Source organism: Lytechinus pictus, chromosome 4 (genome assembly GCF_037042905.1).
Source record: "Lytechinus pictus isolate F3 Inbred chromosome 4, Lp3.0, whole genome shotgun sequence".
NCBI lineage: Eukaryota > Metazoa > Echinodermata > Echinoidea > Temnopleuroida > Toxopneustidae > Lytechinus > Lytechinus pictus.
In genome coordinates this window covers 25,246,981-25,319,069 of record NC_087248.1, presented here as the reverse complement: position 1 = coordinate 25,319,069, position 72,089 = coordinate 25,246,981, and the positions used below count along the sequence as shown (strand labels likewise).

The window sequence follows — 72,089 nt, the reverse complement described above, 5'->3', positions numbered from 1 at the left end:
CAACATATTTTCATTTTCAAATATTGCACTTTTTTTCCAGTGGTTGTTGAGGGTAAGACTAACGTAACACGAGAGTCTTTCTTGAAACGGTGTAGGCCTGTCAACAGGCGCAAATCCTTGCTTCTGATTGATTGAGAGCACACAGTCTGTGATCTCATTGGCGTGAATTCACAAAGGTGGTTTTGAAAACACACGGTTGAATCCATGGATAATACAGATTTCCTGTATAAATCAAACTTAATTTAGCGCGTATCGGACGCGTGTATATAAAAAAAAATGTCCAATGCTGATGCGCGCTTTTGTCACAGTGCGCAAAATTTACGCCTAGCCTGTTACCATGCTGTTTTATTCATGAAACAAATTTTTGAAAACAGTGGACTCACCTCGTGAAAGAAAATCGTGGATAAAAGTTACTACGGCAACAGGCATCAATTTGGCGCACTGTGACAGATGCGCGCATCAGCATTGGACATGTGTTTTAATATACGCAGTAAAATAAGCGTAATTTATAGAGGAAATCATTTATTTCGTTTCATTTGTCTTTTAACAATTTATCTTGATTACTATATAGATATAGATATTACATATGTATTATTTGATAAACTGTTTAATATTTGTATTTAGTTTGCTGCTGGTGCCTTTGTACGCATCATGTTTTACTTTTTCTTCTGTTTGTTCTAAAATTTAGTAATTCAATAAATAATTTATTTACATCTTATTATGTTATCATAATATTTCAGTGAAATATGTGGGTTTCTTGTTTGTATTTTTTGTTCATATATATTTTTTGTAAATATGTTCAAAATTCAAATGTAAATATGTTTCAAATGTTGTTATATTCTCCAATACCCATTGGGGGTGATCTGAGAATAAATATTACTGTCATTACTGTCATTACTATTACTGTCATTACTGTCATTACTGCATAAAACATGGACTCAACCGGGGGTTTCAAAATCACCTTTGTGAATTCGGGACATTGAGGCTTTTATTTGCCTACTATATACGCCCCCATAATTTTAAAAACTATTAAAAAAAAACATAACATTCAATAGATATATATATATGTGTATCATTAACAATCTTTGGAAATCACTATTTTTTTTGTGATCAAAATTCAGTTTAACATACATAATTGTCATTGTTTGTTTTATAGTAAGACAAGGAAATCAAACAATTCTTATTATATAGTGGTACTTAAGAAAAAAAAAGCTTTCATTTTCAAAATATTCCGCTAGATTTTTCCAGTGGATGTTCTGGGGTTAGACTCATACAATAGCCTTTCTTGAAACGGTGTATCAACAGGCGCAAATCTTTGCTTCTGATGGCTGTGAGCACACAGTCAGTGATCTATCTTGAGGCCTTTCCGGCTCTCGATGTGGTGCCACCCTTTTTACTCTTCATCTTGGACGCACTCGTCGTTGCTCGGGGTGTCGAGCTCGACGATGTCGAAGCACGATTACGTCCACTAGCGTTCTTCTCTTTCTTTCCCTGATTTGGCAGCTCTTTCTTTCGATACTGAGCCAGAAGGGTATCTAAAGAAAGACAAACGACACATTTAAAAAATAGTAGAATCACGTTTTTTTTTCGTTATGTGCTTGTTCTTTGTTTTTGTTGCTTCGTAACAATATGTCGAGGGATTTTTAAAATGTCCTCTTTTTTCAAAAGAAAGTCGATGCCGGATTTGATCAATAATAAAAGCGTTCAATATAAATAAAGATGGGTTTCAACTTTCAATTAAGTTCCCTTTATTCATTGGTCGATTAATCTTTGTGTATATTCTTTCACTTGTTTAATTTTTGGGACCTATTTTTTCATATTCTTTTTTATAAAGAGTGGTTTTGAAAATAAATGATGTATGTTATTGGACCAATCAAGAGAGTGGTAGAGCCATTCACTGGCGGATCCAGGATTTTCCAAGAGGGGCACAAATTAATATTTGTCAAGCAAAAAAAAAAGAGGTCTTCACTTTCAAGGGGGGGGGGGGCACCACTTCTGTCTTAATGGCATTTTACATTACAAATTTTAATTGTGTCCCTCAAAGGGAGGGGCGGGGCCAGCTTTGCCCCCCCCCCCCTGGATCCGGCAGTGGAGCCATTTATTTAGCATAATAGGCCTATACTTTTCTGGATTCAAGCTGATTTATAATTGGACGAAACATGATGTCATCAATCAAACTTTTCAAACTTAGGGCTTTGGGGGACTTGTTATCACACAGCCAAGCATTAAATGAAATAAGTTTTATTCCTGTTTAAATTGTGTATTTTAAAAGGATGAGATGAATTATATTTTTTTCCAGCGCGTAAAGGCTTGTGTATTCATGAGACATGTCGCCAAATACATATCGATGCCTCAGCAGTTGCGATAAAATTATTACTATTGCGATATATTTGACCATGAAAAGCATATACAGACGTGAACGCAAAATGAGACAAAATTCAATTTGAAATTATAAAAAATTGAAAATGTGATTTATATACTGAAAATTTTACAAGGTACACGTATATAAGCCAAGAATGTAGTCATCTTACTCATAAATTCAGCATTCTCCTTTAGCTGCTGTACATAAGGCTCATATGGTTTGACTGTATCGTTTTCGTCACCTAAAAGAAAATATTTGACGCCACCGTTATGGTTATAATTATAAAATAAAATGTAAAAAAAAAGCCGTGGCCATATAGCTAGGCCTTTTCGGTTGGGAGGGGGGGGGGGGGGGGGGGTTGGATGTCCTTGATTGATTACCGACGTCAAACTATATAGTTACCCCCACCACCACGGGTATAAAAACTCAATAGCTCTTGGAGCATGAATAGTCATCTTTGTGATCCTCGAGTCGATCCCCCATTCACATTTCGTCATAATTATACATAATTATACCAAGGGGTGCTTAATTTTTTTGCCAGTGGGGTGGGGGATATGTTTACATCTCATCTCATTGCGGGCAGATAAAGGAAACCCTCACATAAGATTCTAGCACGATTCCAAGGCAATCACCGACACGAAACCATATTACATAGGATTCTAAAAAGACTTTGAGGGCACTGCTCTCATCACCCGAAAGATGTCAAATAGGGGACCTACAATACAAACTAATAGGGCCTACGATTTGAGTGTAATAGTTGTCCTCATCACTCAAAGGATACAATCACATTAAAACCATAGGCAAATCAATACCCGCTGCATTGTTCTTATATCTGTCTTGTCTTGTCTTGGGTTAAGTCGGCATATGCAGACTTGCTGTACTCCGTCAACTTTATTGATGTGTGTGAGTTCACCAAGTAAGCAGGTCACTTGCTATGTTTTTGAGTGAGTTTGGATTTAAAACAGTCCAATGAGGTTATCAATGTTGCGTCGATGTTTAACTTATTCCAATTTTTGGTAGTTCGAGGGAAGAAGCTGTATTTATGAGCGTCCCTTTTGACTAACAGACGCTGGAGCTTGATACTATTTCCTCTAGTCTGCCGGGTGGTTTGCTGGATGAAGTTTATGGGGTTGATGGCAACAAGACCTTTGATTATTTGGAACATAAGGCTCAGTCTACTGTATTTCTTGTGAGCGTGAGTAAAAAAAAATGAGTGGAAAATACTTACGTTCAATCTTGATCGGTACATACGTAGCTCGAGGTTTCAGCAGGTGCTTGGTGTTCACCCTCGTACTGTAATCTGGTAGACTTTTCAACAACCCTTCCTCATCGGCTAGATCTAACAAAACTAGAAACGAAACCATGTTGAATGATATATTAGTTTTATTTATTTATCTATCTCAAACTTTTTTTAAATAAACTTCATTTATATATTTAATAATTTATTTATTAATTTATCTATCTTATTTCATTTCTGTTTTTCATGTATGCTTATTTTTTTTTACTTAGTTGTTTTTATGTACCTTTTTTTTTTTGGGGGGGGCCATTCTCTTCCTGTTTTTCCAGGAGCCAACAAAAATGTTTTCTTCCTTTCCTTCTGGCGTAAATGAGTTCCCAAATCTTAAAAAAAAATATACAAAATGATGACAACCACCTCCTGAACAGATCATCATGGGCCCTGAGGTGAGGGGGAGGGGTCAGCTGGTTCAGGCTGTCCAATTAAGATCAAATTGTAAATGGAGTCAACCACCCAAAAACCCCCAGCCCACTAACTAAAAATACCATGACGTAAACAATAATCCACTCAACTAGCTTACCATCTTCATCATCGATATTGCATTTTTTCCGAAGAAGGTCCATTACATTTACTAGCATGCAGTTTAGGTTGATGAGTTGATAGTCCGTTCCTGGGGCAAGGACGAAACAACAAGAGAATGAGAAGATTATGAGGGAAGACGGGAATTTCACGAACTTTTCTTGATCAATATTCCATTAATCAATTTACAGTGTAATAATATCAGAATGCATTCAAAGCACAAATAGATTACACACAATTACAATGATTACTTCAATACTTGTGTTATCTGATCAAGGGCGGAAATCTGTCTCGAAAGGTAGGGGGACCAGGGGCTGGAAAATTTGACAAGAAAAAAAAAAGGTTATCACCCAAAATGCAAGAGGTCATTTCGACTAAAATTAATTGACAAGCAAAAAAAAAAGTTATCAGCCAAAGGTCATCTCGTCCGAAATGCATGCATATGAATACATGTTTTATTTCAATTTCTTTCTTTCCATCGTAAAAAAACGAAAATAGAAAATGCCCCCTTTACTATTTTGGGTAGGGGGAACACGTCTCCCGGCCCCGTCTACCCTGGGATGTCTGCCCATGTATCTGATAGGATGGGGGGTCGGGTGTCCGGACACTTAATATTTTTGAAGCCTTCTTTTTTGTCTTTGGATTACACTAAAAAAAAAATCTTCTATTTTGTTCTCTAATAATATTTCCTGACATTTTGTACTAAAAATTGATAAAACTTCCCTTGTAAATTTTTCGAAATGACTTTCTAAAATTGATCGTCCGGACACAAAACCTGTCCGGACACACAATAACTGGGTAGGTCCTATGTCTCGACATGTATTGTTTTGTAGTGAGACCCGTCACAAACACTGAGTGAGAGAAACCAACATAAAATACTAAGCTTACCACCGAGCCAAACACTTGCAAACATGGTCGTAAGAACGCGCTAAAAACCGTCAGTATCAGTCACAAATATGAAATTCTTTATCCAGATTTAGATCTAACGTTAATTCCTAATAATATTTATTTCTTTCCACATCTCAATGCCACGTGTTTGCAACTGTCACAAATGGCGCGCGAATACATTATTGCGCGTAGCAAATGCCAAGCGCGCGCTTAGCATGTATTACAGACATTGCGCGCCGAAGCTCACCAACTTTTCCATATGATTATGAACAACATAAAAAATCAATTAGTGACATCATATAGACAAAGAACATGACGTCATAATCAAAATAATGGTGCAATGGGGGTTTCGCGCAACTTGTGCGCGGGTTTTTTATCATAATTATTTGAGGAACATGTGAAATGCCCATGAGTTTGTCTGACACAATCTGCTTTCCACTTTGACCTTTTTCTACTTTGTTTCTTCTTTATCCGAGCTTAGATATTCCATTGACCAATTCTGTGCTTCTGTCAGCTATTCATGATATCAAGTTGCTATGTTATGTCTATTTCGCGGCAACAAAGGAACAACACCCGTCTCCTATTTTTCTCCTATTCCTTTGATCGGCTGCGAAGTACTGCGTCACTTAGCAAACATATGACGTCACATTTTGTCCGCGTGAATTATTGCGCTGAATGGTTACTACAGCAACGCATCACCACTCACACCATCGCTATAGCCGCTAGAAAAATGTTGCTTATTTTTATTATTATTAATCGAGCTTGACAAGAGAAATCTCAAAATGCCATTGCAAAATCCGTTCTCTCCGTCGCGGATTCGACGGCGAATAAGTCGTGAAACCCTCGATAGTGACAAAACGTCGCCGGGTAGAGAAGGTAAATTTGGATGTCGGAGTGCTGCTTTTCAGATGGACAACGATGAAGCATCTCCGAATGGCAAGGACAACAGACCATCTCTTACGAGAAGCAAGAAAATGTCGAACAGGGTAGGGGACCAGCAGAGAGGATTTTTATCTTCCACATCGGCTAATTACAATAGGTGAGTTGAATACAACAGAAAAAAGTTACATCTAGAGATAGATCTAATAATAGTAGGCCTAGTTCTAGACACAAATAAAGCAATGATGAGATTGAGAGGAGATAGGCCTTGAACTAGGCCTAAGCCTAAATATTTTTTAAGGCCTAACTTGTTATACCGGTATCTCGATTAAATCTCTCTCGGTAGCTAACGTTAGCCTACATGTAGATATTCAATGGTAGGCCTAGATCCACCACAGTTTGGGCATCTGGAGAAAATATTTTGCCTAGACTAGGTCTAGATTAGATTTCTATTGAAGCGTGAAAATTTTGGACAATATTTATGCAAATATCTTTACTAATTCTCATAAACATAATAAAGACTTCATATCTGACTGTGCACTAAAAGTAAAACCTTTATGATGGGGTGACCATCATTTGCGCATATTTTGAAAATTACCATGAAGGTGATTTTCAATAAAAAAAATCTCACAGCTAACACAAAATTAATCCAAAAAAAAAATATATACCATACCGAATGCAAGATCAAATTCGCTAACGCTAGGCTACACGAAATTAAAAAGTGGGCCAAGGGTTTCGCCGGTATCGCGATCCCAAAATTCCATGGTGATCGACTAGTGCACGCTCGGCTGAAAAAGTGTCATAAAAAGGTATGACCTTTATTTGCGCACGATCGTTTTACAAAGCTTTAGAAATAAATCAAGTAGACATAAGTAATATAATGTGTCCGGACAGGTTGTGTATCCGGACGATAAATTTTAGAAAGTCATTTGGAAAAATTTACAAGCGAAATTTTATCAATTCTTAGTAGGCCTACAAAATATTAAGAAATATTATAGAGAACAAAACAGAAGAGGATTACAACTATTTAATTCATTTTTTAGGTGTAATCCAAAGACAAAAAAGAAGGCTTCAAAAATATAAAGAGTCCGGACACCCAACCCCGTTTCGTAAAAGTTGTCAGCACTGACAAGTTGCTTTTTTCCGACAGTTACCATAGTAACAATCAGAGGCCAGTGCCTCTCCGCCAATCAAAACCAAGGATTTCACTGAAATTGTCAGCACTGACTTTGTAGTCAGTGCTGATCACTTTCATGAAACACCCACCTGATTTTCTCGAAGCGGACGCAAAAGCTATACAACTCTGCCGATATATTGCCAATATTTTATAAATTGAGACCTTTCCTTCAAGAAAATTACCTTCTGAGTAATTTTGGGTCGTTTTTTGGTCATTCAAGATTATTAATTAGATAAAAAGATATTCGACCGTGCGCAAAATTAGGTAACACGCGAACTAAGGTCACACCACCAGAAAACATGATAATAATGAAATTGAAGGAAACAATTTCATAGGACCCCCCCCCTAAAAAAAAAAAAAGTAAAAAATAACATAGTCCCAAAATTTGCAATCATGTTGTTTTTATTCAAGAAATGTTGTTTTTTTGTTTGGATTATGATGGGTGTCCAGACTTTTCAAATTATTAATCAGGCTCGCAAACTTCATAAAAAAGTATTCACATTTTATACAAAAGAAGAAGTTCTGATTTTTTTTTAACTGCTGCAAACGGTAACGAATTCACCGAATTTTTGTTTTGAATTTTCATGAATAATTTTGAAAAGAACTTGAATATTTCTTTTGATAAATGACCATCCACAAAATATGGACTTACGCGAATTTGGACACGTTGCCGTACACGCCATTTCTTTCCAAATATTTCGTTGTATTCAGTATACAAGGTACAATTTTTTTTGCAGGGGAGGGCTTTCACGAACTAGTTTTTAAACCAGCACACCTCCGTTGTAGCAGTTGTGTTATCCAAAAAAAAAAAAAAAAAAAAAAGAGAAACGTATGAGTTCTAGAAGACTATGGAAACAGACGTTTCCCCAGTCGCCGCGGAAACAGGGGGCAGGGCTGACCCTATATCTATTTTCCAAAACCGTGTACAAAAATATAAAATGACCACCTGTGACCCGTTCCATAAAGACTTGTTATACTATTGTCAAAATGTCAAATTTATATAGCAAATTCATCACCAGCCAATCAGACAGGAAAAATTTAATAGCTTTTAACTTTTATTGGATTTGTTTTTATGTTTAAATTTTATGAAACGGGTCCCTGCTTGTGTGCGTATTTTTTTTTTACATGATCATCCCAAACATTTTTTGCTTAGCCCCCTATTGAAAAGAACGTACCCGTCCAGCGGCCCCTGACTCCACACTTTAATCTACCCACGCTATTCAAAACCAAGCCACAGGGCTCAGCTCATATCACATCACATTTTAGAATAACAGAGAAGAGTGAATAAATATTTGATAAATTTCCTTACAGTTGATGCACCCTGTTTCTACTAATAGGCTTTAAGGTACTCATTCGGATTCAGGGGCGGCATAACTGGGAAGGGGGGGGGGGATATTTAATGTATTTTTTTCGAAGTAAAATGTGTAATTTCTTTTAAATGAAATATCATATTTGAAGTAAAGTATATTACATTTGAGGTTATAATACCTTTGACTCACTCTTCGCGCTCGCATCAATTATTGCACCGAATGCCCAATTTGACATAGGCCTACAGGTGCATTCATTGGCTTTGCCCCCCACCCCCTCAAAGGAAAACATGTCCCGCCGCCCTTGGTCACATTAGTGTAGATTGACACCAGCTGGGCCTCTGTGTAGTAGGCTACTGTGCTGCCTGTGCATGTTGAATAAAAAAAGATGTTTAACATTGCATATAAATGTGCCCATACACCAGCTGATCCTAACTCACCCATATACACACAACAAAAACTGGGGTGTTAACCGTTGTAACACCAGTCATGTTACATCGGTGTTAAATTGACAGTGTCAGTTCAACACATAATTATAGCTGTTATTACAGCACATTAGGTTGTTACATTTACACTCTTAGTGTTATGTTCAATCTCTAGGGTGTAATTTTAGCACTTCAGGATGTGGTCCTCTATTAACACCAACTGGTGTCAGTTTTAACACCACATTTTTTTTACAGTGTATAATATTGTTGAATCTTTTGGTTAGTCAGATTTACATGTAGGTTCCAAGTTTCACCCATTCCCGCTACCCCAGCTAATGGCATGCTATACATGCAGCCATAATACGACTCTATTTTTTTTATATTTACCTTTTTTGATTAGCCATACGCCCCCTAAAACAAGAGAGAACAAACTGGAAAAGGCAATCGGAACTGTTCCATCGTCTTCCCGTGTTGCCCGTGAGATCGCTGATGTCGTTTCCCCAGCCTTGCCCTACAGCAAAGACTTTGGTAGCTTCGACCTCACACTCTGCGAGGCCGACGACGGTCGATGTGTCGTGCTCGTCGAGTATGAAGACAGGGTCTTCCTTAATGGAAAGCAGGTATTCAAACCAAAATGCACGCGTTAAAATATGTCAGAGGTACAGTCGCCCTCTTTCCCTTCCCTCTTTTATGACGAGATCGAAAGGCAGAATTCGATTGAATTCAACCCTGAAATGCGTCAAAAATAACATTTGCGCATGCACAATGGTGACCGAGTCCTTTTTTTAATATTGAGCATGCGTTAAAAGCTAGTTTGTTGCTTTAAAAATATCAAACTTTTGCCCTGCTTAGATTTTCAAGGCATCATAAATGTTTTCTGCGTTTCACGCTTCCATATAGCATAATATAATATTGCACTCATATTAATTAGGCCTATTTTGTAATTCATAATTTATTGATATGTATATGAAAAGAAAGAGAACATGTTAATCGGAACAAAAATAAATATTTATTTGAATTCAAGTGGATTTAATTATTAATTGCTTATTATAACCACCCCAGCAACTTTTCACTCTGTACGTTCGTAATGTCAATCGCCTTTCCTTTATTGTCCCATGTAAAAAAAAATAAAAGGAAATAAATATAGAACAAAAATGATTTCGTACATGAATGAATGAATAACTTAATAACTAAGAAAATAAACAAATACATAAATAAAAAGTAACAAACTAACGAATAAAAGCGACGTTTTTTTTTTTATTCCGGCTTTATCTCTAGCTCCGAATATATCTATATGGAGGTTGTTTCATGTTATCAATATCTATGATTAGTGCATTTAGGTGATGCAGTGTTCCGAACACGACTCCCCCCCCCCCGGGACCAATTGCGCCATAATGCCTGACTGTCTTCATGTGAATACTATGTAATTACGAAATGTGTTGTTCATGTGTGTGTATTTGATTTTTTTAAGACGTGTATCAATCAGATATGATTATTTAACGTCACCATCCGAAAGACATGGCCAAGGCTCGAACCTCTGCATCAATTTGTAACTTCTCCACAGCATGGATTACAGGTGCACGCCACAACGCCCATTTAATGTTGTTCATATTATATGTACATTAGATATACATCACGCTTGAGGGCATAGTGGCAGACAGGGATGGACACCCAAACAAAGATCTCCAACGAAATTATGAATGCGTGCTTCAAGAAAAACGGCGCATGCGGAATAAGTCTGCGACAAAGAAAAACAGTGGAGTTGGTCAAAGAAGGTGAGGATATAATGCAAAAAAGAATTCATATCGCAAACAGCTATATTTTGTTTGTTTCTTTTCTAAACCATGGTTAAGACACCAAATCATATTCCCCATGCTGGCACTGGCAATACTATATGTCCATTTGTAAGTATATCAAACACAGTATTAAACACACCATTAATGAAGCCATCTTGGATTTTGGAGACCGGACCATTATTCATTGTAACTTGTCCCCACTGCATGACACTTGAAGATATTGAAGAGAAACCAAATTAAATCCACTTAACCAGTAAAATAATATATGAATTATGGATTTTTCTTAGACTGCGGTGGCCATTTTGGGCGCCGTATTGAATTTTACAGGTACTCTGCAGTGGTTACGTTTACTCTAATTAACCCACATAAAAAAAATATTTTCCCCTACACCGCGGAATATGCACAGAAATAGGATGTCTAGGGCGATTGATGAGTGATTTATGTCCATTTTTTATTAAGCAGTACGCCTAAGGATTATTAAGCAGTGAGGATTATTTTTATTTCATGATAATCAGTGGCAATAACTTGAACAACTTCACGTAGCATAAAAGCCAGTTTTCATGTAATAAGTAAAATAAAAATGAGCAAAATTCGTGTGTCATGATTGTGAAAATAGCAATTGACAGTGAGTGCATTACATCATCACTCTTTATTGAATCTGTCATTATGAGCAATGAACGAATAATTTGTGAATTATCAAATATTTTCAAAAGCCCATACTTTTTTAATCTCCCACCATTGTAGCTGTCTCCCTTTTTATTCGAATCAATTGTGTGATGGTGGTGGAATTTGGCATTTCAAAAAGTCCATCACAATAGCTGATCGATGGTTACTCCTTTTTTAAATTACATACCGCACTGAGCATACGCCGCAAAAATATTTATAAAGAGCATAATTAATACATGAATAAAATTTAATAGGCAGTTATAAAAAAACATAATTGTCATAATTCAGCTTATTGTAATAAACCTGAATATAAATCGTATTGATAATTAGATGCTGATGGCGCCTCAGAGTAGGGGCCTATCTTACAAACACTTGCGATTGATCCGATCAATTACAACTATGGAAAGCCAGCAAAGTCAACATAATGCATGTTTCCTTAATTTTTTTTTCTAGATATAAATGTATATCCATAAATTAATTGATTTTTTGACAGTTCGGTGTGTTCTCCTTTGTTTACAAAGGACATTTTGCACATTTCCTGTAGAAAAAAAATTATGACAATGATTGATTTCCAGAGTTGCGATGGATTGGATCAATCGTAACTCTTTGTAAGACGGGGCCCAAGAACAACAACAAAAGCAATATTATAACAGTAACAATCGTTTATATTATAACACTAGCAATCTTTTATTTTTTTCAATGAATATCCCTTTAGTGGCTTGGCAAGGAATAATGCTCGGAACGTATCCAAAGGTCTTGAACCTGGCATGGCAACTCCTCTATCTCGATCGACAAAGCAGGAGATCTTCAATGACTCAGGGTAAGATAAATTAGTGCAAGTTTCTTTTGTGCGTTTCCATTTACATTTAATTTGCAATGCAAAGTCTACGCCCAATGCGTTACTTATATATATATATATATATATATAACGATATTACGTTCCGCGTGTTGGACATAGAAGATATTAATGAGGCAAAGTGGTAATGCATTGTACTTTGTTCCAACAGTTTATTATAAGCCTTTATCCTTTCTATTCTTGCATTTTCATGATTGTGGTGGCGTCATAATAAGTGATTGTTATGTAACAATGATATCCTCACGCGATAATTTTTACAGCCTGCGCCTCCAATATGCTTGTTTTTATTATTATTATGATGGTGATGCTGTTTTGTGCGCGGTTCCATGACTACCACAATCATGAATGTTATTATTTCAGTTCTTGTCTCTGTGAGCTTTATTGTATCCCTGAGGAAGACGTATGTTTAACGTCGAAAATTTGGAATTCAAAATAAACTGTTGGAACAAAGTACAATGCATTACCACTTTGCCTCATTAATATATATATATATATATATATATATATTGGGCGTAGACTTTATATATATATTCAGTTATCTTTTTTAATCACTCCTTATTACGAGTGATTCTAATTTTTCTCATGTATACGGTTATACCAACGTACCACTTTTTCAAAAGGTAAAATAAATTCGCGAGGTTGTAAGCAATACTTGTATAGAAATATACCACGCAGTATAAAGATGGGCATAGACCTACGGATACGGTAACGTCATTCACTCCTGCGAGGATTGATTGTATTACATGTACAGTGCGTATCACAAAAAAAGTTTACACTTTGAAAAAGCCCTGGGAATTAAAATATATACAACATGTGGGCAATTTTTTTCACATATAATCTTGGGTTTGGGTCTCATCTATCCAATGAAAGTAAAAGTTTTGACAGAATGTTACACTTGAGTGAGCACTGTCCATTTTTGTCAAGCTCGCAAAAATCTGTTTGCGCAGAAATGCTTGTTTTCACGCTGTGTCAAGTTGAAGTTTCAACACTTAGTAAGCACAACGTTTACCCTTTTTGTGCCAGCTGGATCTGAGGACATAACTGAATCTGAAGAAAAGTTTATATCAGACATCTCCAGCATTTTTCCCTAAGTTTTTATTATTTTAAGTGGGTTTATATTTCATTTTTCATTTAATACTTGTTTCTCTACACTTTTCCCAAGCTTGAGAATGATTAACAAAATGAAAATCAAGCCTAAGCCATTTCATGTAAATCACAGCTCAGTGTAAAGCAAATATCGTCGCGATGGCCTCGGTGTTTGGGGGAGTGGGGTGGGGCGCAGTGCACTCTTCAAAGTGTTTTGAGCAAGGAAACAAGTTAAAAAGGGTAGAAGATATCTTCAAATCAATTTACTAGCTAAATTTACGTGTTCTTCATGATTAAGGCCTACTTTTATTCGCATAACTATTTTAAGGTTCTGCGCAAATAATTTTTCACTAATTTTTCAAAAGTAAGTGGTGCTCACTCAAGCGGAAATATTTTTTGACAGTTATATCGTAATTTGCTTAAATGGATCTGTACCAATGTTAAAATGTGGAAAAATCTTCAGGATATTACAAATATTTAATTTTACAGGATTTTTTCTAAGTGTAAACTGTTTTTTGATACGCACTGTAGAAATTCGATTCAGAATGACATGAGGATCAGGATTATTTGGATTATAAGGGATCGGCACTAGGAAAGGGTTAGGCTCCAACTTAACGATTTGCCAATAAATCACGAATAGAACGAATACGGACCCGCAATGGCTTGAAGAGCACTGCAAGACATGGAGCATCGATATGGAATTCACCGTGAAAAAGTTGATGTTGGTGAAAATTTACAAATATTGTGGATGAATGACGTCTTCAACAGAGATTGAAGCATTGTAGATGATATGTGAATGAATGTCATTCATAGTGGTTAAGAAAGGGGATGTCATTTTACTGAAATTTGAACTTGAAGGGAAAACTGTGATAAAACCAAAATCTTAAAATAAAGTTGGTTTCGTGCATGTGCAATAAAACATATAACTTGGAAAAAGTAGGTCTTGTACCCTTTGCATTCGGAGCACCATAACTCAGTAAACGGTGACAATATTGTGATGGCGGCAAGGTGTCAAATTAAAGCCGATGAGTTGCTCAGTTATGCAGAATAGAATTAAAAGAATAAATCACGTTTTCTTGAATTACGGATAGCTGACCTTTAAACTTTTTTAGAAACATCCTGTATAACTCTCAAAGCCCGAGAGAGCATACCTGCAATCGACTTTATACAACAACCCGCGATGCCGTTACGAAGACCCATACTTTATTACCCCTCAAAGTATAATCCGAGTGCCCCTTTTCCAAATCATGTTATATCCTACATAGATTGAATCCTGTATAGTGATTGGTTTAAGTAGCATCATGTGACCGAATATATTTCAACTATGATGTTGCGTGACGTCAGACCTCGATATATTATACAAATATACTTTGCCTTGAGAGTTTCTGGTTAAAACTATGGGCAAGAGGTGACTCCTAATAGTACTATTCACTGAGGGGCGCAGCCCCGAAGTGAATGGTACTATTCGAGGCACCGAGGCCCATAGTTTTAACCGGAAACTCGAAATTATGGCAGAGTATATTTGTTTTATATTTTGGATCAAAAATTGTAAACAAAAGGAAATAAAAAGATTAATGGCTTACCTTTTATCCTCTCTTGTCACTCTGATCATCTGATGGTCTTGTGCTCTTTTCTTAAATAATATCAAATTTTAATGAAATCCAAGTTTTAATAGTCAATGAAAATGTCTGAAAAAGTCAAAGCATAAACCGTAGTCTAAACATTTTTACACTATTTACATCCTTTTCTTTGTGCGAGAGTCGCCCATGGTAAGCACTCGAGCTCTTGTATACCCCGCGGAATGTTGGTGATTTTGATATCACGCGCATCAGGCGTATGGCGCCGTGACGTCATTTCCCCAAATAGTAAAACTATTTGGGGAAATGACGTCACAAAAATGACGTAATTTTCCCAAATAGTATGCCTAGCTGCCAACATTCCAACATAGTTGAAAATACACATAATCACGTGAAGCTCTTTTAGCCAATGACCGGAGGAAAAATTTTTGATCCAAAATATAATTTTGGATATACCAATATTCTGACGTCATTATTTCACAAAACTGGATATCTCGGCGCACCGGCTTGAGCGCTCTCTCTCCCGGGCGCGCAAGTCCAGCGCGATGCGTCAGCGCAGACACTAATATCTGCGTTCCGCTGAGCGCGGTGGCTCGGAGAAAAGTAGGTAATTCAACAGGACTTTGCATGCTCAGCGCATAGATTTTGGTTATAAATTATTAAAAGTAGGATATAAAGCAAATATATCAGGCGTTTCATTCGTTTTCATACGTTTCATACGTTTTCTTGAATTACGGATAGCTGACCTTTAAACTATTTTAGAAACATCCTGTATAACTCTCAAAGCCCGAGAGAGCATACCTGCAATCGACTTTATACAACAACCCGCGATGCCGTTACGAAGACCCCATACTTTATTACCCCTCAAAGTATAATCCGAGTGCCCCTTTTCCAAATCATGCTGTATACAAACTCTTCACGTATCTTTGCTTCCAAAATTGAATTACTTCAAATACTTTTTTCTCTCTCGGTTATTCTATCATCTGGGAAAAAAAAAAAAAATCATGTTATTGGGGACAGCCTACCTGTAATTATATATTATCCAAATAAATTGGACTGAGCACTTCATGTGAATACGCCACTTTGATCTGGATCATTCATTCATCTTTAACTGAATGAAGCATTCTGTCCATTGCATGAACGAAAAAAAAAATCAATAATGGGGTTGGTATATCAACTGAAAATAGATCAATGGGTGATTTCAAGTTCGGTGTTCGGTGTTGGTGTTGGTGTTGAGAGCGTAAAAATGCCGCTGAACCGAGCTCCAACACCGAGCTGGGTTCAGAGGAATGATACCGATTGCGTTATCGATAGCACATGACGTCACGCCTCTGCGCTGCGCTGCTAAATCATCTCAACTTCACGTGAGAAGTCTCGACGACGAAAATGAAATCGGAGAGAAATGCATTAAATTATCATCGTACAGAATACCAATGTTTAAATTAATTCAAGAATTCGAAAGAGTGAACATTATTCTTCATCAAAATATATACAGCTCAAATGATTTGTACTCATCTTAACTGTAAAAGCTAATTTTACGGGGATGTTTCATCGTGTTCGCCGCCTGTTCACGAGCTTGAGATTGCCAACACCAACACCAACACCGAACTTGAATTCATGATTTTCCCAATCCCTGGGGGTTGGTGTTGGTGAATGGGGAAATCCCACGTAGATCGTCAACACCATCCGCAGTGCTGGGTTCAGCAGACGACATTCAACACCAGCATTCAACACGAACTCCCGGAAATACGTCATATTTTCCGAGGTCAATCCCAACACCAGCCTGATTTCAAGTACGGTGTTGTGGCTGGTGTTGGTGTTGTCACAACACCAACACCAGATTTCAACACCGTACTTGAAATCACCCATTGTCATTTAAAATTTATTTTATTTGTAATGCAAAATTTGCTCATGTAGCGCGTGATCGGTCTTGTCGCGTAAATACAGTATGATGGTGGTCCCCAAGTCTGCGCACCTAACACGAATTTCTTTTTATTTCACAAAATTTTTCAGTTAAGGACGTTCCACAGTTGAAATGAAGTCCATGCCATTTTCACCAAATTTTGCAGAGTGTTACTTTGGTATCTATGCATTATGAAAATCCAAAAAATAATATAGGTTCATGTGCTTATATTTTTTCTACGGGTCTTCAAAGTCGCCGTATTTGAATGATATACAATCTTGCGCAATCAAGATAATTTTGCCTCTCTTAGACCTCACGAATTCACCAAATGAGTTTAAATCATCTTTACTCAGTGGATATCGCATCAAGCTTCATCAAATTTTCAAGATATATAACAAAGTGTATACCAAAGTAAGAGAAAGCCTTTTAATTGGTAAAACTATAAATATTTGGAGTCAGCAGCGCCCTCATTTGGCAAGAATGGTGCAAAAACTCGGAAAAAGCAAATCTTCAAAGACGTGAATCTATACTCAAAAATTTAAAAAGTATTTTGTAAGCTGCACTTTTTTCAAAATCCATGTCATTTTCATCAAATTCTGCTAATTTGTAGAGGAATGCATATCGAAGGTGTAGGGAAGTTAAAAATATGGGGTCCATGTGCTCGTTTTTTAACTATGAGTGTCCAAAGTGATGTGAGTTGGCATGAAAATCGCCGAAAATGCGCCCAAAACGTGCAAAAGTTTAATAATATCGTCTAAAATGCGAATGGTTCCGTAGTTTTGCCACCGAACATTCAAAATCCATGTCATTTTCATCATACTCTCTAGATTTGTAGAAGAATATATTCTAAAGACATTAAAATGTTAAAAATATGGGGTCCATGTGCTCGTTTTTAAACTATCAGTGTCCAAAGTGTTGAGATTTGACTTAAAAGTATTGAAATCCACCTAAAATGCGCCGAAAACGTGCAAAGTCTAATAATACCGTATAAAATGCGAATGGTTCCGTAGTTTTGCTCCCAAACACTCAAAATCCATGTCATTTTCATCATACTCTCTAGATTTGTAATGGAATACATTCTAAAGGCATTAAAATATCAAAAAATATGGGGTCCATGTGCTCGTTTTTAAACTATCAGTGTCCAAAGTGTTGCGAGTTGGCTTGAAAATATTGAAATGCACCTAAAATGCGCCGAAAACGTGCAGAAGTCTATACCCTCTAAAATGCAAATGGTTCCGTATAGTTTTGCTCCCTAACATTCAAAATCCATGTCATTTTCATCATACTCTCTAGATTTGTAGAGGAATATATTCTAAAGACATTAGAATATTAAAGATATGGGGTCCATGTGCTCGTTTTTAAACTATCAGTGTCTAAACTGTTGCGAGTTGGCTTGAAACAGCCCATAATGCGCCGAAAACAAGCACAAGTCTTATAGTACCGTCCGAAATGTCTAAAATACGAATGATTCCGTAGTTCTATACTCCCAAACACTCAAAATCCATGTCATTTTCATCATACTCTCTAGATTTGCAGAGAAATATATTCTGATGACGTTAAAATATTAAAAACATGGGGTCCATGTGCTCGTTTTTAAACTATCAGTGTCTAAACTGTTGCGAGTTGGCTTGAAACAGCCCATAATGCGCCGAAAACAAGCACAAGTCTTATAGTACCGTCCGAAATGTCTAAAATACGAATGGTTCCGTACAGTGTACGTAGTTCTGTTCCTCAACATTCAAAATCCATGTCATTTTCATCATACTCTAGATTTGTAGAGGAATATATTCTGAAGAAGTTAAAATATTAAAAGTATGGGCTCCATGTGCTCGTTATCAAACTATCAGTGTCTAAATTGTTGCGAGTTGGCTTGAAACAGTCTATAATGCGCCTAAAACCGTTCGGGCAAAAGTCTAATACCGTCCAAAATGTCTAAAATACGAATGGTTCCTTAGTCCTGATCCCAAACATTCAAAATCCATGTCATTTTCATCATACTCTCTAGATTTGTAGAGGAATATACTCTGAAGAAGTTAAGATATTTAAACTATGGGGTCCATGTGCTCATTTTCAAATTATCAGTGTCCCGAAAGCATTGCGGGTTGGCTTGAAACAGCCCAAAATGCGCCGAAAACAAGCAAAAGTCTGTTAATACCGTCTAAAATGCGAATGGTTCCGTATAGTCTTGCTCCCAAACATTGAAAATCCATGTCATTTTCATCATACTTTGCACATAGATACTTTAGCACCTAAATATTTCAAATATACACAAATTTACATGGGTCCATGTGCTTGATTTTTTGCTATAGAGCTTCAAAGTTAACCCAAAATGGATGATGTTCTTAAAAATTGCGCATCCAAAAGAATTTGGCATTTTTAGACCTCACGAGATCACAACAATGAGTTTAAACAGTTAAAGCTCTATTAATCATTCAAAATCTATAAAGATTTCATCAAATTTTGAAATAAGATTAATAATTGTATCAGTAAGATGGATAATTGATTTATATTGCTGTCAATTGTTTGCTCATTGAAGTCTAACAACACTCTCAGTTCTTAGAAATTGCGGGTAAGATACTCAACCTCAAAAATTTCAAATTTCAATAACAAACTTGAGAAGTAAAAGAAATGCTGCACTTTAGTCAAAACCCATGTCATTTTCACCAAACTTTGCAAAGGTGTAGAGGAAGGTATACCTAAGAGGTGCAAACATAAAAAAAAATATGGGTTCATGTGCTTGTTTTCAAACTATCAGCACTCTTATTAGAGCAAATTTGCTTCTTAAAACACCCGAAAACCCGCCAAAAGCTTTGTATCTATGTGAGGAAAAATTCCGAACCTCTTTTCCATTTATTCAAACTCGGGGTCATATTCATCAAACTTTGCGGCACTACAGAGAAACTATTTTGAAATTGTAGAGGAATAAAAAAAAATGGTCCATGGAATAATTCCAGTTTATTAGCTTCATAAAATAACACATCGGATCTGCAGTTAGTGCAGGTACGGAGAAAAATCAGTTCACATTACCTACAGCTAATTAATCACCAGTTTATCCATTGTGACGTCAGCGCGCAGAGTGTAAAATATGCGCAGATCATGATGCGCACAAACATAACTGTGGAACGTCCTTAAAATGTTCCTTATATCATTATGTGTAAGTGTACCAAATATCTGATAAAAATTTGAAAAAAAATATAGGATTTTCTTGAAAAAAAAAATCGGGCAGTAATTTTCAGATTGAAAGAAAAAGGTACCCAATGTCTACGCACTCATTCACTTTGCACACGATTTGGGAATTTTGATGAGAAAGGCTTAATTTTTAGGCCGTCACATGAGATGCCCTAAAGGCGACCGCACACCTTACGATTGGTCTGCGACCCGATTTCAAAATAAATGTTGTAGAATTTGATGCTAATATTGAAATATTGGAATATCTTACGGTGTAACGTTCGAAATCATCATACAAATTCCTATGTTGAAATCTGTGAATATGCTTTCATCCTTCTTAGAATAAAAGCGAATTTAATATCTAGTCGTTATGACGTCATAGCAGTCGTACGATTGGCTACGATTTGAAACTAATTTGACCTTTACTCCAAAATAAAGGTTTGAAATCTTTCAAAATGGTTATACTAGTATTCTTTCAATCAATATTAACCTCAAATAAAATGATATGTTCCATTCACATTTTCAGAAAACGAGCAAAGTGCGATTTGTTCCAAAATCGGATCGCGAACAGTCGTAAGGTGTGCGGTGGCCTTAAGTTCATTATTTTTCCCCCATTTTCAGTCGGATTTTTTTTTATGAATACCTGTCTATGTATTGAATGTGTAAAGCTCGTGCTCGTTGCTATCTTTTTTTTACTAGAATCGCGCAGATACGCGTGTGCGCAGGCAAGGGGGACTGCGCAGACTTGTACCGTGTTTACACTTAATCGGCATTTGAATCGGCTCGCGGTGCTGAACCGCGAGCCGATTCAGCATCGGCTTTTTCATAGCGTGTAAACGCGAGCAACTTGAATCGGCTCGCGGTTCAGAACCGGCAATTTGCACCACCAAAGTAGTAGGTTCTGAACCGCGAGCCGATGCAGAATCGGCTTTTTTACTACGTGTAAACAGAAAGCCGATTCTGCACCGGCAATTTGTGCGCATTCAATTACTTTACCATTGTGACGTAATTGTAAGCGCACAGATCCAGCGTTGTCTTTATTATGACGTATATTGTAGGAATGCGTATCATTTCAGGTTTTTGCATCGGCTCGCGGTTCTGAACCGCGAGCTGTAACAACGTGTAAACGCAATCCAAATGCCGATTCTGCATCGGCATTTGGTTCAGAACCAATTGCCGATTAATACCGTGTTTACACTTAATCGGCAATTGGTTCTGAACCAAATATCGGCATTTGGATTGCGTTTACACGTTGTTACAGCTCGCGGTTCTGGGGCCCGTTTCATAAAGAGTTACAACTGTTGTAACTTTGCCACTATGGCAACTACCATGGTAACCTTGATTTTGATTGGCTGCTGAGCCCTGTTACCATGGTACTTGCCATAATGGCAAAGATACAACAGTTGTAAGTCCTTTATGAAACGGGCCCCAGAACCGCGAGCCGATGCAAAAACCTGAAATGATACGCATACCTACAATATACGTCATAATAAAGACAACGCTGGATCAGTGCGCTTACAATTACGTCACAATGGTAAAGTAATTGAAATGCGCACAAATTGCCGGTGCAGAATCGGCTTTCTGTTTACACGTAGTAAAAAAGCCGTTTCTGCATCGGCTCGCGGTTCAGAACCTAGTACTTTGGTGGTGCAAATTGCCGGTTCTGAACCGCGAGCCGATTCAAGTTGCTCGCGTTTACACGCTATGAAAAAGCCGATGCTGAATCGGCTCGCGGTTCAGAACCGCGAGCCGATTCAAATGCCGATTAAGTGTAAACACGGTATAAGTGTAAACACGGTAACTTGCCATATACAAAACGCGCGCTGTAAGCGCCGATGTTTTACTTGTGGTGCCTTTGGCGGGGTCTCTGTGCGCTTGTGCAATGGACAAATTCGTATGGATTTAAAATTGCACGATGAATCAATCCACAATTGCACGGATGACATCATTGCATAATGGACTGAATAATCGACGAATGTTTGTATTTGTATGACTCCTGCAATGTAGATCAATCCTTATCATATCATTGGTTGTTTGATATCGATCATTCGGTGAACGATCTTTCATCTCTTGAAATATTCTATCCATTGCATTCAAAACATTCATTATTTGCATGATATTCGTATTTTGGTAGTGGACATATAAAGTGGCCTATAAACATTTGAAATCATTCTTCACAATCCACAGTACTCATTAACATCTACACGTACTGCATAGATGATAATTGACCCGACATTGGCGCTAAAAGCATTTCGTTTATCATTAGATCTTATTTTCTACCCCCCCCCCCCGCCGCATCCAGAACTGATATCGTCACTGAAATGTCTGACATCGAAGGGTCGTTTAGTGACATCATTGCTAGACTGTGTGAGGCAATCCTCAGATACAGCATCCGTGGTAAAGACGGGAAAATGCCTGAAAGCCATCTGGATGGTAACCTTCCTAAAGAAGAGGTGTCGGGCTACGTCAATGCCACCCTGGACCGCCTAATTGACCAGTTCCAATCGGTGGTCGAGCTAAGTACGAACATCGATGACGAAGGTGACGATAGAAACGCCATTGTCGATGACGACGCAATGATTGAAAAGTGGGTAGCTGAGGCTTTCTGCGATACACACGGCGAAAAGGAGGAGAGGCATAAGGTAGAGACAAAGGGCAAGACTGAAAAATCTAACCAGAAGCCATCGGGTGTCCGCACAGTAGGGACACAGGTCAAGGAAAGACGGGCGGAGAAGAAGGATAAAGAAGGACAAACAGAACTGAGCGAAACATTCATAGAAAAGCTTGACAGGGGTGAACAGACAGAAAAACGATTTACTGGCATGACTGGTGATGAAAAGCTTATCAGGGAGCTACGAGATGAGAATCGTTTGCTTCAAGGAGAAGTGTTTGCCTTGGAATCAGAAATGCGTGAAATACAGGAACAGCAGCAAGAGCTCGAAAAGAGATTGGAGGAAGAGACGGCTGCAAAGTTGACATCCATGAAACATCTCGCTGAGGTTATCGCCAGCCGAAACAATACCAAAGACGAGTCGACCAACACGAGAACGAAACCAGGAAATAGCATCGGGAAGGAACTTGTCAAGACCATGGGGAAAGAAGTATCACCGAAAACTTCAATTGTACAGTGCACAACTAGTTCAACAAGCATAAATAGCCTGTCCAGTGTCACTAGTAGTGAGTCCGAGACTGCAAGTGTTGAAGAGAGCAGAGAACCAGGGGTTGGCATGCGCCAGAGGAGTCGTGCTCTTAAATCTGAGATTGGCAGGTTGAGGAACGTCTATTCAGATGTGGAAGATCATCTGTCAAAATTAGCAGAGGAAAACACCAACCTTCGACTTCGCATAGGAAAGTTGAACCGGGAGGCTAAAGATATGAAAAATCACATGGACCAGTCAGACCTTGCCTGCGAAGAGTATCAAGGAGAAATAAAAAATCTTGACAAGGTAAACTCTCAGTTGGAAAAGAAGGTTGCAGGAATTACCAAAGAAAAGATTTTCGTAAAAGAGAAGCTCGAAGCTGCGAATGACGAGTTGACAAAACTGGATTTAGATCGCCGAAGGGCTGAGAGGGAAATCCTCGAACTAAATAAGAAATATGAAAGCCTCTCAAGAGAGAAACATAACTTGAGTGAGGAGTTTGGGAAACTGGAGAAGTCTCACTTGGAAGCAAGCGCCAAAGCAGCAAAGTTATCAAAGATCAGTGCTGAAAGTGAGGTACAACTAGGGATCCTTCGAGGACAGATCGGGGATATGACCATAGAAACAAATCAACTTCGTGGGGAGAATCAGGCTAATTCAGACGCAAGACAAAGGGCTGAACGTGAGAATCGGAAGCTGTCATCTGATCTGAAAGCAACTCGCAAGATGAGCAGTGAACTTTCTGCTGAGGTCCTTCAAATCAGATCGAAGGTGGATGCTTTAGAAGATACTGTTAATCATCTGGAGTTAGAGAATGCTCAACTCAAGGAGAAGAATGTTCATCTAGTTGCTAGTAAAGACGCACTGGCCAAGCAAGCTTCTGATGCGGAAGATAGGAACATCACGATAGTCGAAAGCCTCAAAGAACAGGAATCAGAGTTGTACAAGCTCAAGAGAGAAAATTTTGAGCTGCGAACAACTGTCGAACACATAAACATGATTAATGCAAGCATCCGAACGAGATTGGACAATTGGGGCAAAGAAAGTGTTGATATTGGAAAGAGAATGAAGCACTTGGTTGGAGTCAAGGCAGAGCTGCAGAGTTTTATTCAACAGCTTAACTCTGTCAATACCAACATTGAAGAACGTTTTGAAAAGATGGACTCTGAATATGCTGACTTAGAGCGTAAGTTACACGCAGTAGGCAAGAAAGACAACTGCGTTGATGCCCAAGAGGTCACCCGTGATTGCATGGCTAATGGCAAAAATTCACCAATCTTGCAAGAAATCGACTGAACTCTTAGTTTCCTTTCTATCAATATGGGAGCTGTCACCAATGACCAACAATAACTTGCCCACAATTAACTGTTTCTTGCCTTTTGTTGACCCCGAACTCAGTGATGCCTCAAAGAATTAGGAGAAAACTCATGCATGAGGGATGTGCACGCTGAAATATACGTGAAACCGTCCACAAATTCTGGTGACAAAGAAACACTTTTTATATCGTCTTTTATTTAACTTTACAACTTCAAATATGAGGAGTACAGTGAAGAGGAATTATTCCTTCAGGGAGATGATTCGCTAATTTTTGTTGTTCATGGCCTAACAATTTCGGCTGTTTACACGAAACTTTTCCTGGCGACCTGTTGTTGGTTTCAGATGGCTGGTCACTTATAAGCTCTTACGGATTTATTTAGATTTCTGTGGCCATTTTCAGGTACCGTCACACATTTTCGGATATTATTTTTATTGTTGCTGGAAATAAATTCAGCATACGTGTTTAACACGTGATTCTGTTTAACTTTCCCCGTACATGCCTTGAAAAGGCCCCACAAATAACCATTAATATTTTGACCAATTTTGTGCGGACAATATTCTATATGTAGATGCGTGTATTTAACTGTATAGTTCATTAATCAGCTTACTAACATGATAAGGATTATTGCAATTTGGGATTGTGCGTGAGGTGATGCAATCCATAGTTTTTTTTTGCTCATTCTGTTATAAAAATTAAATAAAAATGAGATATCATTACACAATTCATGATTTTTTTTTCAGTCTTTCTCTCTCTCTCTCTCTGCCTCGTTGACTTTATCGTTTTGTTCACACATGGCGGTTCAGATAAAGTATAGGTATAGGTATAATGATTATAATACGCAGTAGTGAATATACCGTGCTATTAAGTGCAGAGCTTTGAGAATTCAGATTCCAACGAAATCATATTTGTGTGAGGGTGTGTGTGCGTGCGTGATGGTGAAGGCGTGCCAAGGGCAGAAATCCCGGGGGGGGGGGGACAAGGGGATACGTGCCCTCCCGCCCAAAGTAGTGGGGGGAACAATATCAAATGTCCCCCTATTATTTTTGGTCTTTAATGATGGAAAGAAATATATCATTCAAAATCAAAATAAAACATGTAATGACCTTTCTGTTTGAGTGATGACCCTTTTTTTTTCTTTTCTTTTTTTGGGCTTGTCAAATGTCTTTTGGTCGAAATCACCTTACGTTTGGGGTGATACTTTGTTTTTTTGTCAAACTTTCCAGCCCCTGCCCCCCCCTCTACCTTTGGGGAGAGATTTCTGCCCTTCTGACGTGCGCGTGTGTGAGAGACAGGGGGAAAGACCTGGAGGAAGGAAAGAAGATGTGAAGTAAGGCAAGGATAGGGTGTGTGCATATGTATGTGTAAGTGTCAGACAACGTGTCTGGCAACGTTCTTTGTAATCCTTTTTTTCTCAGTATCACCAATAAATAATATTGAAGCAATATTGACTTGCCTCGGGGGGATACAACATATATCGCCCAAACTAGATTTATATCGCCCTAGTTGTAGACGAGGGTGATATCAATTTAGTGAGGGCAATATATGTCCTTTCGCCCCCAAGGCCAGTTAGTCAATATTGCAATTATCAATCAAATCAGACATCTAGAGCAAAAATCATTAAAATGTTGATAATTTTAAGAATGGGAATCTATCTGGTCCAGAACTCTGGAATTCTCTGGACAGAGTAATAAAAGAGGCAGCTAATCTAAACCGATTTAAATTACTCATCAAACAATTTATTCTGAATTCTTATTGATTCAATCAAATATTTTGTGAACCTCATACTTACCCACGGTAGTATTGATTATTTTAAAGTCAATATTTAATTTTGTATATAGTGTAAATCCATTTGTGTTACAGTGTTTATATATAATTTTATAGAATTTTGCTGATTATTTTACTCTACTTATATCATATTACCCTTGTATAAAATTTTGATAGGGGGTCTACATTTTACAAGCTTTGCTTTTTAGTAGACCCCTCCACTTTTTTCATTTCATTGCTACGTTTCAATCCTGTGTGTTATGCATTTTTTTTCAGTGTTAAAATGATTTATTATAAATGTACTTTGATGATTGTGGAATATGAATATATCAATAAATAAATAAATAAATAAAATGTTGAGCAGACTGGACCTCGATTGTGACGTAATTGAAATGACGCGTCCTGGCCTTGGGACGCAGTATCCAGCATTGTCTCAACTTTTACCGTGTTTACATGCGATCGGCTTTTGGATAAGAGCCAAAAGCCGATGCAGAATCGGCTTTTAGGTTTATCTTGCACTGAGTTTACACGTTGCATCGGCTCGCGTGTCAAAAACATGGGGGGTGTTTCATAAAGCTGATCGTACAGTTACGAAAAACTTTACGCACGACTGAAACATGTTCTTAGGTCATAACTCAATTACATAGGGATATCACAGTGCACAAGAGAGGATCACCAGTCGTTCGTAAAGTCATTCGTATCTTACAAACAGCTTTATGAAACACACACCAGAAATGATCCGCGCACTAACGATATACGTCATAATAAGGACAACGCTGGATCCGTGCGCTTTTAAGTACGTCATAATGGTAAATTAAATGAAAAAAAGTTGTGGATGCAGAATCGTCTTTCTGTTTACACGTAGTAAAGAAAAAACGATTCTGCATCGGCTCGCGGTTTTTTTTTTTGGGGGGAGGGGGTAGCTCTGTCGCTTTATACTCCCTGATTGGGTCTAAACTAATAAAACATATAGTTTAGAGTCAGGAATGTCTCTCTATGAGGCCTCAATGAGCGCTCAATTAGGGGACTTTCCAATGGGGAAAGATAATGGTGATAAAAGTTCCATTAAATCTCATCATCTCTTGCTTATTATGACTTTACTTTATAATAAGTAAACTATGAGCAATAAAAAAATATTATACTGAGAAAATTATTGGGAAACTGTTTGGATTATAATTCAAATTCAAATTCATTTATTTCACATCTCTAAAAAAAGACATACAATTTCCAATACATCGAGATCAATAAAAATGATTCCATTGTATAGAAGTAATGAATATTGTAAAGTGACAAATTAACACAAATGATAAAATACATAGGGTAATGAATGTGATGTGGGGGCAATAAGCAAAAGCCAAATAGACCTAGGCTACTCCCTGATTAACATTCATTACAAAAAAAAAAACATCCTGCAATCAATTTAATAGATTGCAAGAAAAACACATTCCAAAATAAACGAAATCAACAATCTAATGAAGAATTTAGATAAAAACAACTATATCACAAAAAATATTTAAAAAACATACACATACAAGCAAGCAAGCTTATTCACTGAGAGCATGGTGAATTATACACATTTAGAAGGTAAGACTTACATCTTGCTTTAAATGAGTTTAGCGAAGGACTTTCTTTTATTTCAGGGGGCAAACTGTTCCATATGAGTGGTCCACTATAACTAATGACTATTCTTGAGTAAGAAAAACGGTAGAAAGGAATGTATAAATTATTAGAATTTCTCGTATTATATTTGTTTACACTGCGATTTGTTTTAGAATAACTGTTGAATGTGTCAAGTTTATTTTTGACATACATACATAATATACAACGGACATTTTGATGTATTCGCAATGCTGATTTTTTTTTTTAACACATCCTATCTTAGTTTAACAACAATTAACATAATTTCTTGAACAATACATCTATGCAAATGGCATATAGTTTACAATATATATAATCGCTTACATACCTTTCCTTGCACTTATATGTATAGTAATGGTAATTAGGTTGCGATTGTACAAAAAGCTTGTTTAACGACAATTTTGCTGTAGGTTGGAGTCACATTAAGTTGTTTAGGTTCCTTGTTGTGCCGAATTCTGATGAACGCAAACATTATTCATTATTGATATGCCAATTTCCGTGCTATTTACAATTAATTTCCTAAATCTCATCACATCAAGTGCTATGCTACACACACAACATCGATTATATATAACAACTTAATGTAACAGAAACATAATACATGAACCAATGATGTCAACAGCAAAAAGAAATCATCATTTTCACTATGATAAACATGATAAACATGATAAACACTTACATACCTCTCCTTGCAAAATTGCGATTGTATAAAAAGCTTGTTGAACGATATTTTTTTCTGTAGGTTGCAGTCACATGTATGTTATTTAGGTTCCTTGTTGTGCCGAATTCTGATGAACGCACACATTATTTATTATTGATATGCCAATTTCCGTGCTATTTACAATCAAATTCCTAAATCTCATCACAACGAGTGCTATGCTACACACACAATATCGATATAAAGCAACTTAATTTAACAAAAACATAATACATGAACCAATGATGTCAACAGCAAAATGAAATCATCATTTTCACTACGATAAACATGATAAACACTTGCATACATCTCCTTGCACTTATATGTATAGTAATTGAAACAAAATTGCGATTGTATAAAGCTTGTTTAACTATATTTTTGTCTGTAGGTTGCAGTCACATGCAAGTTGTTTAGGCTCCTTGTTGAGCCGAATTCTGATGAACGCAGACATTATTTATTATTAATATGCACATTTTCGTGCTATTTACAATTAATTTCCTAAATCTCATCTTATCAAGTGCTATGCTACACACACACAACATCGATTGTTATATAACAACTTAATGTAACAGACACATAAGACACGAACCAATGATGTCAACAGCAAAACGAAATAAACATTTTTCACTATGATAAACATGATAAACACTTACATACCTCTCCTTGCTGTATAGTAATTGAAACTAAATTGCGATTGTATGAAAAGCTTGTTGAGCGATATTTTTTCTGTAGGTTGCAGTCACATGCAAGTTGTTTAGACTCCTTGTTGTGCCAAATTCTGATGAACGCACACATTATTCATTATATAAATAAACATTTTTCACTATGATAAACATGATAAACACTTACATACCTCTCCTTGCTGTATAGTAATTGAAACTAAATTGCGATTGTACAAAGAGCTTGTTGAACGATATTTTTTTCTGTAGGTTGCAGTCACAAGCAAGTTGTTTAGGCTCCTTGTTGTGCCGAATTCTGATGAATGCACACATTATTTATTATTGATATTCTAATTTCCGTGCTATTTACAATTCATTTCCTAAATCTCATCACAACAAGTGCTATGCTACACACACAACATCGATTATATATATAACAACTTAATGTAACAGACACATAATACACGAACCAATGATGTCAAAAGCAAAACGAAATAATCATTTTTCACTATGATAAACATGATAAACACTTACATACCTTTCCTTGCTGTATAATAATTGAAACAAAATTGCGATTGTACAAAAAGCTTGTTGAACGATATTTTTTCTGTAGGTTGCAGTCACAAGCAAGTTGTTTAGGTTCCTTGTTGTGCCGAATTCTGATGAACGCATACATTATTTATTATTAATATGCCAATTTCCGTGCTATTTACAATTCATTTCCTAAATCTCATCACAACAAGTGCTATGCTACACACACAACATCGATTATATATAACTTAATGTAACAGAAACATAATACATGAACCAATGATGTCAACAGCAAAAAGAAATAATCATTTTCACTATGATAAACATGATAAACACTTACATACCTCTCCTTGCAAAATTGCGATTGTATTAAAAGCTTGTTGAACGATATTTTTTCTGTAGGTTGCAGTCACATGCAAGTTGTCTAGGCTCCTTGTTGTGCCGAATTCTGATGAACGCACACATTATTCATTATCAATATACAAGTTACTGATCGGTGCGGTCATAACAATGACAATATTCGGTCAATTACAGTCCTCGATGGCAAGGGATGGTCTTACAGTCGCCCCAGGCCCGTCTTACAAAGAGTTACGATTGATCCAATCAATCGTACTGTAACTCTATGGAAATCCATCAGTGTCATAATTTTTTCTACAAGAAATTTGCAAATGTCCTTTGTAAACAAAAGAGAACACACCAAATGAATTTATGAATGTAAATGTATGTCTAGAATTTTTCTGGAACAAGCATGCAATTCATATGTTGAATTTGCTTGCTTTCCATAGAGTTAGAGTTGCGATTGATCGGATCAATCGCAACTCTATGCATGACGGGCCCCTTTGCCTTCTTCGACTCTTTCGAATTTGTTGGTAAGAAAAGAATATAAAAGGCACATCCAATAACCAATTAATATTTTTCTGGAACAAGCATGCATTTCATAATGTTGAATTTGCTGGCTTTCCATAGTTGCGATTGATCGGATCAATCGCAACTCTATGCATGACGGGCCCCTTTGCCTTCTTCGACTCTTTCGAATTGGTTGGTCAGAAAAGAATGTAATAGGCACATCCAATAACCCATTAAAGATTCATTTGAATAAAATAAGGGCTTCAAAAGAAGCATAACACTGGAGATTCCATCAAAACCTAATAAAAAATAGAAAACTTGTAATAGTAATGTTTGGCTTCTTTCCAAAAAAACAGTTATATCCCAAGCAGGATAATAACATAATCTCATTATAAATTTTGATTTTATTATCCAATGTGCGTTATTTCCGATTTTACAATAGAAAGGATTTCCATTGAATTAACAATTGCAATTAAACCCTTGTTTACCTCTAGAATGAGGAAAAACTAAGGAATTTCACACTTTTAAATGTCATACTACATCCGATTATTGTTGATTTAATTGGCTTTTATTTTATTTTTTATTTTTTCTCATTGATATGCCCCCTTTTCTTGCAAAGGATTGACCTTTAAGTTCTTACTGCCTGTACACATGGAACTCTAGTTCCATGCTGCGCAGTACTATTCATATTAGACTTCCTATCCCATCTTTAGCTCATCATATTAACAATCAAATAAAATGACCCCCAAACATACACTGTTTAATATTGGGTAAAATTTAACCAGCACGATGGTAATAATTCCGTCCAACCGATTTAAGGCAGAATTTTACCCAATGCGGGAAAAATATTGTCCAGTAAGGTTAAATTAATAAGCAGCAATTACTTTAGAATAGGCAGAATTTTTACCATACTGGATAAATGAAATTGCCTGAAAGAAATACCCAAAGTTGGTTGGACACATACTTACCCTCATTGAACATTTTTACCTAATGATTTTTCAAGGGTACACGTTGTCCTAAATTTGTTAGGACTGATTAAATAATTGTCTATTTAGCGTAGATATAATCATTTTGTCAAATCCACAACGCCGTCTCTCACTTCTGTTGTGTTGGGAGCTCCCAGTAATATGACCGATTTGGACAATTAACCATAGTGATAAGTCATCACCTTGACAATAGAATGAGTACATTCACTGCAATCTTTTAAAGTAAACACTTATTTTTCTTCCAACGGACATTTCATATACTTTTCATATAATGTATGAAATCAATAAAGCACAAAACAGTGGATATGAATATAGTACTTAGATTATTTGTACAGAAATAGAATATATACAGGTAATAATGTTATCTTACTAAACAACAACATATGAAGAGCCTATTTGCAAAAAGGTTTAGGTAAATTTTTCATCAAATTTGATTTTTATGTCTTAATGTATAGATTTTTAGTAGCTGTATAAGGTTATACCAAAGAAAGTTGAAATTCCTATTAAAAAGTGAAATAAAATGGCAAAGAAAATCAGTTTTTTCAAAAGGGGTTAGGTCCATTTCAGTTTAGTTGAAAAAGGGGTTAGGTCCACACAGAATATTTTTGGAAAAGAATGTCTAAAAATATGAAGACATGCAGATTTCTCTTATACCCAATTGTATGTTCTCATGGTTGGGTATCATGAAAATTCAGTTTCGCATAAGAATATTGCATTATGGGAGAATTAAAAAAATGATTTTCTCGGAGTGGACCTAACCCCTTTTGCAACTAAACTCTTCTGAAGAAATCATTTGTCAAAAGGGGTTAGGTCCATTTTTTAAATTTTAATTTTATTTTTATTGTTTTCTGTCTCTAAACCTCTAAATCTTTAGTCACTCTGAATACCAGAGACAATTTGAAATTCAAATGATAACGTGAATGAAAATGGCAAAGAAAAATCACTTTTTTAATCAAAAGAGATTGCATTCATTTCAGTTTACTTGCAAAAGGGGTAAGGTCCACAATGATAATTTTTAAAGAATTATTTAGACAAAAATTGAAGACAGGTAGATTTCTTTTATACCCAATCTTATGTTCACATGGTATGGTAGTACATCATGACAATTTAGTTTCTCATAAGAATATTGCAATAAGTGAGAATAAAAACATGTTTTTTCCCAGAATGGTCCAACGTGGACCTAACCCCTTCTGCAACTAAACTCTTCATATGAAGGACAACTAGATGGGAAAGGAATGGAGCAGAAAAGAGATATCTGTAGAGCTAGAGAGGCGAGCAAGTCTGTACTAGTAGAACGGGCATGGATTATATAGCATGACATGAGATGTGTATTATGAATGAGCATGATACAACATAAATTTTCAAACAAAGTAATGCCAAAAATGTCACATGCCCTAATTGTATTGTAGAATTGGTACCCAAAGTAAGTACAAAACACTGAATCGGGGATAGAGGCAAATATTATACTTTACATATCATGGTTTTTCTTTGGCTTGTATTTTAAGCTTTATGTCGACAAATGTATATATTATTTTATTTTCAGGCTGATAATTCAATTTTTCATTTAGAAGCAGTATAACGAATAACGTGCTGAAAGTTATCTTTTCTCTGTTTAGAAATATATTGATTCTGTAGGAGCATCTTTAGGGTTACAATCATTTAAACGCTAAGATTACCGAAACGAAACAACCATTTCGTTTCATGTTAGCTGCTAGCTGTCCTTCAGTTTTAAATGTTTAGATCGTCCGATTCATCAGCCTCAGACTCGATGTCAGATCCTGGATGCTGCAACCCTATTATTCGAATGATTCACTGTATAATAGTGTATAGCAGGAGGAACAGAGAAAGAGAGATGCAAGAATGTTGGGAATCGGGAAGAGGAATAGAGTACGTATTATTATGAGAACATGGAGAAAGAGAAGTTGACAAGCAGGAGAATGGAGAGGAGGGCGAGGGGAGGGGATAAGGAAGTTGGGCAGAGATCACACGATTGGAATTTGCTCTATAATTATTCGAGGATTTGATTCTTTAGCTTGATTTCAAAACAGTTCAAACTGGCGGCGTTAACAATATCATTGCTCATATGATTTCAGCTATTTAGAACAATATAAAGTATTTTTTGTGTGCAAAAAAGACTACGGGCTCAAGACAAGGATTGAAATTACATTGCATAATTACTACCATAGTTGCTACCCATCTATCATTGCTATGTGTATAGAATACTTAGTAGTTAAGAATTCTTACATTATACCTTCGCACATGATAAAGCATTTACGCGGTGAAGACGGAAAAAAATCATAATACGAATGAAGATGAAATCTGAATTAAAAATCTTGAAAAATTGAAATGTTTTATAAAATGAGGACTTATGACTTACCCAAACTGGTTTGCCATGTTCCATCTCCACCGTTATCTTGTGTTCACCATCGGAATCAATGCTAGGACGATCTAGTCTCTCATCAGTCCCACATCGTATGAGTCTAATAATATTAACGTGGAGAGACGACGCATTCGTTGGAATAAAGTATTTTGTGTGATATGGGGGGAAGGGTAGTGTTTAGTGGGTGGGCTCTGGCGAAAGCAAAGTAAAATCACCGGCAAACGCGCACACAAAACTAGTTACTTTAAAGCATGGACTTATAACATCATTGATGTCAATTTTTTGTAGTTTCACAGGTATATATAAAATTGAAACGACACGAATTTATTTAAATATCAATTGAAATCAAATAAAACTTAAATAAAATATAAAATCGTTATTAAGCATTACTCCATGCATGCCCATTGCCCATCAGAGTAAATTGAAATGTAGGGCAATAAATCATTCCAGTAATTCATGTAGGAACATAATAAGTAGGATCCAAACCATATCAGATTATACGTGATTGTCAGAAAGTGCCGTTGCACATTGTAGAAAGACATACCATAGGGGAAAATTAACTTTATTTTTAAAGTATCATAGCTTTTATCTCCGTATGATAAAAAGCAGCACGACATATGAATAACGCATTTTAGTTTCTTTTTTATATGATGATCATTTATTTTACGTTATGCATGCACTGTATATGCATGATGTACTATATTCATATATACATGTTTAACATTGCCCACGGAGTTCCAAAAGAGGTACTTATTATAATATCAGCAAATACCTATTCTCCACAATAAAGAACCACACCTTGAAAAAAAATTGTGGACTTATCAACCGATAAATGCTCGTCATGAACCAACAAAATATTAAAATGTACTAAATGTATCATACCTTAGGATCCTCAGATGTTTGAGATCGGGTGTTGATCTGAAAGCTTGAATGATGCGTTCGGTCTTGTTGTTACCTATGTTGAGATCTGTGAATGTGACCTTGACAAGCTGAGATGAGACCTTGTGGAGAGCATTGGGTAGTGAGGTGGGATCATCGTGGAGAGAAGCCGGGCGATACGTATACTCATGCGTTTGAATGGTGAGCTCTGTCACTGCTGGTAGATGGATCCTCTGGATGACGTCACATCTGATCTTACCCCATACCTGTATGTTGATCCTCTTCACATTGTCAAACATCGACACACAATCCTGCCATCCTTCTAGTGTCGCATCACTGATGGTCAGATCAGTAACATTATAGCTTGTGTTGCAGTCATCCTACAATAGATGAGAAAATAATAACAAAGTTAACCAAAGAGATGACAAGACATCATAATAGTGGAAACATAATATCTATTTATCACCATCCACATCGTCTGAGAATGTATAAGCATGAGTATAAGAGAGTATAATTATTCACACATTGTCAATAAATGGAAATTGTGTCCATGCCGTGCAAATACATAATTAAGACAACAGATTAATTATTTAGACACAAAGTAATGTAACATGAACAATATAATTTACACAATGGAGGAGAATATGAAGAGAGAGAGAAATGATTTAAAACGCTAAAGATGAAAAATCATCCATAACAAATCATTAATGAAGTGTTTTCTTTACTACGATTGTATTATTGTCAGTTTAATCATAATCTAAAAAAAATGCATTAAGATTGATTTCTAGTAACTTTTCCTGTACCTCATATTCAGAATATGCTTTCGAATTTGAAGGCTAAACTCACTTATAAACTAATATGTCTTGCAATGAATACGAACAGCGAACCAATAATTGCACAGAAAATAAAGTCAGACAAATAAAAGAAATAGCATAGCACTGATGATTTCATTAAAAAAATGATTTAAAATGATGAAATTTTCACAAAACACACTATGCGTAGCATACCGATATGCAAACGAGATAGTCGATGCTCCTATTCACTATCCATTTCGTAATTTCTCGTTTTAATTAAACAATATTTTTATTTTTACAGTACAGAGACTCTAAGATCAAAGCACAATGACGTTACAACAATAGCAATTTACCTTGATTAGGGACAAATCAAACTTTGTTTTACATGAGGAGAAATATATCAAAATACAATTGTAAGTGGGTGACTTCATCGGTTTCCTCTTCTGCATGATAATCAACATGTGTACGTAACTATTTTATGAATTTGAGCAAAATCTCATTTGACATCCAGTTTTGGAAACAAAATAGAAAGCTCATTTGATTTTCTATTATCATTCAATGTAACCCTTCGAAGTGCTGTAAAATGGTATGTGGGCTCAGTATGGCTGGAAGAAATAACGCATTTTTAATCCACACCCTAGTACATTCATCAGTGTACCGTCGTTCAGTGGCTGAATGAAACAAATATTTTGAGGGGACCGAGCGTAGAAAGAGAGGCACACAAACAAACAGCGATAGATTGAAAGTAGCGAATAAATTTGTTTGCCTTTGTAATGAAAAAAAAATCATGTTGTGATTTTAATCTGTATTCTGATAATTTTTTACTATGCCGACGAATTCCTCATCTAAATAAATTTAAGTAAATATAATATACATCTCGTTTTGAGCCTGATATGCCCCCTAGTGTATCAAAATTGTAGTTTAATTATATAACACCTGAAATCAAAATTAGAATTAAAATTTAAATTTAAACAAATCTAATTCACAGGTCTCAATGCAGAGGTAAGAAAACGAGAATTTGATTTATATAGAGTAGGACCATAACGAAAATGTCACGCACCACACTTTGGGAAAATTCATTTTGCTAAAAACCCCGCACAAAACCACATTTTTTTTAAATCTGCTATAAATGTTAAACCTTAATCTGCATCACGAAGTGTAAGTGTTATATATCCTAAAGTAAATTTAGATAACAACTTTGGGTAAAACATAAAGGCCGATTCGTAATGTGAAACATAATTATCATGATCATACTAGTAATGCAAACGAGGTTAATGGATCAATCAGTTTTAACACTCAAATCACAATGAGGTTACAATAATGGCAATTTTCCTTGATTAGAGACAGATCAATCTTTGTTTCACATGAAGAGAAATATATTAAAATACAATTGTAAATGGGTGACTTCATCAGTTTCCTCATCTGCATGCCAATCAAAATGTGAACATAACCATTTTTTAAATTTGAGTAAAATCTCATTCGACATCCGGTTTTTGAAACAAAATAGAAAGCTCTTTTAATTTTCTATTTTCATTCAATATAACCCTTCGAAGTGCAATAAAATGGTATGCGGGCTCGGTATGGCTAGAAGAAATAACGCATTTCTAATCCACACCCTAGTACATTCATCACTGCAATCAAATTCAGTGGCTGAATGAACCAAATATTTTGAGGGGGCCGAGCGTGGAGAGAGAGGCAAAACAAAACAGCGATAGATTGAAAGCAGCGAATAATTTTGTTTGCCTTTGTTATAAACAAAAATCATGCCGATCCCAGTACAGAGGTAAGAAATTTAGCTTTCATAAAAAGGGTTGATTAATTGCTTTCCAAACCTACGAAATTGCAAGTTTTCCATTGCACTAAAAAGTTATCATCAAAACACGATACGATTCTAAAATAATTGGGGAAAAACACATATGTCTGATTGCTTTATGCTTATATCATCAGTTCATCATGTATCATTTGGTAGACCTCAAGAATCAAATAAGGGGCACTAATCCCTTATTCATTTGTCCTAGATTCTTTAACGAAAATGAAAACAATGGCCGAAACACTTATACAATTGGTTTATGGCTACTATTAACTATTAATTGACAATTGATATAATAACAATTCAGTATAGATATGAACAATTTCGCTTTATACAGTCTATCATAGCCTCATTAGACAACTTGATGTCAAGAGAATGAGGATTATATAAAAAAAATTAAAACTTGTCGCGTTTTGCATATCTGCTTACATTCCACGCTCCTTTTTTTTCAGTATCGGCGCGATTATTAACTGAAAATACACAATAAAAACTTAAGGTGAAATATATAGTCCTTTTAATCAGATGAAACAAATAATTAGTTGTAACACAATAACTTGGTGGGTTTATGAGTTATAAACATTTGATTTTTTTTTAATGGTTTTAAGCTTTTGATAAATAGATTTATTAATTTAATTTCAAGAATTCCAATGAAACCAAATTATGATTTGATTTTAACTGTTAAATGAAATTGTCATAATACTGTATAATGAATTGGAATAAGACATGTGATACTTGATTACCCAAAAAAATATTTGAAAGAATCAAACAAGATATACAAGAATAAAAATTGATATAGATTTGTACAATTTCGCTTTATATGAGGCATCATAGCCCCATTAGACAAATTAATGGCAACAGAATGAGGAGCATGAACAAAATTCAGATCTTGTATGGTTTGCTTGTAAGTGCTACTTTTTATACGTGTAAAAACCTCCTAACATATATTACCTTTGTAGTTGATGCCATTGACGATGCTGTTGAGTAGAAGTCATCATGATACTGACTGTATAGTTTGAGGTTCTTCAGATTATTCATCTTACAGATGAACTGAGCGAGATCACGTGATGCAGACGGACGTTTACTGAGATTCTCACTGTGATAAAGAATCTCAATCTGACGTAATAGTAACATAAAGATGAAATCAAGGTTACTGTGCATTAATCCGTACACAGAAATGGGAATATAAAAATCAAATTTATCATGAATACAATGCAAGAAACAACACACCAATCTAGTATGGCTGTAATCATGGTAATACAAAATGATATCATAATCGAAAATCTTAATGGAAATCTTTTTTTTTCATATCTGCTAACATTCCACACTCCGTATTTTTGAAAGTATCGGCCTGATTATTGACTGAAAATACACAGTAAAAACATATAAGGTGAAATATATAGTCATTTTAGTCAGATGAAACAAATGTTTGGTTATAGCACAATATTTTGGTGGGCTTTTTGAGTTACTAACAATCAAAGTGTTCTTGCAAAGTTTTAAGGTTTCGATAGATTAATTTCAAAGCATTGGAAGAACTGTTAGTGGTTTATTGTATACATAATGGCACCAATGAAAACATATGATTTGATATCTTAATTATTGAATAAATTTTCATAATATACTATAATGAATTCGAATAAGAAACAATGAATGATATAGTTGGATTTTAAGTACTTATAATTTACATGTAGAGCGTTGTGGCCCAATTTATTAGTCTTGAAAAAAAAAGGTCTGGGTACGAATCCCAGCCATGGCGTAACTTTTTTCAGCAATAAATTTATCCACGTTGAGCAGCACCCAACCCAACTGAGGAACATGAATCGATACACGGCAGAATTAATTTTCTTAAACGCACTGAGCGCTGAAAGGAAACTCTAGCTAAAGCCGATGTAATAATAATAAAAATTAACAGTGCGCCTCGGATTAGATTATGTCTTGATAGATGGCGCTATATAAATGCAAATTATTATAATTATTATGTAGACGGGTTCTGTGCTCACGATGCTTTTTTCATTCAAATTATAAACCGAAGAATGTTCATTTCATACGCCATCTAAGTACCACAAAAACATACTGAAATTAATGATGGCTATACTATAGACTATTGTTAATGTTGGACGAGTTTATTAAGCAACTTCAGTTCTGGATGTGTTTATCACATTATGTTTTTATGATACAGAAATAAACTTACTGGCGAATTGATATGAAGTATAAAAAATAAAAGTTTTGACTGAACAGTAGACGCGAATTTGGCTTCTTGGGTCATTGTCTAAATTACATTCATTACTAATCCTTATGCAGAAGACTAGACAACATCATAACTTTATAAGAAACGAATGCATGTACATGTATATGTGAAGTTTCAATGAAACTATTAAATGCAAAGAAATGAACCTGAGAAAAAATACGATTTTTATTTTCATGTAAATGAAATGAGCTATTCACTCCAAAAGAGTTTCGGTTTAGATGCATAATGTAGATAATGCGCTAAAACAAAGTACTTTTCCATCGATCGTTTTTAATTATTATCGGGGCTTTTACATCGAAAGCATTATATCAAACATTTGTGTTTTGTTTTGTTTTTGTTTTCACATAATAAATGACTGGACTAATGTTTGTCATTTCAAATAGTGTAGTTTATACATCTTGATGGCTCTACATGTATAATACGTTTTAAAAGAAAATTGCCTTTATCAAAACACCTTTTAATTTGTAAACTAAATATATTTTTCAAAACACACTAAAAAAAAAATAAGGTAATATTAAATCAAATTTATCATGATTAAAACGAAACCAAGATTATCATTATAATATGCTTATCCCTTGATGCTGCAATAATTAGAAAGAAAAAAAAAACAATTTAAAGAAATGAAAAGGTAAAAGTATACCTTTGATGAAGAAACCAAAATACGTCATCAAACAAGGGCCTGAATAAACCGTTGAACTCTAATCTATATTCAGTTGAATGAACAAACTTGGATCATCGACTTATTGGAAATTACTCTTCGTCGATCACATAATTTTGTGAAAATTACAGAAATTTTCTCCAATAACTATGAATGAAAAGATTTTTTTCTTAATCATACTAATTATTATCTAATCAAAGGATGTTAATTTGCCCTATTTTCTTAATAAAATCAAATCTGATCGGAGTTACATGTAGATGCATCATTCATTAAATACGCATGGTGACTCGGATGTTATGTATACTTTATACATAATATTCAAAATCTGAAAGAAAGACATTGAAAAAGACATCTAAGGTCACATTCATCTAAAAAATATATATATTTTTTCGTCCTATGTAACGCCTTCTTAAAAATGTTTGATGTTTTTTGTATATATTTATATTCATATTTCTATATCAGCTGGAAATATATTAAGATACCATCCCTTCTAACGTTGACTCATCTTCTCTATACAATGCCTTTGCCAGTGTAAATATATTTCCATGAAGTTAAAAGGGTACCCAGGGGTAAAATAATTGTATCTAGATAAAATAAAATTCACCGAACAAAAGCTGTAAATTCCAGCAAATTCGGATGTAACTGAAATGAAAAAAAAATAGCATTAATTTATTTTAAGAAAACAGTCAAATACGCTGCCATGAATACAGTATGCAATTGTTGTGCTGATGAGTTTAGTTCCCGGCTTTCGTTTGTTATGATATGAAATCCTATTAATTCAATCTTGCGCATTACAACAGTGTTGTAATAAAAATCTTGTTTTGTTCATTCAATGTTGACAATGCTTGAATTATTGTAATTTCATACAATACAAAAATGATAAGTAAAATGTCATCATAAGCGTCTTCATCATGGTCACTGAATATTCATGAAGACATGTATGAAACTGTTTCACCAATTATGATACGCTCTTTGTTATTTTATGCAACTTCGATCAAATATCAATGTTATTTGCCTGAGTTTGCTTTACCAATTCAAATTATATTGCGTTCAGCATGAAACATGGCTTTAATAAAGGAATAGAACACACAGGTTACCCTTATTGTGAGCCAGTTAGGAAATATGTCTTATTTATTAAAATTTGAAGGTACAATGATATTCAAATCGCTTGTTTTAAATTAGAAGAAACAGCAACCGAATAGTTTTGATTATATAATCGAATGGCACCTAGAGGTTCGCAGTTCAATATTTGAACGTAATATCTTAGACATTATGTACATTACTAGACGGACGCGTCTGTCATTATTTGTTTTATCATCGTTTGTTTATATTATATACGTACTTGTCAACATGGGAAAGAGTAACAAATTATGGTTCATTTCAATACACAATCATATAAACCACTACCTACATACCTATGACATATCTAAAATAAATAATTTATTTTAATGGTCCTTAATTATTCAGGAAGGAAAATGTAAAGTACAGTGCGTTCCAGTAAAGAAGGACACTGGAATTAAGTGTAATTTGCGCCATTAGAATCATTAATTTGCTTCATGAAATGGACATAAATGAAATGATATGATTTACTTCATTTGATATTCACCTCAATATTTATATAACGCACGCATGACTGAGTTAAAACAATGGAAAATGGTGCTACCGATCTTTAATTTGCACGAGCGATTTTGAGTGAGTTTTTCTGGCTTTTACTGCTATCTATTTCTAAAACAAATGTCATACTCCAATTATTTTACCAAACGCGTAAAATAAGATCGACGCAAGGTTCAGAAAAAAGTTGGATGAAAACATGCTTGATTTCTACTTATTACAAGCATTTCTTTCCCCCAACAAAACAGCAGACAGTAGGCTGACATTGAATGCTGCACGGGATGGGGAAGAAAAGCCCTTTTTGTAGCGGGCTGGAGTCTGTGATGACTAAGATAAAGGTGAAATCAATATTATCACGATTGATTGATTAATTGACTGAATTTATTATGCTTATATTTCAATTCTAACACAAATTACAATAAAAACTTAAGGGAAATACAAATACATAACAAAAAGATATTCCGCTTTGAAGCAAAGTTTGTTCATCTCGGTTCCCTGAATAAATAACGGATTAAAATATAGCTTTAAAAATGAATGTAATTATGATAATAATTAAGAATGTTATAGAGTAATACAAATTGGGCCAAACTCTTCATGCCTATGCACCATGTTCGTTATATAATAATATATCATTCCTCCGGTATACAACATTAGACAAATTTCAGTTTAAGAAAGTGAATGTCCTTATCATTTCATACTGCACTAATTGGAAGAAAATGCTATGAAACATGAAGAAAACGAAAATAAGAACCTGAAAAGATACCTTTGCAGACGATGCTAAGGATGATACCGTTGAATAGAACTCGTCATGAAATGGGGGACTGTAGTGTTGATTACCGAGGTAAAGTTCCCTGAGATGAGGCATCTTACAAATGAACTGAGCGAGATCACGTGATGCGGACTGACGTTGACCGAGATCAATGTAATTGATATCAAGACGCTCAATCTGGAATAGTAGTGACAGAATGTTGAAATAAAAAAATACATCAAACAAGGGTCTGATTGAGCCAATTAACTCTATTCTACATTCGGTTAAATGAGCAGACCTTGATCATTGAATCATTGGAAATTAATCTTCGTCGATCACATAATGTTATGAAAATCGCAGTAATTTTCTCTAACAATTAAGAATGAAAGGAAAATTATTCTTAATCATGTTATTGTTTATCTAATCAAAGGCTAACAATTTGCCCTTTTTTTCTTAAATGAAAATTATGGTCGGTGGTTACATGTAGATGCGTCATTAATTAAATCCGCATGGTGATTCGGGTGTTTTGCATTCTTTATACAAAATATTCGAAATCTGAAAAAAAAAGACTATGAAAAATTAATCTAAGGTCATATTTATCTCGAAAGAATAATGGATTTTTCGGCCCATATCATGCCTTTTTATAAATTGATATTTTTTTGTATATATATATATGCATAGTTCTATATCAGCTGGCAATCTTTAGGGTACCATCCTTTCGACCCTTGTCTCATCTTATATGCCTTTGCCAGTGTGAATGTATTCTCAAGCAGTTTAAAGGGTACCCCGGGTAGAAAATAATTATATCTAGATAACGTGAAATTTACTGACCAAAAGCGGTAAATTTCAGCAAGAACTGATGTATAATCAAATTATTGAATGTCAAAAAATAAAATTATTTTGCGAAAACAGTTAAATACGCTGCCATGAATACAGTATACAATAGTTGTTCTGATGATTTCAGTTCTCAGTTTTTGTTTGTTATGACATGATATCCTATCATTTCGAAATTGAAAAAATGTGGATATGTCTCCTTGTAATGAAATTTGTTGCAAAAAAATGTTTATCTTACACATTACACCAGTGTTGTAAAAAGTATTTTGTTTATCAACGGTTGACAATACTTGAATCAATATAATTTAATACAATAAAAAAGCATAAGTGAAATAACTTCATAAGCGTCCTCATCATGGTCATTGCATATTCATGAAGACATGTATTGAGCTGTTTCTTTCACCAAATATAAAACACTCTTTGTTATTCCCTGTAATTTCGATCAAATTATCAATATGTTATTTGTCTGAGTTTGCTTTATCGATTCGAAGTATTGCGTTCAGCGTGAAGCACGGCCTTATAAAATGGAATAGAACAAACATGTTATTATATTACCCGTTTTGTGAGCCAGTTAGGTAATATGTCATATTTATTTAAATTCGATTAAATTTGAAGGTACAAGGGCATTCAAATTGCTTGTTTTTAATTCAAAGAAACAGCCTCCAAAAATATTTGATGAAACAATTAATATTCAAATGGCACCTATAGGTTCATAGTTTATTATTTAAACGTAATATTTTAGATATTATGTACATTACTAGACGGACGCGTACTTGTCAGCAAGGGAAACGAGTGATAAATAATGGCTCATTTCAATAAACAATAAAATAAACCACTACCTACTGACCTATGACAAATCTAAAATAAAAATTGAATGGTATTTTATTTTTCAGGAAGGAACATATAAAGTACAGTGCGTCACCACAAAGAGGGACACCGGAATTAATTGTAATTTTGCCATTAGAATCATAAATTTTCTTCATGAAATGAACGGAATGATAATTATGCTTCAATTCTTTCATTTGATATTCACCTAGATATTTATATAACGCATGCATGACTGAGTTAGAACAATGGGAAATGGTGCTATCAATCTTTAATTTGCACGAGAAGATTGCGATTTTGAGTGAGTTTTTCTGGCATCTTACTGCTATCTATTTGAAAAAAAAATCATACCCCATTCTAATTTTGTTCCTCTTCAATATGAAACCAAAAGCGTAAAATATGATCGACGCAAAGGTTAATAAAAAGTTGAATGAAAACATGCTTGATTTCTAGCTATTCGACGGATGGTTGAAAAAACAAGCATTTCTTTCCCCCACCAAAACAGCAGAAATTTTAAGGCTAACGTTGAATGCTGCTCAGGCTAGGGAAGATAAGCACTTTATTCCTGCAGGCTGGAGTCTGTGACTATAAAAAGGTGAAATCAAGATCATCATGATTGATTGATAGATTGACTGAATTTATTCTTCTTCTCTTCCAATTCAAACACAAATTACAATACAAACTTAAGTAAAATATAAAAGACGTAAAAGAAAAGGGAATCCACTTCGAAGCAATGTCTGCTCACCTCGGTTCCCTGGAATAAATAACGGATTATAATGAAATTATGATAATAATTAAGAATGATCAACGGAATAATAAAATAATACAAATTGGGCCAAGCGCTTTATGCCTATACACAATGTTCAAACTATAATGATATATCATTCCTCTGGTATATAACATTATACAATTTTTTGTTTAAGAAAGTGAATATCCTTATCACTTCATATTGCACTAATTGGAAGAAAATGCTTTGAAACATGAAGAAAACGAAAATAAGAAACTGAAAAGATACCTTTGCAGACGATGCTAAGGATGATAACGTTGAATAGAACTCGTCATGAAATGAGGGACTGTAGTGTTGATTACCGAGGTAAAGTTTCCTGAGATGAGGCATCTTACAAATGAACTGAGCGAGATCACGTGATGCGGACTGATGTTGACCGAGATAAATGCAATTGATATCAAGACGCTCAATCTGGAATAGTAGTGACAGAATGTTGAAATAAAAAAATACATCAAACATGGGTCTGATTGAGCAAATTAACTCTATTCTTCATTCGGTTAAATGAGCAAACCTTGATCATCGAATCATTGGAAATTAATCTTCGTTGATCACTTAATGTTATGAAAATCACAGTAATTTTCTCTAACAACTAAGATTGAAAAGAAAATTATTCTCAATCATGTTATTGTTTATCTAATCAAAGGCTAATAATTTGCCCTATTTTCTTAAATGAAAAATATGGTCGGTGGTTACATGTAGATGCGTCATTTATTAAATCCGCATGGTGATTCGGGTGTCTTGCATTCTTTATACAAAATATTCGAAATCTGAAAAAAAAGACTATGAAAAAGTCATCTTAGGTCATATTTATCTCCAAAGAATAATGAATTTTCGGCCCATATCATGCCTTTTATAGATTGATTTTTTTTGTATATATCTATATGCATAGTTCTATATCAGCTGGCAATCTTTAGGGTACCATCCTTTCGACCCTTGTCTCATCTTATATGCCTTTGCCAGTGTGAATGTATTCTCAAGCAGTTTAAAGGGTACCCCGGGTAAAAAATAATTATATCTAGATAACGTGAAATTTACTGACCAAAAGCGGTAAATTTCAGCAAGAACTGATGTATAATTAAATTATTGAATGTCAAAAAATAACATTATTTTGCGAAAACAGTCGAATACGCTGCCATGAATACAGTATACAATAGTTGTTCTGATGATTTCAGTTCTCAGTTTTTGTTTGTTATGACATGATATCCTAACATTTCGAAATTGAAAAAATGTGGATATGTCTCCTTGTAATGAAATTGGTTGCAAAAAAATGTTTATCTTACACATTACACCAGTGTTGTAAAAAGTATTTTGTTTATCAACGGTTGACAATACTTGAATCAATATAATTTAATACAATAAAAAAGCATAATAAGTGAAATAACTTCATAAGCGTCCTCATCATGGTCATTGCATATTCATGAAGACATGTATTGAGCTGTTTCTTTCACCAAATATAAAACACTCTTTGTTATTCCCTGTAATTTCGATCAAATTATCAATATGTTATTTGTCTGAGTTTGCTTTATCGATTCGAAGTATTGCGTTCAGCGTGAAGCACGGCCTTATAAGATGGAATAGAACATACATGTTATTATATTACCCGTATTGTGAGCCAGTTAGGTAATATGTCATATTTATTTAAATTGGATTAAATTTCAAGGCACAAGGGTATTCAAATTGCTTGTTTTAAATTCAAAGAAACAGCCTCCAAATATATTAGATGAAACAATTAATATTCGAATGGCACCTACAGGTTCATCGTTTATTATTTGAACATAATATTTTAGATATTATGTACATTACTAGACGGACGCGTACTTGTCAGCAAGGGGAAAGAGTGATAAATAATGGCTCATTTCAATAAACAATAAAGTAAACCACTACCTACTTGCCTATGACAAATCTTACATAAAACTTGTTATGGTCTTTAATTATTCAGGAAGGAACATATAAAGTACAGTGCGTCACCGAAAAAGGGACACCGGAATTAATTGTAATATTGCAAATAGAATCATTAATTTTCTTCATCAAATGAACGAAATGATAATTATGCTTCAATTATTTCATTTGATATTCACCTAATTATTTATATAACGCATGCATGACTGAATTAGAACTGACGTTGACCGAGATCAATGTAATTGATATCAAGACGCTCAATCTGGAATAGTAGTGACATAATGTTTAAATAAAAAAATACATCAAACAAGGGTCTGATTGAGCAAATTAACTCTATTCTACATTCGGTTTAATGAGCAAACCTTGATCATCTAATCATTAGAAATTAATCTTCTTCGATCACATAATGTTACGAAAATCACAGTAATTTTCTCTCACAACTAAGAATGAAAAAAAAAAAAATTCTTAATCATGTCATTGTTTATCTAATCAAAGGCTAATAATTTGCCCTATTTTCTTAAAAGAAAAATATGGTCCGTGGTTACATGTAGATGCGTCATTTATTAAATCCGCATGGTTATTCGGGTGTTTTGCATTCTTTATACAAAATATTCGAGATCTGTATAAAAAAAGACTATGAAAAAGTCATCCAAGATCATATTTATCTCGAAAGAATAATGGATTTTTCGGCCCATATCATGCCTTTTTATCAATTGATATTTTTGTATATATGTACATAAATAGTTCTATATCAGCTGGCAATCGCTAGGGTACCATCCTTTCTATCCTTGTCTCATCTAATATGCCTTTGTATGTATGTATGTATGTATTCTCAAGCAGTTTAAAGGGTACCCCAGGTAGACAATAATTATGTCTAGATAACGTGAAATTTACTGACCAAAAGCGGTAAATTTCAGCAAGAACTGATGTATAATTAAATTAATTATTATGATGATTTCAGTTTTCATTTTTGTTTGTTATGACATGATATCCTAACATTTCGAAATTGAAAAAATGTGGATATGTCTCCTTGTAATGAAATTGGTTGCAAAAAAAAATGTTTATCTTACACATTACACCAGTGTTGTAAAAAGTATTTTGTTTATCAACGGTTGACAATACTTGAATCAATATAATTTAATACAATAAAAAAGCATAATAAGTGAAATAACTTCATAAACGTCCTCGTCATGGTCATTGCATATTCATGAAGACATGTATTGAGCTGTTTCTTTCACCAAATATAAAACACTCTTTGTTATTCCCTGTAATTTCGATCAAATTATCAATATTTTATTTGTCTGAGTTTGCTTTATCGATTCGAAGTATTGCGTTCAGCGTGAAGCACGGCCTTATAAGATGGAATAGAACATACATGTTATTATAATACCCGTATTGTGAGCCAGTTAGGTAATATGTCATATTTATTTAAATTGGATTAAATTTGAAGGAACAAGGGTATTCAAATTGCTTGTTTTGAATTTAAAGAAACAGCCTCCAAATATATTAGATGAAACAATTAATATTCGAATGGCACCTACAGGTTCATCGTTTATTATTTGAACATAATATTTTAGATATTATGTACATTACTAGACGGACGCGTACTTGTCAGCAAGGGGAAAGAGTGATAAATAATGGCTCATTTCAATAAACAATAAAGTAAACCACTACCTACTTGCCTATGACAAATCTTACATAAAACTTGTTATGGTCTTTAATTATTCAGGAAGGAACATATAAAGTACAGTGCGTCACCGAAAAAGGGACACCGGAATTAATTGTAATATTGCAAATAGAATCATTAATTTTCTTCATCAAATGAACGAAATGATAATTATGCTTCAATTATTTCATTTGATATTCACCTAATTATTTATATAACGCATGCATGACTGAATTAGAACTGACGTTGACCGAGATCAATGTAATTGATATCAAGACGCTCAATCTGGAATAGTAGTGACATAATGTTTAAATAAAAAAATACATCAAACAAGGGTCTGATTGAGCAAATTAACTCTATTCTACATTCGGTTTAATGAGCAAACCTTGATCATCTAATCATTAGAAATTAATCTTCTTCGATCACATAATGTTACGAAAATCACAGTAATTTTCTCTCACAACTAAGAATGAAAAAAAAAAAAATTCTTAATCATGTCATTGTTTATCTAATCAAAGGCTAATAATTTGCCCTATTTTCTTAAAAGAAAAATATGGTCCGTGGTTACATGTAGATGCGTCATTTATTAAATCCGCATGGTTATTCGGGTGTTTTGCATTCTTTATACAAAATATTCGAGATCTGTATAAAAAAAGACTATGAAAAAGTCATCCAAGATCATATTTATCTCGAAAGAATAATGGATTTTTCGGCCCATATCATGCCTTTTTATCAATTGATATTTTTGTATATATGTACATAAATAGTTCTATATCAGCTGGCAATCGCTAGGGTACCATCCTTTCTATCCTTGTCTCATCTAATATGCCTTTGTATGTATGTATGTATGTATTCTCAAGCAGTTTAAAGGGTACCCCAGGTAGACAATAATTATGTCTAGATAACGTGAAATTTACTGACCAAAAGCGGTAAATTTCAGCAAGAACTGATGTATAATTAAATTAATTATTATGATGATTTCAGTTTTCATTTTTGTTTGTTATGACATGATATCCTAACATTTCGAAATTGAAAAAATGTGGATATGTCTCCTTGTAATGAAATTGGTTGCAAAAAAAAATGTTTATCTTACACATTACACCAGTGTTGTAAAAAGTATTTTGTTTATCAACGGTTGACAATACTTGAATCAATATAATTTAATACAATAAAAAAGCATAATAAGTGAAATAACTTCATAAACGTCCTCGTCATGGTCATTGCATATTCATGAAGACATGTATTGAGCTGTTTCTTTAACCAAATATAAAACACTCTTTGTTATTCCCTGTAATTTCGATCAAATTATCAATATTTTATTTGTCTGAGTTTGCTTTATCGATTCGAAGTATTGCGTTCAGCGTGAAGCACGGCCTTATAAGATGGAATAGAACATACATGTTATTATAATACCCGTATTGTGAGCCAGTTAGGTAATATGTCATATTTATTTAAATTGGATTAAATTTGAAGGAACAAGGGTATTCAAATTGCTTGTTTTGAATTTAAAGAAACAGCCTCCAAATATATTTGATGAAACAATTAATATTCGAATGGCACCTCCAGGTTCATCGTTTATTATTTGAACGTAATATTTTTGACATTATGTACATTACTAGACGGACGCGTACTTGTCAGCAAGGGAAAAGATTGATAAATAATGGTTCATTTCAATCAACAATAATATAAACCACTACCTACTTGCCTATGACAAATCTAAAATAAAATATTAATGGTCTTTTATTATTCAGGAAGGAACATATAAAGTACAGTGCGTCACCACAAAGAGGGACACCGGAATTAATTGTAATTTTGCCATTAGAATCATAAATATTCTTCATGAAATGAACTGAATGATAATTATGCTTCAATTTTTTCATTTGACATTCACCTAATTATTTATATAACGCATGCATGACTGAGTTAAAATAAATGGGAAATGGTGCTATCAATCTTTAATTTGCACGAGAAGATTGCGATTTTGAGTGAGTTTTTTCTGGCATTTTACTGCTATCTATTTGAAAAAAAATCATACCCCATTATAATTTTTTTCCTCTTCAATATGAGACCAAAAGCGTAAAATATGATCGACGCAAAGGTTAATAAAAAGTTGGATGAAAACATGCTTGATTTCTAGCTATTCGACGGATGGTTGAAAAAAAGCATTTCTTTCCCCCACCAAAACAGCAAGAAATTTATAGCCTAACGTTGAATGCTGCTCATGCTAGGGAAGGAAAGCACTTTATTCTTGCAGGCTGGAGTCTGTGACTATAAAAATGTAAAATCAAGATCATCATGATTGATTGATAGATTGACTGAATTTATTCTTCTTCTCTTCCAATTCAAACACAAATTACAATACAAATTTAAGTAAAATATAAAAGACGTAAAAGAAAAGGGAATCCACTTTGAAGCAATGTCTGCTCATCTCGGTTCCCTGGAATAAATGACGGATTATAATGAAATTATGATAATAATTAAGAATGTTCAACGGAATAATAAAATAATACAAATTGGGCCATGCGCTTTATGCCTATACACAATTTTCAAACTATAATGATATATCATTCCTCTGGTATATAACATTAGACAAATTTTTGTTTAAGAAAGTGAATATCCTCATCACTTCATATTGCCCTTATTGGAAGAAAATGGTTTGAAACGTAAAGAAAAACGAAAATAAGAAACTGAAAAGATACCTTTGCACACGATGCTAAGGATGATAACATTGAATAGAACTCGTCATGAAATGAGTATCTGTAGAGGAAGATTTCTTCATCGAGACAAAGTTCCCTGAGATGAGGCATCTTACAAATGAACTGAGCGAGATCACGTGATGCAGACTGACGTTGACCGAGATCAATGTAATTGATATCAAGACGCTCAATCTGGAATAGTAGTGACATAACGTTTAAATAAAAAAATACATCAAACAAGGGTCTAATTGAGCAAATTAACTCTATTCTACATTCGGTTAAATGAGCAAACCTTGATCATCGAATCACTGGAAATTAATCTTCGTCGATCACATAATGTTTTGAAAATCACAGTTACTGTAATTTTCTCTAACAACTAAAAATGAAAAGAAAAATTATTCTTAATCATGTTATTGTTTATCTAATCAAAGGCTAACAATTTGCCTTTTTTCTTAAATGAAAATTATGGTCGGTGGTTACATGTAGCTGCGTCATTTATTAAATCCGCATGGTGATTCGGGTGTTTTGCATTCTTTATACAAAATATTCGAAATCTAAAAAAAACATATGAAAAAGTCATCTAAGGTCATATTTATCTCGAAAGAATAATGGATTTTTCGGCCCATATCATTCGTTTTTATAAATTGATATTTTTTTTATTATATCTATATGCATAGTTCTATATCAGCTGGCAATTGTTAGGGTACCATCCTTTCTACCCTTGTCTTATTTTATATGCCTTTGCCAGTGTGAATGTATTCTCAAGCAGTTTAATGGGTACCCCGGGTAGAAAATAATTATATCTTGATAACGTGAAATTTACTGACCAAAAGCGGTAAATTTCAGCAAGAACTGATGTATAATTAAATTATTGAATGTCAAAAAATAGCATTATGTTGCGAAAACAGTCAAATACGCTGCCATGAATACAGTATACAATAGTTGTTCTGATGATTTCAGTTCTCAGTTTTTGTTTGTTATGACATGATATCCTAACATTTCGAAATTGAAAAAATGTGGATATGTCTCCTTGTAATGAAATTGATTGCAAAAAGAATGTTTATCTTACACATTACACCAGTGTTGTTAAAAGTATTTTGTTTATCAACGGTTGACAATACTTGAATCAATATAATTTAATACAATAAAAAAGCATAATAAGTGAAATAACTTCATAAGCGTCCTCATCATGGTCATTGCATATTCATGAAGACATGTATTGAGCTGTTTCTGTCACCAAACATAAGACACTCCTTGTTATTCCCTGTAATTTCGATCAAATTATCAATATGTTATTTGTCTGAGTTTGCTTTATCGATTCGAAGTATTGCGTTCAGCGTGAAGCACGGCCTTATAAAATGGAATAGAACATACATGTTATTATATTACCCGTATTGTGAGCCAGTTAGGTTATATGTCATATTTATTTAAATTCGATTAAATTTGAAGGTACAAGGGTATTCAAATTGCTTGTTTTAAATTTAAAGAAACAGCCTCCGAATATATTTGATGAAACAATTAATATTCGAATGGCACCTCCAGGTTCATAGTTTAATATTTGAACGTAATATTTTAGACATTATGTACATTACTAGACTGACGCGTCTGTCGTTATTTGTTCTATCATCGTTTGTTTCTATTATTTACGTATTTAATATCAACAGGGGAAAAGAGTAACAAGTAATGGTTCATTTCAATAAACTATCAAATAAAGCACTACCTACTGACCTATAACAAATCTAAAATAAAATATTAATGGTCTTTAATTATTTAGGAAGGAAAATATAAAGTACAGTGCGTCCAATTAAAGAGGGACACCGGAATTAAGTGTAATTTTGCCATTAGAATCATAAGTTTTCTTCTTGAAATGAACGGAATGATAATTATGCTTCAATTTATTCTTTTTCTCTTTCAATTCAAACACAAATTACAATACAAACTTAAATAAAATATATGAAAGACGTAAAAGACAAAGAAATCCACTTTGAAGCAATGTCTGCTCATCTCGGTTCCCTGGAAATAAATAACGGATTATAATGAAATTATGATAATAATCAAGAATGTTCAACGGAATAATAAAATAATACAGATTGGGCCAAGCGCTTTATTCCTATACGCAATGTTCAATCTATAATGATATATCATTCCTCTGGTATATAACATTAGACATATTTTTGTTTAAGAAAGTGAATATCATCATCACTTCATATTGCACTAATTGGAATAAAATGCTTTGAAACATGAAAAAAACGAAAATATGAAACTGAAAAGATACCTTTGCAGACGATGCTAAGGATGATACCGTTGAATAGAACTCGTCATGAAATGAAGAACTGTAGAGTTGATTACCGAGGTAAAGTCCCCTGATATGAGGCAGCTTACAAATGAACTGAGCGAGATCACGTGATGCGGACTGACGTTGTGTGAGATCAATGTTTTTGATATCGAGACGCTCAATCTGGAATAGTAGTGACATAATGTTTAAATAAAAAAATACATCAAAGAAGGGTCTGATTGAGCAAATTAACTTTATTCTACATTCGGTTAAATGAGCAAACCTTGATCATCGAATCATTGGAAATTAATCCTCTTCGATCACATAATGTTATGAAAATCACAGTAATTTTCTATAACAACTAAGAATGAAAAGAAAATTATTCTTAATCATGTTATTGTTTATCTAATCAAAGGCTAATCATTTGCCCTTTTTTTCTTAAATGAAAATTATGGTCGGTGGTTACATGTAGAGGCGTCATTTATTAAATCAGCATGGTGATTCGGGAGTTTTGCATTCTTTATACAAAATATTCGAAATCTGAAAAAAAAGACTATGAAAAAGTCATCTAAGGTCATATTTATCTCGAAAGAATAATGGATTTTTCGGCCTATATCATGCCTTTTTATAAATTGATATTTTTTGCATATATCTATATGCATAGTTCTATATCAGCTGGCAATCGTTAGGGTACCATCCTTTCTACCCGTGTCTCATATTATATGCCTTTGCCAGTGTGAATGTATTCTCAAGCAGTTTAAAGGGTACCCCGGGTAAAAAATAATCATATCTAGATAACGTGAAATTTACTGACCAAAAGCGGTAAATTTCAGCGAGAACTGATGTATAATTAAATTATTGAATGTCAAAAAATAACATTATTTTGCGAAAACAGTCAAATACGCTGCCATGAATACAGTATACAATAGTTGTTCTGATGATTTTAGTTCTAAGTTTTTGTTTGTTATGACATGATATCCTAACATTTCGAAATTGACAAAAATGTGGATATGTCTCCTTGTAATGAAATTGGTTGCAAACAAATGTTTATCTTACACATTACACCAGTGTTGTAAAAAGTATTTTGTTTATCAACGGTTGACAATACTTGAATCAATATAATTTAATACAATAAAAAAACACAAGTGAAATAACTTCATAAGCGTCCTCATCATGGTCATTGCATATTCATGAAGACATGTATTGAGCTGTTTCTTTTACCAAATATAAGACACTCTTTGTTATTCCCTGTAATTTCGATCAAATTATCAATATGTTATTTGTCTGAGTTTGCTTTATCGATTCGAAGTATTGCGTTCAGTGTGATGCACGGCCTTATAAAATGGAATAGAACATTCATGTTATTACGTTACCTGTATTGTGAGCCAGTTAGGTAATATGTCATATTTATTTAAGTTCGATTAAATTTGAAGGTACAAGGGTATTCAAATTGCTTGTTTCAAATTTAAAGAAACAGCCTCCGAATATATTTGATGAAACAATTAATATTCGAATGGCACCTACAGGTTCATTGTTATGGTATTTTATTATTCAGGAAGGAACATATAAAGTAGAGTGCGTCACCGAAAAGAGGGACACCGGAATTAATTGTAATTTTGCCATTAGAATCATAAATTTTCTTCATCAAATGAACGGAATGATAATTATGCTTCAATTCTTTCATTTGATATTCACCTAATTATTTATATAACGCATGCATGACTGAGTTAAAACAATGGAAAATGGTGCTATCAATCTTTAATTTGCACGAGAAGATTGCGATTTTGAGTGAGTTTTTCTGGCATCTTACTGCTATCTATTTAAAAAAAAAATCATACCCCATTATAATTTTTTTCCTCTTCAATATGAGACCAAAAGCGTAAAATATGATCGACGCAAAGGTTAATAAAAAGTTGGATGAAAACATGCTTGATTTCTAGCTATTCGACGGATGGTTGAAAACACAAGCATTTCTTTTCCCCACCAAAACAGCAGAAATTTATAGGCTAACGTTGAATGCTGCTCAGGCTAGGGAAGGAAAGCACTTTATTCTTGTGGGCTGGGGTCTGTGACTGTAAAAAGGTAAAATCAAGATCATCATGATTGATTGATAATTATGCTTCAATTTATTCTTCTTCTCTTCTTATTCAAACACAAATTACAATACAAACTTAAGTAAAATATAAAAGACGTAAAAGAAAAGGGAATCCACTTTGAAGCAATGTCTGCTCATCTCGGTTCCCTGGAATAAGTAACGGATTATAATGAAATTATGATAATAATTAAGAATGTTCAACGAAATAATAAAATAATACAAATAGGGTCAAGCGCTTTATGCCTATACACAATATTCAAACTATAATGATATATCATTCCTCTGGTATATAACATTATACAAATTTTTGTTTAAGAAAGTGAATATCCTCATCACTTCATATTGCACTAATTGGAAGAAAATGCTTTGAAACGTAAAGAAAACGAAAATAAGAAACTGAAAAGATACCTTTGCACACGATGCTAAGGATGATAACATTGAATAGAACTCGTCATGAAATGAGGGACTGTGGTGTCCATCATCGAGACGAAGTTCCCTGAGATGAGGCATCTTACAAATGAACTGAGCAAGATCACGTGATGCGGACTGACGTTGACTGGGATCAATGTACTTAATATCAAGACGCTTAATCTGGAATAAAAGTGACATAATGTTGAAAAAAAAATACGTCATCAAACAAGGGTCTAATTGAACCATTGAACTCTGTTCTACATTCGGCTAAACGAACAAACCTGGATCATCCACTTATTCGTAATTACTCCTCGTCGATCACATAATGTTATGAAAATCACAGTATTTAGCTCTAATAACTATGAATGGAAATATGATTATTCTTAATCATGTTAATGTTTATCTAATCAAAGGCTGTTAATTTGCCTATTTTCTTTAAAAAAAAACCTGGTCGGTGTTACATGTACATGTAGATGCATCATTCATTAACTCGCATGGTGAACCAGGTTTTATGCATTCGAAATCTGTAAAAATACAATGAAAAAGACATCTAAGGTCATATTAATCTCGAAAAAAATAATAGATTTTCGGCGTGTATTATTATTATTATTATTATTATTTATTTGACCATTATATTATAATTATTATATTACCATATTATAATGCCTTCTTAGGAATTGCTGATGTTTTTTAATATATTTATATTCATATTTCTATATCAGCTGGAAATTATGAAGATACCATCCTTTCTACCTTTGTCTCATCTACTCTATGCCTTTGCCAGTGTAAATATTATGTCCATGCAGTTTAAAGGGTACACGGGGTGAAAATGATTGTATCTAGATGAAGTAAAATTCACTAGGCAATAACTGTAAATTCCAGCAAAATCTGATATAAAATTAAATCATTGAGTTTGAAAAAATTAGCACTATTTTGCAAAAAAACAGTCAAATACGCTGCCATGAATACAGTATGCAATGGTTGTTCTGATGATTTCAGTTCTAAGATTTCGTTTGTTATGTCATGTTATCCTAACATTTCGAAATTGAAAATGAAAATATGTCTCCCATTTAACGAAATTAGTTGCAAAAATATTTAACTTACATTATTAAACCAGTGTTGCAAAATAAAATATTTTGTTCGTTCACGGTTTTCAATTAATTCAATTTAATACGAAAAAGTGAAATTACATCATAAACGTCCTCATCATGGTCATTGCACATTCTTGAAGACATGTACTGAGCTGTTTCACCAAATATATTACAATTTTGTTATTCCCTGTAATTTCGATCAAATTATCAATATGTTATTTGTCTGTGATTGCTTTATCAATTCAAATTATATTGCGTTCAGCGTCAAGCACAGCCTTAAAGGAAGAGAACATACAGGTTACCGTTATTGTGAGCGAATTAGGTAATATGTCATATTCATTTAAATTTCGATTTAATTTGAAGGTAAAAGGATATTCGAATCCTTTTTTTTTAAGTAGAAGAACGGTCTCCGAATAAATTGATGAAACAACTAATATTCGAATGGCACCTACAGCTTCATAGTTTATTATTTAGACGTAATATTTTAGACATTATGTACATTACTAGACGGACGCGTCTGTCATTATTTGTTCTTTCATTGTTTGTTTTTATTATATACGTACTTTTCAACAAAGGAAAATAGTGAAAAATAATGGCTCATTTCAATAAACAATAAAATAATCCACTACCTACTGACCTATAACAAATCTAAAATAAAAATGTTAATGGTCTTTAATTATTCAGGAAGGAAAATGTAAAGTACAGTGCGTCCAATTAAAGAGGAACACCGGAATTAAGTGTAATTTTGCCATTAGAATCATAATTTTTCTTCATCAAATGAACAGAATGAAAATTATGCTTCAATTCTTTCATTTGATATTCACCTAATTATTTATATAACGCATGCATGACTGAGTTAAAACAATGGAAAATTGTGCTACCATCTTTAATTTGCACGAGAAGATGGCAATTTTGAGTGAGTTTTTCTGGCATCTTACTGCTATCTACTTGGAAAAAAAATATACCCCATTATCAATTTTTTCCTCTTCAATATGAGACCAAAAAAGTAAAATATGATCGATGCAAAGGTTAATAAAAAGTTGGATGAAAAAATGCTTGATTTCTAGCTATTCGACGGATGATTGAAAAAACAAGCATTTCTTTCCCCACCAAATCAGCAGAAATTTAAAGGCTATTAGCTGAAAATACACAATAAAAACTTAAGGTGAAATACATAGTCATTTCAGTCAGAAGAAACAAATGTTTGGTTGTAGCACATTAACTTGGTGGGTTTATGAGTTTCTAACATTTAAATTTTTTTCAATGGTTTTAAGGTTTTGATAAATAGATTTATTCATTTAATTTCAAGAATTCCAATGAAACCAAAATATGATTTGATTTTAACTGTTGAATGAAATTGTCATTATACTCTATAATGAATTGGAATAAGATATGTGATACTTGATTACCCAAAACATATTTGAAAGAATCAAATAAGATTTACAAGAATAATAATTCAGTATAGATATGTACAATTTCGCTTTATATGAGGCATCATAGCCCCATTAGACAAATTAATGGCAACAGAATGAGGAGCATGAACAAAAATAAGATCTTGTATGGTTTGCTTGTAAGTGCTACTCTTTTACATGTAAAAACCTCCTAACATATATTACCTTTGTAGTTGATGTCATCGACGATGCTGTTGAGTAGAAGTCATCATGATACTGACCGTAGAGTGTGAGGTTCTTCAGATGATTCATCTTACAGATGAACAGAGCGAGATCACGTGATGCAGACGGACGTTCAATGAGATTATCATTGTGATGAAGAATCTCAATCTGATATAATAGGAACATAAAAATGAAATCAGGGTTACTGTACATTAATCCGTACACAGAAATGGGAATATAAAAATCAAATTTATCATGAATACAATGCAAGAAACAACACACCAATCTAGTATGGCTGTAATCATGGTAATACAAAATGATATCATAATCGAAAATCTTCATGGAAATCTTTTTTCATATCTGCTAACATTCCACACTCCGTATTTTGAAAGTATCGGCCTGATTATTAACTGAAAATACACAGTAAAAACATTTAAGGTGAAATATATAGTCCTTTTAGTCAGATGAAACAAATGTTTGGTTGTAACACATTAATTTGGTGGGTTCATGAGTTTCTAACATTTAATTTTTTTAATGGTTTTAAGGTTTTGATAAATAGATTTATTCATTAAATTTCAAGAATTCCAATGAAACCAAAATATGATTTTATTTTAACTGTTGAATGAAATTGTCATTATACTTTATAATGAATTGGAATAAGATATGTGATACTTGATTACCCAAAACATATTTGAAAGAATCAAATAAGATTTACAAGAATAAAAATTCAGTATAGATATGTACAATTTCGCTTTATATGAGGCATCATAGCTCCATTAGACAAATTAATGGCAACAGAATGAGGAACATGAACAAAAATAAGATCTTGTATGGTTTGCTTGTAAGTGCTACTCTTTTACATGTAAAAACCTCCTAATAGATATTACCTTTGCAGTTGATGCCATCGACGATGCTGTTGAGTAGAAGTCATCATGATACTGACCATTGAGTGTGAGGTTCTTCAGATGATTCATCTTACAGATGAACTGAGCGAGATTACGTGATGCAGACGGACGTTCAATGAGATTATCATTGTGATGAAGAATCTCAATCTGATATAATAGTAACATAAAAATGAAATCAGGGTTACTGTACATTAATCCGTACACAGAAATGGGAATATAAAAATCAAATTTATCATGAATACAATGCAAGAAACAACACACCAATCTAGTATGGCTGTAATCATGGTAATACAAAATGATATCATAATCGAAAATCTTCATGGAAATCTTTTTTCATATCTGCTAACATTCCACACTCCGTATTTTTGAAAGTATCGACCTGATTATTAACTGAAAATACACAGTAAAAACATATAAGGCGAAATATATAGTCATTTTAGTCAGATGAAACAAATGTTTGGTTATAGTACAATATTTTGGTGGCCTTTTTGAGTTATTAACATTCAAAGTGTTCTTGCAAGGTTTTAAGGTTTTGATAGATTAACTTCAAAGCATTGGAAAAACTGTTAGTGGTTTATTGTATACAAAATGGCATCAATGAAATCATATGATTTGATATCTTAATTATTGAATAAATTTCATAATATACTATAATGAATTCGAATAAGAAACAATGAATAATATCGTTGGATTTTAAGTACTAATAATTTACATGTAGAGCGTTGTGACCCAATATATTAGTCTTGAAACAAAAGGTCTGGGTACGAATCCCAGCCATGGCGTAACTTTTTTTCAGCAAGCAATTTATGCACGTTGAGCTGCACCAAACCAAAGTGAGGAACATGAATCGATACACGGCATAATCATTTTTCTTAAACGCACTGAGCGCTGAAGGCAGCTCTAGCTAAAGCCGATGTAATAATAATAATAACAGACCGGACCCGAAAATGAAATTGATAAATTATATACCAACCGAAAGCTTATAAGCTACTAAATACAGCAAGGTATGCTTTGTGCATTTTCACCGCTTCCCAGCTGAGTATTTTGCTTAAGAATATTCCAATTATCAGGCTTCGAACCCCGCTTTAGGCTTTATTGTGCATTTCACCTGCCTCGTCACGTTGTGTAAGAAGCGTCGTGATTTCATAGGTTTGTACACAGAAAAACTGGGTGATTTTTTGCTTTCCAGATAACGCATTTCATTCTCTTTACTTCTATCACTGAGGGATATCACATATATTTTTCGCATACATTCGTAATTCCGAAGCTTCGTAATTCCGAAGATTCGGTTATTCCGAAGGTTCGTATTTCCGAAGGTTCGTAATTCCGATGGTTCGTTAATCCAAAAACGAAATAAGGTTCGTAATTCCGAAGGTTCGTTCATCCGAAAACGAAATAAGGTTCGTAATTCCGAAGGTTCGTCAATCCGAAAACAAAATAAGGTTCGTAATTCCGAAGGTTCGTTAATCCGAAAACGAAATAAGGTTCGTAATTCCGAAGGTTCGTTAATCCGAAAACGATATAAGGTTCGTAATTCCGAAGGTTCGTTAATCCGAAAACGAAATAAGGTTCGTTAATCCGAAAATTAAATAAGGTTCGTATTTCCGAAAATAAAAATTATTCATTTTGGTAACAAACACGGTGTTGTCATTACAAGATAACACGATATTATGCAACGATCGATGATACATGCGTGTGTTGTGGCCAAAAGCATGTATTTCATTAAAAATAGGCGCCCGGATTAAGCATAGGCTAATTTCGATTTTATCTGAGCAATTGCTGCCTTTAGCAAATGGTTTAAGGATGCAGGGGATTAAGATTGTTGGTCGCGTGCGAGTAACCTCCAGATAATAGGATTTGTATTGGAGGTGATATCATTTTTAATAACAGCTTCTGCTGGTAATAAAAATAAATATAATACTAATAATGATCCTTGTGAGATTTGAAAGCGCGAATCGCAAGCTCAAACTAGTAGACATTTCATGTAACAAAACTTGAACTTAAACATTCTGAGCATTTTTCGTAATCGTGAGAAAGATGTGTATCTTACTAAAGAATTAACGCGAGCGCGAAGCGCGAGCTGTAATTTGTTTATATACTGAACTGGGGCCCGTTGCATAAAACTTTTTACCTGAGAAAACTCAGATTGTTTTTACCGGAGTTTTTGCCCTGTGCTAAAGTCAATGGTGGAAATCAGACTAACCTTAGTTTTCAGTTTTTACCAGAGTTTTCTCAGGTAAAAAGTTTTATGCAACATGCTTTAGAAAGTAACCTTTTAAGGACTGCATTTAGTGACTCATGAATAGTATATCTCACGAACTAAATAATGAGAGCGCGAACCGCAAGCTTACAATTTGTGATATTCCAACCTGAAAACTGGACATTTGATACATTTTTTTTTGTAACCAGGAATAGAATGAGTTCCTCAATAAACAATACTTGATGCGAATGAGAAACGTGAGCCAAATTTTTCCGATTTTCCAACCTGACAACTGGACATTTTAGTAAGCATTCTTGTCCAAAAAAATAATTGATGCAAGTGCTAATAAGCGCGAGCCCAAAAGGGTATTCCATTTTGAAAAAGGTCACTTTTTTCCGACGGGTTTTTGGGGGGCAAGTATCCACCCCCCCCCCCCCGTCCCCGGTTCCGCCACCCCTGAGTGAAGCGAGCAAGATTTTGGAGCATGGGCGATTTAGCTCCAGCAACTTGAACTCTTTTTGTAATCATGAATAGGGTGAGCATCTAAACAAAACAATTAATGCGAATACAAAGCGTTTTAAATATTTGAATATATATATATATATATATATATATATATATAGAAAGAGAGAGAGAGAGGCAGATAGGCAGAGTGGCCGACTGACAAGAAAAAGTGGATATTTCAAAGATTATTACTTGGAGTTCAGGAATGGGAAATAAATCTCTCTAATCAAATGATGGGAGCTCGTAGCGCAAGCTAAACATTTTTTCCATATTCAGTACTTTTATAATCATGAAAAGAATGCGTAATCGCGTATCTCGCTGAAAGCTACAAAAATCGAAAAGTGAGCACAATAATCTGTTTAAATTAACTAGAAAATGACCATCATGAAACTTCAAAAAAAAAAAGAAGCTCGCTCCTCATCAGTTTTTTATTTGGTATAAGGTATTCGTCCAGTTCTTGGTAACAAAACATGCATAGAATGTCCACTTTTAAGGTTGGAATATCACACATTTTTGGTTCGCGTTTTGCGCACGCACTAATTATTGCTCATTAAGGTAGTCATTCTGATCCTGGTGAAATAAAATTCCTAAAATGTCCAGTTTCATGGATAGAATATCACAAATTTTCAGCTCGAGCTTCGCGCTTGCATTTATCGATTGGTGAGATATGTAGGCCTAGAGCATATCCCATTCATGAGTCACCAAATGCAAAAGGTTCCTCGCCTGGTCAGTATATGAAAAACTTCAGCGCTTCGCGCTCGCTTTTGATTCTCTAATTAAATTCACATCCTTTTTTCATGATTACGAAATAAAATCGGAACGTTTACTTTTTATGTGGGGCGTTTTGGCCCAGTGGATAAGTCTTCTGACTTTAAGGCAGAGGGTCGTAGGTTCGAATCCAAGACACAGCATTATTTCCTTCAGCAAGAAATTTATTCACACTGTGCTGCACTCAACCCAGGTGAGGTGAATGGGTACCCGGTAGAAATTCGTCAATGCCTTCCTTTGGGCGCCTAGGCAGCCCAGCTAAAGCCGGGATAATAATAATAGCGGGGAGAACAGTTTTCAGAACTGAAGTGGCTTCCCATATCATTATTAGGTGGTCTGTCTATGACAGATCACCTCTTATGTTTGTCCGAATTTTCTTTCTTTATTTATTTATTTATTAGGTGGTCTGTCTATGACAGATCACCTCTTATGTTTGTCCGAATTTTCTTTCTTTATTTCTTTATTAGGTGGTCTGTCTATGACAGATCACCTATTATGTTTGTCCGAATTTTCTTTCTTTATTATTTATTTATTTCTTATTTTTATTTCCTCCATTTCTTGTGGACAGCAAATCTCAGAAAGTTCATATTCAATAATCATCAAAATATCAGCACATATCAACAGCAATAAGACCTCAATTCTGCAAGAATCTTAATGTCATGACGTCATCATGACGTAATCTAGACGCCATTTTGTAAAATCACATTATCAATCATATCTCCATTATCAATTATCAAAAATAAATCAAATTCACATGACATAAACTTCAGATCAAGGGTCATCAGGTCATGTCATCAAAGGTCACCTGAAGGTCACGACGCGCGCGTACGCGCGCGTCAAAATTTTAAAATGCTAAAAATCACTTTTTGACCAAAACAGAGTACGTTTTAGGTCATTTTAAGCATTTCAAAAAATTGCGCGCGCAAACGTATGCGCGCGCGTTTCCGCGCGTAACGCCTCAATGCAACTCAGAAACACCGTTTTTTTTTATTTCATTGCATTGATCATATAATTTTGAGCAATTTGATACCTTGATCAACCTTCTACGACCATTAATAAGGAAATTAACACCCGTTAAAGTTTGCAGCACGTGTGCGCGCGAGCTCTCACTATAGGCCATATATGGGCAAAAACATGCCTATAGAAAATCCGCTGTAGCTCTTCAGAACGCATGGGGACCCCCAATTTTTTTTTCATATTTTGATAGAGTATGAACTAGAGATATAATTTCATGTCTCATTTGACCCTCAATTATATTATGACGTCATCAAAATGGCGTCGGAATTCAAAAAATCCATTTTGCCTATTATGACGTCATTATAATTATGCAAATCTTGCTCTAACTCCGTGAATATTGGTCAATTTTCACCCAATTTTTGATATGTTGTAGCTTAGTTCTTACTCTTTCTGAGTTATTGCCTTTATTTTTCATTTTGATAAACAGATCATCCTCAAAAATTGCAAATAATAATGGCATGTCATTTTTACTCATTTTGCGTGTAATCTCTATGGGAAATGACTTTTTCTCAAAACTGGATTTTACATTCCTCTATTTCGCGAGCCATATCTCCATTTCTGTTAGTCAGTTTTCTCTGAGCTTGGAGTATGTTGTAGCTGAGATTGTAAGCTATCGCAAGTGTGGTCTCTATTTTCCGATCAGATGTCGGGATCATGCCCGTAATTCACTTGCAAGATTGGATTTCAGATTCTGGTGTTTTGCTTACGTGTTAAGTCTATGGGAAATATTCTAGCTCAATCGGTTAGGCGTCAGACTTACTTCTCATTCCATCATGCAGGCAGGGGTTCGAGTCCGCGGGTGAACATGATTTTTTTTTTTTTTTTTTTTTTTTTAGCTATCTTGTACGAAAGACCATTAGTGCCACGGAGAAAAAAAAATACTATTTCTACTAATCTGTTATAACAGATTACGGTATTTCTACTAATCTGTTATAACAGATAACGGTATTTCTACTAATCTGTTTAAACAGATTATAATCTGTAATAACAGATTACGGTATTTCTACTAATCTGTTATAACAGATTACGATATTTCTACTAATCTGTTTAAACAGATTATAATCTGTTATAACAGATTACGGTATTTCTACTAATCTGTTATAACAGATTACGGTATTTCTACTAATCTGTTATAACAGATTACGGTATTTCTACTAATCTGTTATAACAGATTACGATATTTCTACTAATCTGTTTAAACAGATTATAATCTGTTATAACAGATTACGGTATTTCTACTAATCTGTTATAACAGATTACGGTATTTCTACTAATCTGTTATAACAGATTACGGTATTTCTACTAATCTGTTATAACAGATTACGATATTTCTACTAATCTGTTTAAACAGATTATAATCTGTTATAACAGATTACGGTATTTCTACTAATCTGTTATAACAGATTACGGTATTTCTACTAATCTGTTATAACAGATTACGGTATTTCTACTAATCTGTTATAACAGATTATAATCTGTTTAAACAGATTAGTAGAAATATCGTAATCTGTTATAACAGATTAGTAGAAATACCGTAATCTGTTATAACAGATTAGTAGAAATACCGTAATCTGTTATAACAGATTAGTAGAAATACCGTAATCTGTTATAACAGATTAGTAGAAATACCGTAATCTGTTATAACAGATTATAATCTGTTTAAACAGATTAGTAGAAATACCGTAATCTGTTATAACAGATTAGTAGAAATAGTGTTTTTTTTTCTCCGTGGCACTAATGGTCTTTCGTAATCTTGCCCACGATCAATTATAAGAATTCTAACAAATAATAGCTAAAATATTGCAAAATAAAACAGATTATAATTACTTTTTTATATCATATCTATTTATCTGTCTGTCTATCTACCTACATGACATATCTATCTCTCTGTCTAATATATATCTTTCTGTTTGAATACGTCCCTCTCTCTCTATCTATCCATATGTCTGTCTGTCTATCTACCTACATTGTATATCTATCTGTCTGTTTATCTCTCTCTCTCTCTCTCTGTCTAATATATATGTATCTATCTGTTTAGATATGTCTATCTATCTATCCATCCATCTGCCTGTCTCTATCTATCTATCTATCTATATATCTATCTATCTATCTGTCTGTCTGTCTCTCTATCTATCTATCTATCTGTCTATCTATCTATCTATCTATCTATATGTCTGTCTCTCTATTCATCTATATGTCTGTCTCTCTATCTATCTCTGTCTCGATCTCTATCAATCTATATGTCTGTCTCTGTATCTATCTATATGTCTATCTATCTATCTATCTATCTATCTATCTATATATCTATCTATATGTCTGTCTCTCTATCTATCTATATTTCTGTCTCTCTGTCTATCTATATGTTTGTCTATCTATATGTCTGTCTATCTATCCATGAAGCTATCACGAGAAGGAGAACCATCTTCCAATTTCTCTCTTAATCCTTTGTTATCGCTTCCTTCGGGCGAAGGAACGATATCTAACATCAATTGGCGAGCCGCCAGGCGAAAGTTAGAGCCCGCTTACATAACGCGATAGGACCACGCAGCATGAAGCTATTACGAGATAGCTCGTAATAGCTTCATGATATGTCTGTCTCTCTATCTATATATATGTCTGTCTATCTATCTGTCTATCTATCTATCTGTCTGTCTCTCTTTCTATCTATATGTTTATATATGTTTTATTAATATAACCACCAATCAGCTCTCTATCTATCTATATATCTATATATCTATCAATCTATCTCTCTATCTATAAGTCTGTCTCTCTATCTATCTATATGTCTGTCTCTCTATCTATATGTCTGTCTCTCTATATCTATCTATATATGTCTATGTTTTATTAATATAACCACCTATAATTTATCTCTCCATCCATCACTCCATCCATCTAATATAATTATCTTTCTTGTATGTATCTGTTTGATTATGTAAATCTGTTTATCTATTTTTCAATCTAATATCTGTTTAAATATTTTTTTCCTGTTTATCTATCTATACGACAGACCACCTAATTCGTCCGCATGACGAATTAAAATCTAGTTTATTTCTTATTTTTATTTCCTCCATTTCTTGTGGACAGCAAATCTCAGAAAGTTCATATTCAATAATCATCAAAATATCACCACATATCAATATCATTAAGACCTCAATTCTGCAAGAATCTTAATGTCATGACGTCATCATGACGTCATCTAGACGCCATTTTGTAAAATCACATTATCAATCATATCTCCATTATCAATTATCAAAAATCGATCAAATTCACATGACATAAACTTCAGATTAAGGGTCATCAGGTCATGTCATCAAAGGTCACCTGTAGGTCACGACGCGCGCGTACGCGCGCGTCAAAATTTTAAAATGCTAAAAATCACTTTTTGACCAAAACAGAGTACGTTTTAGGTCATTTTAAGCATTTCAAAAAATTGCGCGCGCAAACGTATGCGCGCGCGTTTCCGCGCGTAACGCCTCAATGCAACTCAGAAACACCGTTTTTTTTTATATCATTGCATTGATCATATAATTTTGAGCAATTTGATACCTTGATCAACCTTCTACGACCATTAATAAGGAAATTAACACCCGTTAAAGTTTGCAGCACGTGTGCGCGCGAGCTCTCACTATAGGCCATATATGGGCAAAAACATGCCTATAGAAAATCCGCTGTAGCTCTTCAGAACGCATGGGGACCCCCAATTCTTTTTTCATATTTTGATAGAGTATGAACTAGAGATATAATTTCATGTCTCATTTGACCCTCAAGTATATTATGACGTCATCAAAATGGCGTCGGAATTCAAAAAATCCATTTTGCCTATTATGACGTCATTATAATTATGCAAATCTTGCTCTAACTCCGTAAATATTGGTCAATTTTCACCCAATTTTTGATATGTTGTAGCTTAGTTCTTACTCTTTCTGAGTTATTGCCTTTATTTTTCATTTTGATAGACAAATCATCCTCAAAAATTGCAAATAATAATGGCATGTCATTTTTACTCATTTTGCGTGTAATCTCTATGGGACATGACTTTTTCTCAAAACTAGATTCTACATTCTTCTATTTCGTAAGCCATATCTCCAATTTTTGTTGCTAGTTATCCCTGAGCTTTTAGTATGTTGTAGCTGAGATTCTAAGCTTTCGGTTGCGTTTCCTTCATTTTCCGATCAGATGTCGGGATCATGCCCGTAATTCACTTGCAAGATTGGATTTGAGATTCTGGTGTTTTGCTTACGTGTTAAGTCTATGGGAAATATTCTAGCTCAATCGGTTAGGCGTCAGACTTACTTCTCATTCCATCATGCAGGCAGGGGTTCGAGTCCGCGGGTGAACATGATTTTTTTTTTTTTTTTTTTTTTTTTTAGCTATCTTGCCCACGATCAATTATAAGAATTCTAACAAATAATAGCTAAAATATTGCAAAATAAAACAGATTATAATTACTTTTTTATATCATATCTATTTATCTGTCTGTCTATCTACCTACATGACATATCTATCTCTCTGTCTAATATATATCTTTCTGTTTGAATACGTCCCTCTCTCTCTATCTATCCATATGTCTGTCTGTCTATCTACCTACATTGTATATCTATCTGTCTGTTTATCTCTCTCTCTCTCTCTCTGTCTAATATATATGTATCTATCTGTTTAGATATGTCTATCTATCTATCCATCCATCTGCCTGTCTCTATCTATCTATCTATCTATATATCTATCTATCTATCTGTCTGTCTGTCTCTCTATCTATCTATCTATCTGTCTATCTATCTATCTATCTATCTATATGTCTGTCTCTCTATTCATCTATATGTCTGTCTCTCTATCTATCTCTGTCTCGATCTCTATCAATCTATATGTCTGTCTCTGTATCTATCTATATGTCTATCTATCTATCTATCTATCTATCTATATATCTATCTATATGTCTGTCTCTGTATCTATCTATATGTCTATCTATCTATCTATCTATCTATCTATATATCTATCTATATGTCTGTCTCTCTATCTATCTCTGTCTCGATCTCTATCAATCTATATGTCTGTCTCTGTATCTATCTATATGTCTATCTATCTATCTATCTATCTATCTATCTATATATCTATCTATATGTCTGTCTCTCTATCTATCTATATTTCTGTCTCTCTGTCTATCTATATGTTTGTCTATCTATATGTCTGTCTATCTATCCATGAAGCTATCACGAGAAGGAGAACCATCTTCCAATTTCTCTCTTAATCCTTTGTTATCGCTTCCTTCGGGCGAAGGAACGATATCTAACATCAATTGGCGAGCCGCCAGGCGAAAGTTAGAGCCCGCTTACATAACGCGATAGGACCACGCAGCATGAAGCTATTACGAGATAGCTCGTAATAGCTTCATGATATGTCTGTCTCTCTATCTATATATATGTCTGTCTATCTATCTGTCTATCTATCTATCTGTCTGTCTCTCTTTCTATCTATATGTTTATATATGTTTTATTAATATAACCACCAATCATCTCTCTATCTATCTATATATCTATATATCTATCAATCTATCTCTCTATCTATAAGTCTGTCTCTCTATCTATCTATATGTCTGTCTCTCTATCTATATGTCTGTCTCTCTATATCTATCTTTATATGTCTATGTTTTATTAATATAACCACCTATAATTTATCTCTCCATCCATCACTCCATCCATCTAATATAATTATCTTTCTTGTATGTATCTGTTTGATTATGTAAATCTGTTTGTCTATCTATTTTTCAATCTAATATCTGTTTAAATATTTTTTTCCTGTTTATCTATCTATACGACAGACCACCTAATTCGTCCGCATGACGAATTAAAATCTAGTTTCTTATTTTTATTTCCTCCATTTCTTGTGGACAGCAAATCTCAGAAAGTTCATATTCAATAATCATCAAAATATCACCACATATCAACATCATTAAGACCTCAATTCTGCAAGAATCTTAACGTCATGACGTCATCATGACGTCATCTAGACGCCATTTTGTAAAATCACATTATCAATCATATCTCCATTATCAATTATCAAAAATAAATCAAATTCACATGACATAAATTTCAGATCAAGGGTCATCAGGTCATGTCATCAAAGGTCACCTGAAGGTCACGACGCGCGCGTACGCGCGCGTCAAAATTTTAAAATGCTAAAAATCACTTTTTGACCAAAACAGAGTACGTTTTAGGTCATTTTAAGCATTTCAAAAAATTGCGCGCGCAAACGTATGCGCGCGCGTTTCCGCGCGTAACGCCTTGAATGCAACTCAGAAACACCGTTTTTTTTATTTCATTGCATTGATCATATAATTTTGAGCAATTTGATACCTTGATCAACCTTCTACGACCATTAATAAGGAAATTAACACCCGTTAAAGTTTGCAGCACGTGTGCGCGCGAGCTCTCACTATAGGCCATATATGGGCAAAAACATGCCTATAGAAAATCCGCTGTAGCTCTTCAGAACGCGTGGGGACCCCCAATTTTTTTTTCATATTTTGATAGAGTATGAACTAGAGATATAATTTCATGTCTCATTTGACCCTCAATTATATTATGACGTCATCAAAATGGCGTCGGAAGTCAAAAAATCCATTTTGCCTATTATGACGTCATTATAATTATGCAAATCTTGCTCTAACTCCGTGAATATCGGTCTATTTTCACCCAATTTTTGATATGTTGTAGCTTAGTTCTTACTCTTTCTGAGTTATTGCCTTTATTTTTCATTTTGATAAACAGATCATCCTCAAAAATTGCAAATAATAATGGCATGTCATTTTTACTCATTTTGCGTGTAATCTCTATGGGACATGACTTTTTCTCAAAACTAGATTCTACATTCTTCTATTTCGTAAGCCATATCTCCAATTTTCGTTGCTAGTTATCCCTGAGCTTTTAGTATGTTGTAGCTGAGATTCTAAGCTTTCGGTTGCGTTCCCTTCATTTTCCGATCAGATGTCGGGATCATGCCCGTAATTCACTTGCAAGATTGGATTTGAGATTCTGGTGTTTTGCTTACGTGTTAAGTCTATGGGAAATATTCTAGCTCAATCGGTTAGGCGTCAGACTTATTTCTCATTCCATCATGCAGGCAGGGGTTCGAGTCCGCGGGTGAACATGATTTTTTTTTTTATTTTTTTTTTTTAGCTATCTTGCCCACGATCAATTATAAGAATTCTAACAAATAATAGCTAAAATATTGCAAAATAAAACAGATTATAATTACTTTTTTATATCATATCTATTTATCTGTCTGTCTATCTACCTACATGTCTGACATATCTATCTCTCTGTCTAATATATATCTTTCTGTTTGAATACGTCCCTCTCTCTCTATCTATCCATATGTCTGTCTGTCTATCTACCTACATTGTATATCTATCTGTCTGTTTATCTCTCTCTCTCTCTCTCTGTCTAATATATATGTATCTATCTGTTTAGATATGTCTATCTATCTATCCATCCATCTGCCTGTCTCTATCTATCTATCTATCTATCTATATATCTATCTATCTATCTGTCTGTCTGTCTCTCTATCTATCTATCTATCTATCTGTCTATCTATCTATCTATCTATCTATATGTCTGTCTCTCTATTCATCTATATGTCTGTCTCTCTATCTATCTCTGTCTCGATCTCTATCAATCTATATGTCTGTCTCTGTATCTATCTATATATCTATCTATCTATCTATCTATCTATCTATCTATATATCTATCTACATGTCTGTCTCTCTATCTATCTATATTTCTGTCTCTCTGTCTATCTATATGTTTGTCTATCTATATGTCTGTCTATCTATCCATGAAGCTATCACGAGAAGGAGAACCATCTTCCAATTTCTCTCTTAATCCTTTGTTATCGCTT

General features: G+C 34.3%; 3 protein-coding genes across 3 annotated transcripts; 1 reads left to right on the top strand and 2 right to left on the bottom strand.

Annotated features, from left to right (window-relative positions):
- Positions 1 to 1,350: 1,350 nt before the first annotated feature.
- Positions 1,351 to 4,237, bottom strand: LOC129258274 (uncharacterized). Its single transcript, XM_054896569.2, has 4 exons — positions 4,180 to 4,237; positions 3,591 to 3,710; positions 2,532 to 2,603; positions 1,351 to 1,535 (listed from the first exon to the last, which is right to left on the bottom strand). Exons 1-4 carry the CDS (start codon positions 4,235 to 4,237, stop codon positions 1,351 to 1,353), a joined length of 435 nt encoding a protein of 144 aa, XP_054752544.2.
- A 17,990-nt stretch (positions 4,238 to 22,227) lies between these two features.
- On the top strand, positions 22,228 to 24,342 carry LOC129259261 (myosin heavy chain, cardiac muscle isoform-like). Its single transcript, XM_054897561.2, has one exon. It carries the CDS (start codon positions 22,228 to 22,230, stop codon positions 24,340 to 24,342), a length of 2,115 nt encoding a protein of 704 aa, XP_054753536.2.
- A 7,991-nt stretch (positions 24,343 to 32,333) lies between these two features.
- LOC129258779 (uncharacterized) lies at positions 32,334 to 60,472 on the bottom strand. The gene is made up of 11 exons (XM_064098716.1): positions 59,690 to 60,472; positions 58,806 to 58,970; positions 56,096 to 56,278; positions 53,593 to 53,775; positions 51,321 to 51,509; positions 45,285 to 45,467; positions 42,626 to 42,808; positions 38,297 to 38,461; positions 34,748 to 35,124; positions 33,863 to 33,965; positions 32,334 to 33,297 (listed from the first exon to the last, which is right to left on the bottom strand). The coding sequence occupies exons 1-11, from the start codon at positions 60,026 to 60,028 to the stop codon at positions 33,295 to 33,297; spliced, it is 2,073 nt and encodes a 690-aa protein (XP_063954786.1). The 5' UTR covers positions 60,029 to 60,472; the 3' UTR covers positions 32,334 to 33,294.
- Between the last annotated feature and the right edge of the window lie 11,617 nt (positions 60,473 to 72,089).

Excerpts from the sequence above, each read along its gene's own strand:
- LOC129258274 (XM_054896569.2), bottom strand. The coding sequence starts at position 4,237 with ATGCTAGTAAATGTAATGGACCTTCTTCGGAAAAAATGCAATATCGAT. Across the intron at positions 3,711-4,179 it reads CAATATCGATGATGAAGATG|TTTTGTTAGATCTAGCCGAT; the intron begins GTAAGCTAGTTG and ends TTTCGTTTCTAG. Across the intron at positions 2,604-3,590 it reads TGTACCGATCAAGATTGAAC|GTGACGAAAACGATACAGTC; the intron begins GTAAGTATTTTC and ends ATTTTCTTTTAG.
- LOC129259261 (XM_054897561.2), top strand. The coding sequence starts at position 22,228 with ATGTCTGACATCGAAGGGTCGTTTAGTGACATCATTGCTAGACTGTGT.
- LOC129258779 (XM_064098716.1), bottom strand. The coding sequence starts at position 60,028 with ATGAAGATTTTCGATTATGATATCATTTTGTATTACCATGATTACAGC. Across the intron at positions 51,510-53,592 it reads CCTTAGCATCGTCTGCAAAG|ATTGAGCGTCTTGATATCAA; the intron begins GTATCTTTTCAG and ends CTACTATTCCAG. Across the intron at positions 45,468-51,320 it reads CCTTAGCATCGTGTGCAAAG|ATTGAGCGTCTTGATATCAA; the intron begins GTATCTTTTCAG and ends CTACTATTCCAG.